This window comes from Macadamia integrifolia, chromosome 3, assembly GCF_013358625.1.
Source record: "Macadamia integrifolia cultivar HAES 741 chromosome 3, SCU_Mint_v3, whole genome shotgun sequence".
Taxonomy (NCBI): Eukaryota; Viridiplantae; Streptophyta; class Magnoliopsida; order Proteales; family Proteaceae; genus Macadamia; species Macadamia integrifolia.
Genome location: NC_056559.1, coordinates 15,108,917 through 15,181,005, shown reverse-complemented (window position 1 = coordinate 15,181,005; position 72,089 = coordinate 15,108,917). Strand labels below are relative to the sequence as shown.

The following is a 72,089-nucleotide window of genomic DNA, read 5'->3' as shown; positions in this document are numbered from 1 at the left end:
AGGTCAAAATCAATACTAGTTCAACCATCTACAAAGCCAAGTGACCAAGCTGGACTGCATGAAATGAAACTCATAAGAACAGTTGTTGTCAACAAAGGTTGTATCCAAATAAGTTTCAGGTAGGAACAATTTCCTAGACTCTACCTATAATCTGACCACAAAATGGATCCACATAGTTCACTTTTATCCATTATGTGGTCCAATTGAGAATGTTGGAAAATAAAAGAAAGTTATAATAAAAACAAAATGGAAACTTTACATTAATAAAAAAACCTGTTTAACTGTGATAGATCTACCAAGGAGAGAGCTTTGAGTACTTTTGAATGCTGTAGAATGATATAGCTTCCATTCTATATCAGTAACCCCAAAAAGAAACCCCCTCCCCCAACTAACAGTAAAACTTATATTCTAGTGGATCAGACCCTACCCAGAGCATCCAGGTTTTTCAACTTTGCTGAATAATTTAATAAAGCATAGACCCAGAACTAGAAGGGAGAAGCAACATGCAACATGCAAAAGAAAGTCGCTCTTCCTCGCAGATCTAGCTCCCTGCTCCCTGCTCCCTGCAAATGCAAAGGTTGTGTACATACCCAATTGGAGAGTGATGTTCTATCCAAACAAACAAAGTTCAAAACAGAGAGGATAAGGAACAGTGCTTCTGCCATGAAAAAACCGAAAACTGTCCACTACTAGAGAGCTAGTATTGACAATACATGAGGAATGAAGAAAGAAATGCTTGTTAGACAATCAGTTCAAAAACCATTTCCAGAGAAAACAATAGCCCCATTGATCCACTCTGTGAAATAAAGGGAAGATGAGGAAAATTGTAGGAATCACTAAAATTAATGTACTACTGTATTCCCCTTCCCAACTAACCATAAAAACCCATTTGCAGAAAACAGAAGCCCCATTGATCAAATAATACAAAACCATGCACCAGGGGTGCGTAGGGATTCTACCACTATAACAAGAGCCTGCTTATACTTATGCACTATAGTTGAATGCTTTCTACTAAAACATTTTGTACAACTCTCCATATTGATAATCGGGTTGATTCAGTTATACAGTAATTGACAAAACTTGGACTTTAAATTTCTGTAAACTGTCTATTTGAAAAGAAACCAAACCAGAAAAGTGCGGTAACAATACTGAAAAAAATCTGGAAACCCATCATCTAATGAATTGATAATCTGAAAAAATCTGGAAACTTCATTCCTTTTAGACTACCAAAAACTAGAAACACAAAAACAGAAAAAAGAACAGGGAATTGAAAAGATAGGGTACTAGGTAACAGTGCATTCCATCCACCGAAAAATACAATGACTTTTTATATTTGAAGAAAAGCCTTGGTGGATTCAAACACCATACCCTGGGTATTACCCAAGTGCTCTACCATTTTGAGCTAAAGACTCTTTACCTACAAAAAAGATCCTAAATCCTAGCATAGAGAATATAACAAGCAAACAAGATCCTACACATTCCATCCAATTCTGCCAGATTATATGAAAAGGAAACTTATTTCCAATCACAAACATGGCTATCCAATTCTTCAATTCTTTCTTTTTTCTTGGGCTTTAAACAGGTTTTATAATAAGAGAACTCCTTCCCCGAACTGTAAAATTTGTAATGAACCACTTTTGCAGGTTCCAAGATCAATGATTAAAAGAAAAAAAAAGAAAAAAAAAAAAAGAACATCTCATTATCATCAAAATTAGGTAGCTCTGAGAGAGAGAGAGAATGAACATCAAAATTATCATCAAAATTAGGAACCTAGGACATTGGGTATGTACTATCCATGTCCATGGTAGGACAGAGACAGCAAGCAAAAAATACACAGTAGAGAGAGAGTGAAATTTATTGAAAACAAATTCAAATAAGCCAAGGAAAGCAACCCTAAAATCGTATTCTACACTTCACACAATCAAATCACAGATGTAGCTGAGTGATTTCGATGCCTTTTCAGAGACAGATAGAGAGAGACAAAGACGAGTTTTACCTTCGTGCACAGAGACTAAAAAAAAGTCGAGTTTTACCTTCCCTGGTAAAATTGAACTTCGACCTGGCTAGATCAACACGGTAAGCTGCCCAAGAAAAAAAAAAAAGGTTAAGAGAGGGAGAGGGAGAGGGAGTGACAGAGGGACAGGGAAAGAGATCGACCCACCTCTCCGGTGGCAGATCTGCTTTGTCTTCGTAGACAGTGAAGAGCGGTGGCTGGAAACGAAGATTTCAATGTACCTTTGTATTTGTAGGGAGCAGGGAGCAGGGATTTTCGTGAGTAGGGATTGAGGTGAGCACAGTCGTTGGTGGAGCAGCTCGCAGGGAGCTTTGTGCGAGTTAGGGCAGAGAGGGAGAGAGAGAGACAGAGGAGAGAGAGAGAGATTTGATTCAATATAATTCAAAACTTGGTACTGTTCAGTTTGGACCATTGGTACGATTCAGTTTAAACTGGAGAACCATTGGTTTGGAGTTGGATCAATGTAGGATTAATTTGAGTCGTTCAAACTACTTTATCTACGTGTTACTATTTGAAAGGGGTATTACACGGTATTGCACGGATAAGATATTGCAAAGGATTTTTATCCGAAATTCTAAGGTTCTGCACTAACAGAGGAGCAGAGCTAGGGCTTCAACAGAAACTCAAAAGTGAAGTAGAAGACAGAGCAACCAAAGCTTCGTGATCTCTGGCTTCAGCTGTACAAGGTCTCCCATTAATTAACACGCGCGCACACACACACACACACACATTAGCCCTAAACCTGCAACTCAATGTTGATCCATTCAATTTGGGGTTTTTTATATGGAAGGGTAAAATAGTAAATTTACCCTTCCTACCATTTAGAAAAGGGAAATCAAATTATCTAGTACCACCCCAAATTTGAAAATAACTTGGAGTAACACTTAAAAATGAAAATAATGTCTATTGCACCCCTTATTTGTAACACCGTTAACTGAAAGTAAGAAATGTCCCTTTTATCCTTATACTTAAACTCTAAAAAGAACCTATTTTCTTCCAAACCATTACATGTTGTCTCTCACAGGTACTCAGCCATGACCTTAGCTGGGAGAGTATACTGTTAGCAGTAGAATGCCGCAGCTCATTTGAGTAGATTTGGCGACTCCGGTGAGGTGACTCCGGCGAGGTGACTCCGGAATAGCAGTAACTAGATTCGAAGGCTTGAACCCCTAACAGCAAATCTTCCAATAGCTTGTAGCTTGAACTCCGAAGTGATTTTATCTCTCTCAGAATTGTAATCTGCAAACCTGCAACTATTGAAACCCAATCTCACCTAAAGCCAAGAGCTGGTGTAAAGTATGGTTGCTTGATGATACCATCTCCTACCTCTCTTTCTCTCTGTATGTCTCTTTTAATATATCTGGATTGCCCTTTTGAGATACTAGTGATTTCTGTTGAATCTTGTTTCATTTGTTTGGTTTATGAACAACAACAAAGATGGGTTTTCTATTTTATGGATTCATGAGAGAAATACTTCTTTCATCTAGGAATTTTTTAAGAGTGCAGAAGAGATTAGAGAAAGCTACTGAGATGGGGAACGGTAAGCATAGGTGGAAGACCATCTTGTATTGGGCTTCGTCAGTTGCGTTAAAATCAGAATGGAAGGAGACCCTCAAGGAATTCGTTTGTCTGATTTCTAGGTCTTTAATGGCGGATCCTATTATTGTTGCGTCTGGTCATACTCTCGAGTGAATCTGTGTTCAGGTTTCTAAAGACTTGGGGTTTACTCCAGTACTTCTCGATGGCTCAAAATCTGATTTCTTTATTGTAATCCCTAATATTGCCATTAGATCGACTATTCTCAACTGGTGCCGTGCTAATGGCGTTAAGCGGCCAACTCCCCCAGAGCTCAGCTCCACGGAGAAGCTCGCCCGTGCCCTCTTGTTATTCATATTCTTTGTCATTCGGCAAAGTTACAGAAGAGAGCCTAAACCCAATGTCTCTGGAAGAGGAAGGGATTGTTGTCAAGCTCAAGAGCTTACAAGTGTTTGAGCAAGAGGAATCAATGATCTCACTGAGAAAGATCACCAGAACGAACGTAGATATGAGGGTTCGATACTCCATGATTGCTTTCAATGCTAAAATCACTCCGGAGCTCCCCCTTGATTTTGTAAAATCGATAGCAGTGGGAAAGTATTTCAAGTCTCTCTGCTTTACTAATTGGGGGTGAAGGTCAATTTCGTAACTTAACATACCCATAAGGGTAGATTGGCCATTTAGAGAAAAAATGCCTGATGACATCATCACTTAACACCTTAAACCTAACATAATGGATTTTTTAGATATAATTTTGAAAAAGTTAGGGGTCTACTAGACACTATTTTCATTTTTATGTGTTACTCCAAATTATTTTCAAATTTACGGGTGGTACTAAATAATTTCCCTTTAGAAAATACCAACCACAGCACATCATCAATTAACTGAATGGATTTAAGTGTAATTTTCTTTACAAAAGAGGAGACGTCTTAGATATTATTAGAAAACTAGGATGGTATAAGATATAAAGTTTCAAATTAGGGTCCTATTCATTATGCTATGGGGTTAATACGTCGATCATTTTATACACTGATTCCAAGCTGTTCAAATGCAGTAGTAGTAGGTAATAGAAAAAAAAAATTGAAATTAATTAAGTAGTTCAAATCATATTTGGTTAGATCAGGTCGAGAGAGAAGGTTCTCCAGCATTAGATTTACGAATATTCTGGCAAGACATCCGGTCTTAGGTCTACGAGGCCTGCTGCCCAAATTCTTTTTGGGATTTCGCATTAAAAAAATTAGGTGCCAGTCATATTCCTCCTCTCTATATGTATTGACAAAGAGGAGAAGAGCTAAGTTTGCTCCTGTAAGGGTACCTCTGTTCAAAAGTTTCCATGTGAAAACTTTGAACTTTAGATGGAAAGCTTATCTCGAAAGGATGGGACTATGCTTGCGAGGAATATAACACTAGTATATGATCATCCAAGCTTGTACCATCTTTTGGGATTTCACACTAAATCATATTTTTTCGAGTGGGGGAGGCCGCATGGTCCTATGTTTGCAAGGAAATTTGCAACAACCTTGGTTGTTAAGAGTTCCTTTTGTTGAAGCATGACAAATTTAGAAGTCCTATTGTGGGGATAATGCCAATGGAATCAAAAGAACTTTAGAGACAATAGGCAACGGCAAAATGGAACATTCCATTGCTTATCGATGATCAAGTCAGATACAATAGCTAGAGATGGGAGAGAATAAGAGTGTTAAACGGTTTCATTTCGGTGTATATGGTATGGTTCGGTTCACATTTATTTGGCTGAAACCAAAACCGAACCATTTACTAAATGGTTGCACTTTTTGAAACTAGAACCGTTTAGTAAATGGTTTTTATTTTCCAGTTTTTAAATGGTGTTGGTTTCATGGTTTTAAATGTTTTTCATCGTGGTTTATTTCATATGGTTTCTAAACGGTTAGCACTCGGTTTGTTAGTTAATTCGCATGCTTATTGAAATTTTCTTTTGTTGATAAACACTTCAATCTTGTACCAAATTCAATGAGGCATTGAACAAGCAAGGATTTAACTACATAACTACATAATGGGAGTAAATTATTGAATAGCCTATTAGACAGCTTCTATGGTCTTTAATTCTTCCCTAAATTAATTCCATCATGTTTTGTTAAATGGGTCGATTTTGACGGTCTAAATGGTTTGGTTTTCACTGTAACAATTCGGTTTGAAACCAATAGGCTAAATGGTTAAAATCGAACTGACCTATTTAGCTGATCGGTCTTAAAGTTGAAACCATAATTGAACCATTTACTAAACGATTTTGTGGTTTCGATGTAAACGGCCCAATTTTGTTTCAATAAACGATTTTGGTTTCAAATTCACATTCTTAGGTGAGAATGGGGAGCCAAGACATAAGAACAAAAGTTATTGGGGATCCAAGGTTGTTTCAAGATGTTAACGCTAACCCTTGTGCCTACTTTCCAGTAGACTAGATTTTTAAGTGTTGTAGGATATGGCTAATGATGTTCCATGTCTATGAGCCTTGTTTGGGTTTGAAATGTCCATTAAGAGAGTTGACATTAGGAAAGTAGCTCGATTTCAGAATCCAGCCAGAGAAGAGGAATTTGAAACTATTCTCCACCCTAAATGGAGGACTAAGTTGTGGTCATAAGATTGCAGAAGTCCTAGACCCTATAGTTCTTTGGTTTGCAACTATCCTCACATGCAATTAATGATATTTATTCTTCCCTCTCCTGAATTTAGTTTAGCGTTGGTATTATATAATTAATATACTGCCACCCCCCTCTAATCAACGCCCTCCCCTGGACTTTGTAATTTTTAAAATCTACAGAAGATGGCTGAGTCATTTTAAAAATGTCCATGGAGGGCGTTGATTAGAGGGCAGAGTTCAAGGGGTGGCGATGTAATTTTCTTTATAATTTATTACAAATGGGTTCAGAGAATAGAAAACAAGAATAAGATAAGTAGGATAGAACTTAACACCGATTTTACGAGGATCGAACCCCCCCCCCCCCCCCGCCGCAGGGAGAGCAAAGGGGCTTTCCATAAATCCAGTTTGCTTTGAACCCTATCCAAGATCCTAAAGAGACAACTCCTGCTAGCAAATGGCAGATTTAGAACCAGGGGAAGTATTTTTGCTTAAAAATAGATTTTAACTTTTATCAAAATTCACTTTTGCCTAGCAAAACTTTGGAAAGATTAAGGATGCATGGCTTGAATGGTTTGGTCATCAGTGAGGGAAGCCCTACATTTGTATTAGAAAATAGTCGGGACTTCATCATGCCCTGGGGACTTAAAAGCTCCAATGCTAAAAATTGAATCATAAATCTCATTTTCCAAATTAAGAGATGGCACATAAGCAACAATTAACTTCAGTTATCAAATTTTCAAGAAAAAGAGATTCCAAAATTGAAGGGTCCTAGGGTTAATTAGAGGTCGTAAAAATGGAGCTGAAATGGTTAATAAAAATATTTGCCATCTCTCTTCGATCATATACTACAGACCAATTCTCAAATTAGAAAATTGAGTGTTGGATATTTTGACATTTTGATGTATTTACATCAAATCCAATTTATTTGATTAAATTAAATTTATTACATTTACATTATATGCTTGTTATAATTGTTATATTAATTTTAAAAATGCCCTTTTTATACTGTTACTTGTTCTAAATTATAGACCGACATTGCTTAAAAAAATTTATAGACAGACTTGGACACTTTGTTCTAGGGTTACCGTATTATATATTCGTTCAATATAGATTGGATCAAAGTATAAATACAGACACTTATTGTGTTGAACATTGATCCACTAAAGTTTTTGGATAATTCAGTACCGAGTTATTTTTCGAAAGGACTGACTATATATCAGCTGCTCGGTGTACATGATATAAATGGTGACGGGTGACACATAACAGGGTTTTACACTGCCTATTTAGAGAGAACATCCAAGACAGTGGTGTCAGACTTTAATTGGACAGAATCCAAGGCCCTGTAAATGTTTTGTAAAGAGTTTGCAAAATGTAATTTATTTTTCTTATTAAATAAATTACGTTAGAAAATTGTTTCAAATAATTTTTTCCCATTTTATGGTTTTAACACTCTCGTAGTTAATTGCACTTAGACTCACGTCATGGTAGTGATTTATATTCCATGGTTGCAAGGTTTATTATAGATTTTGGTAGTGTAGGGAGAAAGTGTAATAAAAATATCTAGAAATGGGAGTTTTCAGGTTACACCTCGTAGTGTCATCCCATTTGAATTGTTTTTCATTCTAATTGATATAACAATGCAAACTCAGGTGAGGCTTCATCTTGAAATCAAGCTACCCTTGTGGAACTTTATATCAGACAACACTCTTAAGATGGAAATCTGCTTGTCCAGTATTGTATTATTTCTTATACACAAAATTGATAGCCATCAAAACAAAACATACAATTTTTGCACAAAGGCACTCACAGCAAGAATTGATGTCTACCGCAGAAACTCTGGTTCTCCATTCCACTCTATCCAAAGCATTGTCATCTGTAAGTTTATAAGCGAAATGTGATCTCAGTCAGAGTGGAATAGGGATAGACAACATAATATGTAATCCTTGTGCTACCACCAGTATGGCTAACTGTTGGGATCCATATTTATGCATCCCTAGTTGTATAGTGGTAAATTGGATTGGTACTAAGGATCACCTTTGAATGTCTTCCTTTCTTGTATAAAATGTTAAATATTGTTCATTAGTGTGGCAATGGGGTGGAGGCTGAGTCAGTGATATAGAGAAGATTTTTGAAGAATTCCTGGATCCATTTGAACCAGAAGAGTCCACCCAATCAGGACAAAAGTACTAATTTGTCAACTTAACTTCCGAGGGCTATAACTTTTGACTTGGGTAGAATTATGGGAGACATAGATCCTGTCAAATTCTCACGTTTAAGGGTGCGCCTGACCCCTGGAGTTTTGAGAGCAATTTAAGAATAATCTTATTCTGTTTCCTGCTTTATTTCGCTTTACTTTCTTTTGTAACACCAAAAATGATTAATAAGGATAAAAGAGGAAAGACTCTATTAAGCTTTGGAGAGCTCTACTCAAAAAAATAAAAAATAAAAATTCCTACAAGGAAACCAACTTCAAGACAAAAATCCTTATGCATTGAGCCTTCTCTTTTGAAAATATGAAGACAATCCAACCCCACCTCTCTCCTTTCTTGTATTCTATAACGAAACACTGATGTGCCTATTAAAATGATAAAAACCAGGATACAGGCAAAAACTAAGTAAAGAGGAAGAACGGTTAGGCTCCAAACATTGGAGGTGTAATCAACTTTTAATTCATCAAAATCAACTCTCTTGTTCTTGTACAAGCCAATCTCAACCTCTACAGATCCTATGGACATATCAAATAAGGCATTTAGTAGATATATTGAAGAGAGATTTTTCTAATCAAGAAGATAAATTCATCCTAATCAATGTAATTATGTCACTCATCAATTAATGAAATTGCATCTAATATTTACAAAGAGTAAAAGAAGGCAAACTCATAAAAGTTCCATATTATTTGTATATCAAAAGAAACATATTATGACCACTAGCTTCAAAATATTTAAAGACATGAAAGTTCCAATGATAAACAATGATGGTTCATTCTAATATTATCACTATCTATATAATCCACCTACAAATATTTATGTAAAAAAAAAAAAAAGGCATAGTTGAATTTAATCAAGTTGTATATCAAAAAAACAATATGACCACTAAAAAAATAGTATGCTACAGTGGCCAACATCAAAAGAAACATCCTTAACTGTTTGAGTCAGTCAACTGTTTGTATAGATTAACATATGTGAGATAAAGAACTCTATCCTTGGCACCTGTACGATGATTCCTTGTGTGCTTGCAAAAGTATTTCAATTGCTCAAGTGTGCAACATCCAAGCAATTGCCCAAGGAATAAGAAAAGCCAATTGATATCCTTCTTCTTCCTTGCAATAATGGGCCTTAGACTATTTTCTTGTTCACAATTGTTGCACTTGGGAAGTGGAGGATTCAACCAATCTTTTGGAGCTCTATCATGCATCTTGCTCTTATTTGCTGCAATGTAACTTGAAACTTCAAAGAACTTAGTAGGCAAATCAAATATCATATCAACTGTTTTCTCACACCTCTTGCATTGAACTTTACCAGAAATTGTATGTATCCAGTTTGTAAAAGATGTTTAAGGCTATATACAGTAGCACGACGGTCGGTGGCCCATGGAAATGGAGGAGTGATTATTTCACTTCTCCCCCCTAGAGAAGCTTGTGTCAGATTCCGGCGGCGGCGTGAACCAGGTACTAAGGTTGCTGATGTTGATGATGTAGTTGATGTTGAAGGATCAGGTAATAAAGTTGTTGATGTTGATGAGCTAGTAACTATGGCTGTTACTGAAGGATTGGTGACTAAATTTGATGTTGAAGGACTAGTGACTAGAGTTGATGAAGGGTCTAAAACTGAGGAAGAGAAATAATCTTGAAAGGGGGATAGGGTTGGTGGTGGTGGTTGGTAGAGTGGATTTTGTAATGGTTTTGGCAGTGATTCTAGTGGCAGCTGTGGCTGTGGTGGTGGGGGCTGAGTAAGCTGTGTTGCTGATGAAGGAGAAAGGGGTGTTGCTGATGAAGGAGAAAGGGGTGTTGCTGATGGAGGAGAAAGGGAAAGGGAAAGGGAGAGTGAGTCTTTCATTTGTGAGAGTAATCTCTTTCTTTTTCTTCCTATCTCTTCCCTCTCATCCATTTTTCTTTTTCTACCCATCTCTTCTTCCTCATCCATTTTTCTTTTTCTGCCCATCTCTTCTTCCTCATCCATTTTTCTTTTTCTGCTCATCTCTTCTTTATCCTTTATAGTGAGAGTGAGTGAGTCATGTAGTCCCCATTTTTCTTTTTCTACCCATCTCTTCTTCCTCATCCATTTTTCTTTTTCTGCTCATCTCTTCTTTATCCTTTATATTCCCTCTTCTTTATCCATTTTTCTTTTTCTGCTTCTCTCTTCTTTATCATCCAAAGTGTGAGTGAGTGAGTCAAGTAGACTCTTTTTCTTTCTACCCATCTCTTCTTCGTTATCCATTTTTCTTTTTCTGCTTCTCTCTTCTTTATCATCCAAAGTGTGAGTGAGTGAGTCAAGTAGACTCTTTTTCTTTCCTTTTTCAAACCACTAGAAAAGAAAACAGCCAATGATGTAATTCAAAATTAGTACAATAAATCAATAATTGGAAAAACGACTCTATTCAATACACATGTATGAGTAAAAATAAACTTGATTCAATAATAAATCAATAATTGGAAAAAGACTCTATCATATGTGTACAATAAAGGAAGAGGGTTTTATGAGCAAGCATAGTACTTTACACCCTCTCACATCAATTTTTTTTTATTCGATATTTCATATTCTTAAAAATATGATATAATAATCCCAGGTGACAAGGCACAGTGTGTGTTAGGCTCAGAGAGCATTTTCGCATAAAGTAAACTATAAATAGTGCAAATTTTATTTGGTCAGATCAACTAAATAAACTTATCTGGTTGGCCAAATATCAGCAACCAAGAAATGTGGATGGGCACGGATTTTTTAGAGAAGTAGACTCCAAGGTCTGTCAATCCAAATGTTAGTTTCAGCCCAATTGAAGTTGTCCATTTGGCAAATAAAAATAGAAATTTGAATATAAAGGTCCATGCATGGGAGTAATATGGGAAGGTGAATGTGAATGCAAGCATGATTGATTTTGAATATGGAATCCAACACATACTAAAAAAAATACCATGTCATAATTACATGGGCCAACGAAATAAGCTGTAAGTGTCTACCTTTTTTTCTTCTAAAATATCATACAAAACATATTGAAAATGAGAATGAGAGAGAGAAAGAGAGAATACAAGGCTAATGTCCAGGCATACCCAATACAAAGAAATATCGAGCCTGTTTACAGCATAATGTAAATTTTAGGGAAAGGGACAGGCAACACTGCCCACATCCTGGGTAAGATAGTGGGGAGGGCATCATTTCAAAAGGGAAAGAGAGATTGACACAGGGTCACTAGCTTGCAGCATCCAGGTGGTGTACCCATCTTTTTCCTTAAATTTGAAACTCGATAAATTATCTACTCTAGAAGTAATCAATTTGTTCAAAATCATCAAAGGCAAGAATTCAGCTAAAAAATGTTCTTGTGTTGGGGTCTTCATATTCAATGGACCCAGAAACCTAAATCCTCGTCTGTGATTCTTTTCTTGTCTCTTGATTGTCTCTTTGTTAGTCTTTCCACTAAAAAGGACGGGACAGGGTATGGCACACTGTTAATTTTCCTGGAAGTAATGGCTCAACCAATGAACCAATAGGGGGCTGGGATCAGAGGGGCATTGGGTCATTCCCAAAGGGGGGGGGAGAGAGAGAGAGAGAGAGAGAGAGAGACTAAACCCAATAAGCATCACAGTTTTTTTTTTGGGTGGGGTTAAAATACAACCTATTTAAGCTATAGATATGGAGCTCTGGATGTTGCAAGAAAATGGATTCAAGTACATCCTAAAATGCTTCCATTTTATAGCCTATGGAGTAAGAAGAATAAAAATGAAAATAATACTTACCCTTAATCTTCAGAGGTGGTAGCGCATTGAATGTTGATTGAAAGAACTTGTGCAAGTAATTAGGTTGCATAAACACTTTCACCTGAGAAAATATATCTCCATGTCACTGTAGAATTCTTAATGCTAAAAAATAAATCAAAACACTTGAAACAAAATTGAAGGCATAAAAGGCAAAGGGAAAAAAAGGGGGAAATATTTCGATTATTATCTTCAATTTGAAATTTCTGCTACTTTACTGAGAACAAGCAAGCATAGAACGCAAAATGCCCATGGAAAACAGGATGAGTTTTTTGCATCACTCGATCGCTTGTCTATGAATTAATGTCTATGATACAAAGCCTTATTCATTACGTAGGAGAATGGGTTTGAGGACCCCAGCTGCGTGCCAAGCGTTTTCCCAAAGAAGATAATGGAAAAGTCAGTCCCAAAATATATATAATTTGAAAAATTTTAAGTTCAAATTTGCATGATAGTAAATATTGTTCAGGTGAATAGAAACCTTTATTAAAAGAAGTAAAAAATAGATACAACAGCCCAAAGGGGATCAAGGGGGAAAAGCCCACAGCAAATACAACAAAGCAACAGCACAGGATAACAAAGCCTAATCTGGAAATCCCAAGAAGAAACAATATACTGCTTTTGGGGGGAGATAGACAGAGGTGTGAAGGTGGTTATCCTTAGATCTGAGATCAAATTCAATCGCATTCTAAATGAGATTATGAGATCGGGAACATGAGGTATGCACCATTTTAATTACAACATGAATGCTTCCATTGTCAAGGATATGATTTATTAACAGTATAAAAGTCAAAAGACTACATAAAGAAAGTAAATTATATCAGTAGTCTCAGAAATATCTTGTTATATGTGTTGTGCCCAACACTGTTTGTGTACATGTTACTTGAGACAAAACTCAAAATTGATGCCATTTAGGGCATCCCTTCGCCAATTAAACCAGGCTAGATGATGGCCCATAATGGAGAGGTGAATTCTACTGCTAGCATCTTGGTTGGATTGGATAATCATTCTCTCAAGGTTGATATAATTCTTAAAACCAGCCAACTCCTTCATATGGTGGTTTCAATTGTAGGGAGTAACATTAGCTTTAAATGCACTTCAGTTTATGTGAGTAACTCTATGGAGCATAGAAGGAATTCGTGGAATGATTTGGTGCAAATAGCTAATCATATGCCTCCTTTGGAAAGAATAAAAGTTTTTCTCAATAAATCTATGAGCTGCTGACATAACGTTAAATCATATTCTTCAATCAAACGACAAAGGTAAGTGTTTCTAAGGATCCGAAAATTATTAAAGAGGAAGCTGTTAATTATTTTCAGGGGCTTTCAGTCATGGTCATCAAGAAGAGGGTGATAATTTCTGTTCAAGTTGTATATTTTCATGGGAAATTTACAGCACCACCCCCTAGAGAATGCCACTATTATAAGAACACCCCCTCTGTTTCACCAAATTAGACTCAAACCCCCTATTGTCAGCCACTGTTAAGGAATATACCTTATATGCAGATGTCAGGTAGTATATATTTTTTAAAATACCAAAATACCGTTGCAAAGGGGAACTACCTAATATATCCTCTAACAACTTCCCAAATCCTTCACGATTTTAGAGCATCGGCAATCTACCTCCGTGAAGAGCAGCGGCGGCAGCAGCGACAAGCGGTGAACTCCGATGTGCATTATAGGAGTGCAACACTTGGGGGTGATTTCAAATGGATTACCAGAGATTTTGTATCGTATATAGCGGCCTCTGTGTATGGGAATGTCCGGAAATTCTGTTACCTGACTGCTGTTTTGTAGGAAGGCATCACCAGAAATGGCGGCCAGCTTTACGGAGCATATCAGAGGTCAAAACTTAGAACAGTTCGCAGCATTCACAACCTCTCTCCTACAAATATGAGACGACTTTTTTTGGTTATTCAGATCTCTATTTGGGGTTTTTTTCCGAAGTTCCTGCGTTGGTACTTTGTATCTTCCCCAAACCTTCTGTCAAGAAGAAAGACTCTGTAGAACGAGTTTGCTTGCAAGAAATTGGAACTACTGACAACAAATAAATCAATTTAAGAAAGGTAAAAATTCAATACAAGAACCACAATATTTGCTACACAATCAAGCCCCAGGAAGGAATTGATATTAATCTTGATCTTAATTTCTCAACATGAAGAGGCAGAGCCTCCAGGAAGAAGATTACTATAAGCAGTAGAAGAAAAGAAACCAATGCGGAAACTTGATTCTTGAGATTTGAGGCTTAACATTGGTGCTTTGTATCTTCCCCAAATCTTCTGTCAAGAACAAAGACTCTGTAGAACGAGTTTGCTTGCAAGAAATTAGAACTACTGACAACAAATAAATCAATTTAAGAAAGGTAAAAATTCAATACAAGAACAACAATATTTGCCACACAATCAAGCCCCAGGAAGAAATTGATATTAATCTTGATCTTAATTTCTCAACATGAAGAGGCAGAGCCTCCGGGAAGAAGATTACTATAAGCAGTAGAAGAAAAGAAACTGATGCGGAAACTTGATTCTTGAGATTTGAGGCTTAACAGTGGGTTTAATTAGTCCCGAGACCTCTGCTGTCATCAAAATTCTGAGCGTAATTGTAGGGGTCGTACCTGAAGGTCTGTGGTTTCCTCCTTGTTCATCTCCAAATCTTTGGCGAATGCTGGCTTTCTGGACAGAATCCAACTCCATCCCCAATCCCACCATTTCTTTATGGAACCTCCAGCCGATTCTCCGATCGCCGACATGGACTTGGATCTGGGAATAAAGTTGAAGGACGCAACTGAAGGAGATGGAATGGGGTTGATTCTCATTGATATGGAAGAGAGCCTTCGACGGAATACTTGGTCATTTGGGTTCTTCTGAGATACCAGAAGGTCTTCATTGACGGGTCTGGAGAGGATGAAGCTTCGCTTCTGAAAGCTCTCAAGAATGGTGCTCACGGTGTCTTCCAAGAAGAAGAAGAAGAGGGGTTGGTGTTGTTGCACACTATCAAAGTGTAGGTGTGAGAGGAAGAAAGGGCGACGGTGAGGGAAAGGTGAGATATAGTAGCGGTCACAGCATTTTATTCGTTGATGGATTGATGGCGGGGACTAGCGGATTATAGGGGGAGGGGTCCAATGGCCATTGTCCAGAGATGTTTTAGTTAAAAGGGTACAACAGTCATTTCAATTTTTCACTTAACAATAACTCATGATAAGAGATTTGAGTCTAATTTTATAAAATAAAAGGGGTGTTCTTATAATAATGGCATTCTCTAGGGGATGACAATGTAAATTTTTCTATATACAAGTAGCATAACCCTAGTCGATTATGCTTTACAAGGAGAGTTGGACTACAATGAGACTCTTCCAAAGATAGATAGAACTCTAAACAAGGAATCAATAGGATTCCTCCTAAGATGAATGATATCGCATAGAATTCAATCTCCAAAGATATTGATAATAGAGATGGAAACTACGTGGGATTCATGCATACATTTATTACACCCCCTAAGTTGGAAAGAGGCATGTGATTGAATCTTCAACTTGTCACTCAAGAACGAGAATCGACCGGTAGAGAGCGGCTTGTCAAAATATCAATGAATTGATCTTGTGTAGAGGTAAACTGAACAGTTAGTTGCTGATTTGAAATGTGCTCACGAATAAAATGGAAATCAATTTCCATGTGTTTGGTACATACATGAAAGATATGATTGGCAAAAAAGCATGCCGCACCAACATTGACACACCAGAGAATCAATGGACTAGAGAGTGGCATACCCAACTCATGAAATAGAGATTCTAGCCAAAGCAACTCTACGACTACATCAATGAGGGCTTTATACTTAGATTCTGTTGAAGAGTGCGTGAATATCTTTTGTTTACAGGCGGTCCAAGAGATCAAATTAGAACCTAGAAATATAGCAAACCCACTAGTAGATTGTCAAACCCACTACTAGGAGGAGACGATGACGAGGGAGAGAGTGTATAGACCCCATTACTCAGATTAGAAAGAGTAACTAACTTGGTCACCTGATCCTTTACATATAATTAAAAAAGAATAAAAAAAAAAAAAAAAAAGGGACAGCGTAAAATTCAAAAAATACATTGTTATTGTTGGAAAAATTTTCAACCGACAACAAAGGCTTTGAAATTAGGGATGAGAAGAGTGGAGGGTGCTAGGGTGAGGAGTGGTGGGTTGCCATGAGGATAGGAGGTGGTATAATTGGTGGAGGGGTTATAGGTAGAGTAAGCCATGATGCCAAGCATCAAGAGAAGTACAAACAGCTATACTGGTACTAGGAGGCTACGATGACGAGGTAGAGAGTGTATAGATTCCTATTACTTGCACCAGAAAAAAGAATTGATTTGATCAACTGATCATTAACGAAAAATGAAAAAAAATGGAAAGCGTAAAATCAAAAAAATAAATAAATAAATATATTTTTAAGAACATTATCAAACGGTGTCTTAATTGTCTATTAAGAATTATTACATTATCAATGATTAATTTAGTATTGCCCCCAGTTCTCACAGTAATGCTACGTTATCAATTTATTGCAAAAGAGAGGAAAAATATACAAAATATGGACAACCATCCAATAAACACAGGTAAATACTGTAGTCAAACTCCCCATATTTGGCTTCTAAGTTTCTTTGGCTGCAGCAGCAAAACTATTCACTTGTCTCTCAAATCAATAAACTGCGGCTTGATTGATGGTAGCCCTTATCTCCCAACAACCATGGCACACTTGATCCAGAATCCTTGAACCCTTGAGAAGAGGGACCCAACTGTGCAGTCTTTGTCTATGGCTGTTTATTGAGAGGACAAACCGCTTAAAAAACTGTATTTTTGTTCTTTTTCTTTTTGTGGCACAGTAAATGTTTGTGTATGAGGGAGAGTACATCTGCATTAGATTCAGGATTTACCACACAGTTGATGTTGGATATCTTGTTGATGGGGAGAAGTGTGCTGATGAGAGAGAGAGAGAATGGAAGGGTTGAGGGAGAGTAAGTGAAAGAGACGGGGATGGGTGTGGTATATGAGTAGGAGAGAGGGAAAAGAGCCGTCGTTTCCCATAACTGTTGAGGGTAGGGGGAATTGGTGAGATACATGAGTAGGAGATAAGGAAGAAAAGGTGTAGTTGTGCAGTAGAACTGGAAGACCGTTTAGGTGTTGGATGCACGCCTAACTGTCGGTTGGTACAGGTCTTAAATTGTGATGGGCTGAGTAGAATCTAGCTACGATTAAAATTTTCGTTTTAAAAATAATGTAGAAAAGAGAGAAAGAACACGAATCCTAAACGAACCCTGTGCTGGGCATAAAGGGCGCCAAATGAGAATCAGGGTCGCCTACACAATGTAGGGTACATCTAAAGATTGGGAGACCTCAGACATGGGCTGCTACACAGTGTAGGGTATATCCAAGGCTTGAGAGTCCTCAAACATGCATCCAGACTGCGCCCTGGGACACGCAATCCAAGATCTGGATGCGCCCCAAGATGCTCCCGGTCCTTGGATCTGGCTATAAAGATTGACACAGGCAAAATGACTGCCGCTGTTGATGCTTCCACTTGGCAACTAATTATACAATCCTTTTCATAATAATAATAATAAACTAAATATTTTATTAAGAAGATGAGGAGAAAGGCTGTTGTATCACTGTTCTATAATCACTGTTACTATCTATTTTCTCCCTTCCCTCTCTCTCTCTCTCTCAGGTTAAGCTTGAGAACTTGTATTGCAACTGATTTCATAAAAAAACACTGAGAGACTTAACGAGAGAGAGAGAGAGAGAGATGGAAAACAGAAACTGTGAAAAAGAAATAACAAAATACAAGAGAAGTTCAAACTTATAGGAGAGAGAGAGAGAGAGAAGACACCTTTTTCCTTCTTATATTTGAATTTTCTGCCGTTTCGTCTCTTCCTTGTTCTTCTTCTCCTCCTTCCAGTACTCAGTTTCTTCAGAGAGTTGCAGATATGTGATTACCAAAAGCTATCTTTACTAGAAGCGTATTTGAGGAAGAAACGGGGTCCGAGATAAAGGAATGAGAGAGGGAGAAACTCTCCAACTTCCAAGTACATTGTATACCGTCCACGTGTGCTTTCTCTTCGTGGACGACTTCTTCCACAATTTTTTTTTTCTCTTTCTTTTCCTCTCGGGTGCTTTTCCTTCGCAGACGACTTCTTCGGTTCTTAACCCCTATGTTATCGAAACCCTCCAAGAGTCCAAGCCTCCAAGGTGAGACTGTTAGAGAGAGACTCTAACAAAAAAGACTGTTAGAGAGAGAAATGAGGGGGAGAGAGAGAGTCGTGTAATTAATTAATTATTTTGGAGATACGTGCACAGTATCGGATCGGATATCGGTTGTAGAAATCAATATAATACATGATCCTTCAAGTATCACGGACTAATGATACTGACATGGGTATCCAATACCGATACCGATACCGATGCTTCAAAAAGTTCAGTTTTTACAAGCCTCAATACATGAGTCCGATATGAATGAATTTGGACATATCGTTTGAAAATGTGACCCCTCGAATGAGGATCCTTTGATTGAATCTATGAGTCACATTTGTGGATTAAAGTTTTTTTGGTTGGGATGTAAGTAGTTAGTACTGTGCTGCATGCCTTGACCAATGAGAATATGTAAAGAGGCATCTTTCAATGGGCATAATTAAGGGTGTCAATTGGTTCTGGTTCGGTTTTGGTTATTTGGTTTGGTTCCAGTCAGTTCCAAATGACGATATGGTGGACCATAACCGAATCACGAACCAACTTGGTTCCGTATTTAGATATTCAAACCGATTCAATTCGGTTCAGTTCGATTTCGGTTCTAATTCGGTTTTGATATTTGGTTTTAATTTGATTTTGTACCTCGGTTGTAATTCGGTTATGAAAAATGGTTCCACTTTTGAACCATGACTGTGATGGACTAAAGGCCATAATAGGCTCAAGTTACCCACTCGGGTCTCTAATTTTTGTCCTACACATTCCATAGATCATAAAGTCTCTTCAGATAATCAGAAGTTTTCAGTAGAGGACCACGGACCACAGATCACACTTTATTTTTCAATAACTAAAAAGGGAAGATCAATTACCTTGGGGCTTGTGTGGGTGTTGGCCGCAAGAGGTAAAGCCAAGAACTGCCTAACATTAAGAACATTAGAAAAAAATCAGTAAGAGGTTTTCATAAGGGAACAACAGAATGACAGAACACACATTTTTTTTAATAAAAATTAAAAAGAAGAAGAAGAATTACCTTGGATGGATCATGGATGCAGGCCGCAAGCTATTCTCTAACAAACTTAATGCCTAGAAAAGAAAGAAGAAGATGGGAGGGAAGAAGGTGGACTGATGAAGAAGTGATGGGTCGCTTAAAGTCACGGCCAACCTCCTCTAAGAGTCAAAAACTCAAAAGGGAATATGGAAAATCCCTCCTAAATCTTAGCGAAAGTAGGGTTTTTGTTTTTTTTTTTTTTTTTGCTTTAAACTTTTAATAGTAATTCGGCTCGGTTTCTCTTCCGAACCAACGGTTTTAACATCCTAAATCGAAATCGAACCGAACCGAATAGCAACACTCACATACCCAGATTGAATGTGAATCGAATTTATTCGATTTGGTTCGATCAGGTTAATTGGGCTCGGTTTCGATTTCGGTTTGAAATTGACACCCTTAGTTATAATGGTCATTTTGCACTCTTTTATGTCTAGCACAAAAAATTAGAAAGAAAAAAAAAATATATCCACTTGTCTACCGCTTGACAATTAGAGATGATAGGGATAAGGTTTTTCATATGCGAACCCCTATGTCACAAACATATGGGTAATGTTCAATGACCACCGTTGCCCCTTTTGGGACTTATGCCCTGTTTAGGTGTAAGGGTCACTCGTAGACAAAAAACACTCGAGCTTTGAGAGATAGAACCATTAGTGAGTTGAAGTGTTGTCCCCCTCTTCCCTCTTGTAGTGAGTATAAGCTAGTAGAAACCATAGAACAGTTTTGATACGGAAACTTTGGAGTGCAAGAGAGAGAGAGAGGGAGACACAGACGGGGGAGTGAGAACGTGAGATTAGGGAGTGTACAGAGAGAGAGAGGATGGGATTAGATGGGTGGACAAAAAAGGACAGACTTAAGTATGGAGAGGGCAACCGATGTGACGGTTGGAAGAGGATGGGTATGAAAGGGAGGAGAGCGGATTAGGTTCACGTACGAGAATGTTCTAGAATGGTCTGGTCCGTGGATATATAATCAATTTTCTCTCTCTTCATTTAATAGATTCTATATCCACGAATCAGGGATGTACGAGAACATTCTTGTACTAACTTCTAAATATGTATCGGGTTTATTAGAATGTACTATAGACCGATATGATTTCAATTCCCGAGATTCAAAACCCTGGTCCGGATCCACATAGTAACCTGAAAACTAGTTACTGTTTTGTTAGGTTTCTCATGAGGTGACTCGTACCTTTTTTCTCGTGAAAATGTACGATTGAGATGAGATTTTGTAACAAGTAAATCGTTACATTCTGTTATGAGTTTCAAATTGTACAAATACACTATTCAACAAGTCAACTTTTGAATTGTTTCAAATTTTCGAAGAAAATACTAAGGTCTTTCAGATTTTTTGGTCAAAGAAACCGAAAAACTCTCTATTCTCGATTCATTTCACCCATAATCGAGTATGAGCAAATTGGAATCCAATGAAACCCTAGAAATGCATTCGATAAGAAGAATCAAAAGCCTTTTATAAATATATATATATATATATATATCATGAAGAATTTTCCCTGATTCGATTGGAATTAGCACAACCCGGGATCACATTCTGTAATTTTTTATGATCCGATTTATTTTGTGATTATGTCGGACATTTGTACTTTCTACACATTAAGGAATACTTAGGCAGCATTTGGTAATCATTCGAAAAAACATTTCTATCGTTTTTTCATTTTTCGGGAATAAGAAAACAGAATTTTTCATTTAGTGTCCATGGTTCGTTTTTCCTTTTTTTTTTTTTTTTTTTTTTTTTTAGCTAAAAAAACATCAGAAACGAGAAATGTTGGAACAGGCCACAAGGTAACAATGTTCCAACATTTGAGTTGTGTTTGAAAATAGAATTTTAACAAAAACGAAAAATTCTGGTTTTCATACGAAACATCATTTTTAAAACAAAATGACTACCAAACGGAGCCTTAGACTTAGTGAGTGATCCCCTTTCTTGCTCTCGACATGGCATTTCCAAGATCAAATAATATTTCATTCTATTTATTGACATCATGTCTTTTGCTCCTCTTAAGCCCAGCCCTTACTCTTGTGGTACGGTAGAAATGTTTGTGAAACCAGTCACAAATCACAATATATATACTAACCCAAGAGACAATGCCAGCGCAGTTGTTCAATACCACTATATATGCAATGTTTTCTATCCACATTTTCTCGCAGTTGAGATATTGTTGAAGATTCAAACTTTAAAAATATATCCCAAACAAATAAATAGGGTTCTTTCTATATCATACAAAGGCATGTCTAGTGATTGCGCAGACTGTTAAAGACACAATGTTTCATTTTTAGAGGTCTCTTTGCAACAAGAAAAATTGTGCCAGTTATGATACAATGTTGGGCTCTAGGTCGCCCAAAACAGCAAACATATAGAATTAGGGTTTTGTTAAGACCAATCAAAAATGGTACACTATCAATCCAAGCTACATAGAGTTAACGGTGCCAATATGATACACTATCAATCCAGGTCAGATAGAGTTTACGATACCAATCATGTACGAGAATATACTAGAACAGTCTTGGTCCGTGGATATAGAATCAATTTTCTCTCTCTTCATTTAATAGAATCTATATCCACGGATCAGGAATGTATGAGAACATTCTCGTACTAACTTTTAAGTATATATCAGGTTGATTAGAATGTACCATAGACCGATATGATTTCAATTCCCGAGATTTAAAATCCTGAGCCTGATCCATATAGTAACCTAAAAACTGGTTACGTTTTGTTAGGTTTCTAAGCGGGTGACTCTCGCCTTTTTTCTCATGAAAATGTACGATTGAGATAATATTTTGTAACAATTAAATCGTTACATTCTGTTCTGAATTTCAAATTGTACAAACACGCTATTCGACAAGTCAACCTTTGAATTGTTTCAAATTTTCAAAGAAAATGCTAAGGTCTTCCCGATTTTTTGGTCAAAGAAATTGAAAAACTCTCTATTCTCGATTCATTTCACCCATAATCGAAACATGAGCAAATTGGAATCCAATGAAACCCTAGAAATGCAATCAATAAGAAGAATCAAGAGCCTTTTACAAATATATATATATATATATATTTATGAAGATTTTTCCCTGATTCGTTTGGAATTAGCACAACCTAGGATCACATTTTGTAATTTTTTATGCTCCGATCTATTTTGTGGTTATGTCGGACTTTGTACTTCCTAAATAGGGTTCTTTTCATTTTTATTTGACCGTCCTTGTATGTTATCCGTTATTAAGGAATACTTAGGCAGCATTTGGTAATCATAAGAAAAAACATTTCTAGCGTTTTTTAGTTTTTCGGGAATAAGAAAACAGAATTTTCCATTTTGTGTCCATGGTTCATTTTTTCATTATTTTTTTAAACGAACCAGGTAAAAAAGAGTCAGAAGCGAGAAATGTTGGAACTTGCCACAGGGTAACAATGTTCCAACATTTGAGTTTCGTTTGAAAACAGAATTTTAACACATAAACGAAAAATTCTGGTTTTGATACGAAACGTCATTTTTTAAACAAAATGACTACCAAACGGAGCCTTAGACTTAGAGAGTGATCCCCTTTCTCGCTCCCGATATGGCATTTCCAAGATCAAATAATATTTCATTCTTTTTGTTGACATCATGTCTTTTGCTCCTCTTAAGCCCAGCCCCTACTCTTGTGGTACTGTATAAATGTTTGTGAAACCAGTCACAAATCACAATATATACTAACCCAAGAGACAAACAATGCCAGCGCAGTTGTTCAATACCACTATATATGCAATGTTTTCTATCCATATTTTCTCCCAATTGAGATATTGTTGAAGATTCAAACTTTAAAAATATATACCAAAGAAATAAATAGGGTTCTTTCTATAACATACAAAGGCATGTCTAGTGATTGCACGGATTGTTAAAGACACAATGTTTCATTTTTAGAGGTCTCTTTACAACAAGGAAAATTGTGCTAGGTATGAACAATGTTGGGCTCTAGGTCGCCCAAAACGTTAAACATATAGAAATAGGGTTTTGTTAAGACCAATCAAAAATGGTACACTGTCAATTCAAGCTAGATAGAGTTAACGGTGCCAATATGATATACTATCAATCCAAGCCATATAGAGTTTACGATACCAATCACGTACGAGAATGTACTAGAATGGTCATGGTCCATGGATATGGAATCAATTTTTTCTCTCTTCATTTAATAGAATCTATATCCACGGATCAGGAATGTATGAGAACATTCTCGTACTAACTTCTAAGTATGTATCGGGTTGATTAGAATGTACCATAGACCGATATGATTTCAATTCTTGAGATTTAAAACCCTGGTCTGGATCCACATAGTAACCTGAAAATTGGTTATGTTTTGTTAGGTTTCTAAGCGGGTGACTTTTGCCTTTTTTCTTGTGAAAATTTTTTTTACATTCTATTATGAATTTCAAATTGTACAAATATGCTATTCGACAAGTCAACCTTTGAATTGTTTCAAATTTTCGAAGAAAATGCTAAGGTCTTCCAAATTTTTTGGTCAAAGAAACTGAAAAACTCTATATTCTCAATTCATTTTACCCATAATTGACCATGAGCAAATTGGAATCCGATGAAACCCTAGAAATGCAATTGATAAGAAGAATCAAAAGGTCTTCCAATTTTTTTTTTTTTTCTTGATTCTTTTTTCTTTTCGTCTTTTTTTTTTTTTTTTCTTGGTTATCTAACATTGCCTTAGTCTTTAGACAGCCCAAGCCCATCCCTTGGAAAGAAAAAGATATAAAAAAAGAAAGGAAAGAGCAAGATGGTTGTGTTTGTTGTTCCCGTGAAAAGTGAAGATCATTCGCTTGGTGAATGAAGTGGGTCAACCTCCTTTTGACTTCAGCAAAGTATGTTTCTCATTGAATCATGCACTAATAGATCGATTATGCAACGCGTTTTCTCACCCATGACCATAGCCAAAGCCCCGTCAACAAAGGAAGATCTTAGGTTCTAAATGAAAAAAAAAAAAAAAAGGACAAAAAATACAAATATAAATGAATCCATGATTGACTCTTTCAAATTGTCCATGCAAGCGGTGAGGTGCAGTAAGTATCCAACGTTTCAAAGGGTCCTAACCATGTGCCTCAGTCATTGAATGCTCACTACTTCTCATCCTCTCACCAAAGACGATTTTGACATGATTTAAAGTAAGAGAGTCTACACTTTAAATGGCACTCTCACAACAAATAAAATTTACTATTTATTGAATGATGCAATTCTTTCCTTTTATCATCTATTTGGTTGGTCAAACATAATAGTTCTCCTTGCGCATCATGGCTTTTGGAAGCCCTAATAGAACTTGTCTGGCCTCTTGGATAATTTATCCTCTAAGAGGAATGTCCACGTACTTCAACATTTGTTGCAACACCACATGTACTCCACCAGACTTAGGACTTTGCCGATGGGCCAATTTTAGGAACCTTTGGTTATATTATTTACAAAATTAAGGTCCCATTTGCCTACAAATTACAAATGGAAAATATTTTTCAACTTTCTAAGAAGACCTTTCTTGGTAATAAGCTTCTTTTCATGTCCCTTCGGTAGTTCAATTTTTTTTTTCCTTTGCCACTTGGCTGGCTTTGTTTGGAATACAGAGTAAAAGAGAACAAGAAATAGGCTAGCTATCCATTGGAGAAACTTTTCTAGCACCCATAGTGTAAGGTTCAGTCAATTTTTCGGTGTCCTAAAACATTCTCTATTAGGTGAAGTCAATAATATTCTTTATGTGTTGCACAATACCTTTTACGATGCATTGAAAACCTACAATAAAGGAAGAGTTTTTAGTATGGCTCTAAGGAAATCTTGGTCCTTGTTCATTTGGGGATTTGTCTATAGTTCTAATGTGATTTGTAGCTAAGGTTGCCAATTTCAAGCCGAATCCAAAATCAGGCCGAATTAATCGGATCAAACTAAATCGAATTAATTCAGTTCAAATTTAGTTTGAGTATGTGAGTATAGATCTCGGTTGGGTTCGGTTTTGATTTAGAGTGTAAAACTCTTGGTTCAAACTGAAATTGAACCGAATTGTTCTTAAAACCAAAAAAATGAAAAAACTCTAGTATTGTTAAGAGAGATTGTTTAGGTGGTAAGTTTTTTTGTAATTTATCATCACATATTTACATGCTAAGACAATTTTGGACTTAACGATGACCATAAGGCCTATAACTTGAGTCCATTATCGCCTTTGGTCCATCACAGTCATGGCCCAAATGTGGAACCATTTTCATATCCGAATTAAAACTGTATATCATAATCAAATTTGAACTGAAATCGAACCGAGCCAAATTGAATCGGCTTGAATATCTAAATATGAAATCGAGTCAGTTCTCAATTCGATTCTGATCCAACTTATCATCATTCAGAATCGAACCAAAACTTAATCGAATAACCAAAATCGAAACGATTGACACCCTTAGTAAAGGGTGTAAAGACATCATTTCACAAGACCTTGTGAGAGAGCATTGAAGAACACCGCCAGGTTACATTCTTTCTTCCCATATCCAGCTTTTTGTCCTCTTAAAGAACAACTATTTTCTAATCGATTCATCACCAATTATGTTGGGCAAAGAGATTCTCCAATATATCAGCGCATCCAACATGCATTTGATGGTTGGGAAGCTCAAGAATACATGATCAAAAGCTGCTAACCATCCTATGCACACTAGATATCAAAGATCCCGGTCTGATCTATATATAATGCCGGTGTATAATGATATTTACACGCTGAGCTCATAGCTATACCCAAAAAAATGGCGATACGGACTTCGTATGTGAGGAGATATCTCGACCTGCCACGTGCTAAACAATGCCAAATGGCAAATGTGCTTTGAAGTTAGGGTTAAATGGTGATGAATAGTTAAGTGTCCTTTAAGTGCCGTGTCACAAGAGGACAAGAGGACAAGAGGAAAGTGGGGGAGGGGGGGAGAGAGAGAGAATGAGAGAGAGAGAGAGGAGACGTCGGGACGATGACGGACAAGAACCAGAGACGGCACAAATAACAGAACCGGTGCTGTCAGGCTGTCCCGTCTTCGGATCCCGGGTTTCGAGCCGGACATATTCGTACCCGGTGACGGCATCTCCCAGTCCTGTCGACGTGGCAAATCATTTCCATATATGCGATAAAACCCACCCTGATCTTCCCCTCACAATATCCCGTCATTTCAAGTAAACCATTTCTCTCATTGGCCCAATTTTCCATCCACCAACGAGGATACAGATACGTGCCCCACCTCTCTCTCGTCTCTTCCGGGCGAAATTTCCCGTTTTGTACAGTCCGACACAACATCCCCTTCTGTCCATAAATGGGCAAGTGTTTCCACCTCTTGTCCTTTCCATATCACATCCCTTTTCCTTCCCACCTTACTTTATCCATTATTTACACTTCTATCACACAACATCTACACCGTCCAATACTTTCCGCTAAATACCTATCCAATGAGAAATGCTCTTCCAACGACTTTATACACAGAAAGGACCTTTTTGTCATTTCAACCATCAACCAATCATCTTCAACTCCAAAACCCCTTATAAGCCCTCAGTTCGACTGGGCAGAAGCAGAAGCAGAACCAGAACCCCCTTGTCTTCTCTCTCTCTAAGTTCCTCTTTCTTCTTTTTTGCTGCTCTGCAATGGCGGATTCCGGAGCTTATTACAACTTCCTGAAACCACTTTCGGAAACTGGTAACGGAAAACCACCAATGGTTTCGCGGATGTTTGCTTGTCACTACTGTTCGCGAATGTTCCACACTTCACAAGCCCTCGGTGGTCACCAGAACGCCCACAAGCGTGAAAGAGCTGCAGCTCGCCGGAGCTACGTTACAGAGCGGTTAGGTTCTCTTCGAACTGATCCGTCTTCAAACCCTCCGGCTCAATATCTCGACCAGTACTGGCTTGACCCACGTGAGCTCCACTTTGGTTCGGCTTCTTCTCCCTCGTTTCCACTCCAGGGCCAGGCGAGCTCCACCGTCCAGCAACTCTTCCCGGCCGGAGTGAATGAAGACGACCTCGACCTCACACTCCGTTTATAGTTTCTGGGTTTTTTTTCTAACTCTTATATAATAGATTCAAGAGGAATATTTAGAGTTTAATTTCTTCTCAAAAGTGTTTATAGAGTAGACCTTTCTGATCTTCAATATGTGTTTAATGTTTATGGGATGTTTGAGTTTCCTATATATATAGATTTTCAATACCCACTGAGATAGATTATCTATTATTGTTTTGAACATGACTCTCTCTCTCTCTCTCTCTCTCTCTCTCTCTCTCTCTCTCTCTCTCTCTCTCTCTTGTGTGTGAAGATTTACCAATAATTTATAGTTGCAGAAGAGCTGTGGAAGCAGCAATGTATGGGTTTTTGCTGATTTCAGTGTATATTGATTTAAGATGTCTGCAAAGAAATCAGAGACGATGATGAATGTTCCCATCAGGGTTTCAAAGTTGAAACACATTCTGAAGAACATCAATGGATACTGGAATCTGGATAGGGTCGTTAGGTCATTATGAATATTTTTTTAATGGAGATTCTAATGAGGCTTTTAGTCTGTTTGTCGTGCACAGTAAAACCAGGCCAGATATGAACCGTATGGGCCAGAACTGGAACCTTGGCCTGTTAGAAGGCAACAGTGTTTCAGAACTGGTCCCGTTCTAAGGACATAGTTTGAAATTTTTTTTTTTCTAACACTTTCAATGGATAGTCTCCATAATTTTAATCACTTTCACAGTTACATCACTTCAGTTTTAATAACCAAATGAAGTAGATTTTGATCATTATCCATAAACTACTTAGCCTTCTTACCAGATGTACTTTCTATTTTACTTTTCAAATATAAGGAAGTTAAAAGCAAAGTTTATGAATTTTTATAAGCTAAATATGGAATGATTTGGATTTAATCATATAATCATATCGGGTAACTTTCACCTCGGTTTCTTTTAATTTTCCTGAACTCCAAAAGTAGTTGAAATGAATGAAAGTGAAATTTTCAATGTAATAGCGAAGCTTTTGTAATCATTATCTCACATGGCTATAATCAGTAATTCCAAATCATTCCATATTTGGTTACTATTCCAAAATCCCTTTTTGGTTGTTCTCCCTTCAAATGGGGTTCCCACTCCTTTAGATTGCAATAATGGCATGAGGGTTTCTTTTTCCCCTTTGTTTTATTATATTTTCCATTTAACAACAAAAAATAAATCACTTTACTTATCTAGATCCCTTAAACTTGGGGGAAGCTCATCAACAAGCTGTTAGAGGTTTGAGGCTCTAGTGTAAGTCCAGGAGTGGTCAATGGTTCAACCCTCCTAACTAAGGGTATCAATTGGTCAAGATAGAGTGGTTTCGATTAGGCTTAATCGAGCTTCCCCACTTTAGGGCCTTATACCAAGATTGGTCCCTTTTAAGTAATTGGTCCTCAAATGCTAGGCATGGTCTCATTTATAAAAGGTCGGTTGGGTATGGTCTTTAATCAGGCTACGAATAATTGGCCTAAATAGGCCTTAGACAAGCTTTAAATGGACTAATTATACATTATCTCTCAACAGGCTATTAATCGGCCGGTCTTGGTCAGTTGCTCGCTGAGTAGCACCCTTACACTGGTAATGATGGATTATAATAGGGCTGGGCTATAGCCCAACAAGTCTATTAATCAAGCCGAGCTAGAGGCTGACACATTGGATTGACATTCCTACTCCTAACCCACACTCTCTTGAAAGGGGTGTCAAAAGACTCAAAACCTATCGATCTTATTGAATCATGTTTTGGACTGGAATTTTGTGAGATTGAAATCAAATTGGAATGCATCAAAGGCGATAAGACCAACCTAAAATTCATTAAAGAGACTATTTAAGGAGGCTGGAACTCAAGACGTCTTAGTGAGGATGGATATTTTGTGCACCATAACTCATCAACTATGCTTAGAAGTTGAGACATTCCAGTAGCATGGGCTTTTTGCACACCATAACTCACCAACTGTGCTAAGCAGTTGTTATTTAAAACTAAAGGTCCCTTATTGGATCATGTTTTGATTTCACTTATTTTCTCATCAAAATCGATTAATTGACACCCCTAGCTACAACTAAGGTTTCCATTTAATGAGTCCCACCAAATCGGTGGGATTTCGAATCGGCGTATGGTGGAGAAGACAAGGGAGTGTCAAGAAACCCTAACCGCCTGAACTCTGAACTTCTAAGCAATTTTCCACCTTCTGTGTGTCCAAAGACTTCAAACGCTCTCAAATTACTTTCCCACCAAAAACCGCCACACAAACGGGCCCTAGAATAACCGTCAGATTCTTAAATAAAGCTATTAAGGCTTTGTTTTCAGCGTCAGGGTCATTTCCGTCTTTTCATCGATTACGGCAAATAGGGTTACTTTCGTCCTAACGTCCAAGAAAATCCTAACAAACTCCAACCGATCACTCAGACTCATAGTTGTCTGCTTATATAAACCCACCAGATTCCAGTCTTTCTTACTTCACTCTCATTTCTTCTCCTTCTCTCTCTATCACTCGAGCAGTCGAGCTTCTTCTGATATTTTCTCTGCAAGAAACTCTAATTCTTGAAGATCTCATCTATGGCGACTAGTCTGCAACTCATGGTTTTTACTATCTCTATTTTCGTCTCGTTCTACCTCTCGTCGACGAGCGCGGCTGTAATGAACGAAGGTTCTGCTTCGTCATTTTTCACTCCTGTTGGATCACCACTGCCGTCCCAAGAAGTTCAAGAATCGACCTCTTCAACTGCTCTGTTTCAGACGATCTTGACGAATCTCGGCTACTATCAGCTCGCATCGGCGATTCCGTCCCTTTCAGACTCCGCATTAACAATCTGGAATGGTCCTTCAACGCTCTTTGCACCGACAGATGCTTCCATCCAAAGCTGCGGTTCATGTTCCGTAGCACAGCTTCTCCGAGAACACATGGTTCCAGGGGTATTCTCTTTCGATTACCTCGGCAAGCTAGCCTTCGGGACGAAACTCGAGACCATGAGCCCTGGGCGTTGCATTACAGTCACGTCGGCGGACAACGGCACAAAGATCTACATCGGTGGTGTTGAGATCACACATCCAGATCTCTACAACAATGGAGTGATCCTAGTTCACGGTCTACAAGGCTTCGTCGGTCCTCTTCCAGCGTCCTCTTGCAAAGTCGAGAGGATAACCTCGATCCCCTTTTCCACGACTCAGCCGCCCGTCGCTGATCAATGGCAGTCCCTGTGGCGGAATACTCTGATGCAATTGATGTTAAGGGACGCCATGCTTCGACTCCGCAACAATGGTTTCAACTTTCTCTCTCTTGCTCTGTGGATCAAGCATGCAGAGCTACTCAGCCTCAGGAATATGACAATTTTCGCTCTCGAAGACGAATCGATCTTTGCCGGAGGACACTCCTTCATTAGCAGCGTAAGGTTCCATATCGTGCCGAACCGGATGTTGATGGTAACCGATCTAGCGAATCTCCAGGAGGGGACAGTTCTGCCGTCGTTGGAAAGTGGACAGACGCTGGTGGTGACGACCGCAGGTACGGGAGAAGCATCGTCAGTGAGGATCAACTACGTTCGTGTGAGGAATCCTGATGTGATGCACAATCTCAGGATTGTAGTCCATAGCGTAGTCTGGCCGTTCCCTCACATTCACCAAGCAGCTTTCGCTGGAATTGTTGGAGGCTCGGACTTGGACATGAGCGTCGATGGAGCCTTGCAGAAGGGCGATGGCGGCGATGTTGGTGGGGGAACTTGTACAGCTACAGAGGGAGGAGGTTGTGCATCGAGTCCCGCGTCGGTGGTCCAAGCGACGTCTATTACTGAAGATAACGATGGCCTGTGAAATTCAAGTTTGATCTTCGTTCTTGATTCCTGAAATTTCCACGTTGAAAGAGGTGTTTCTGATCACATTCTCTTCGTTCTTTTTCCATTGGTTTTATCCTTCGTTTGTTACGCACCTACGGGTTGCCTGGCTCTTTATGCTTTGAGCCATTGATGTACGGAAAAAGCAGAAGTACTGCTAGTGCTACTCTACAGTCTACACTGTATAGGCTAATACTGTATGCCTGCGTGATTGAATACTACTACTACCCTACTCCAAGCTGTACGATGATACATCTCTCGCTCTCTCTCTCTCTCTCTCTCTCTCTCTCTCATTTTCTCAACCACAGACCATTGATTCGGAATCCTCTGGATCCCTTTCTGTGTTCAAGTCCTTTCTGTATCCTATATCGCCACACCACCTGGGCGATTAACCCTATCATGAAAAAAAATTCAATGAAGGAAAAGATAATAAAGTGTGTTTCAGTAATTACATGTAATCATCACATGCATTTACGTAAGATACCACAGATCCTTTTCCGGCCAACTGATTAATTGGGTGAGCTAGTTACGAGGTAGCTCATTAACTAGCTAAGAGCTGATGTTATCACCGTCTAAGGTTAAGAGCTTTCTTTGTTGGTAAAAGACTTAAAGAGCTTACCTGCCACGTGGCTACCCGTCAATAGATTTTTTTTCTCTTGTTAATGTGTAAAAACTAGTGTGTGAATACCTAAATCGAACCGGTGAACCGGGAAAATCGCTTTGAACCGAGTTAATTAAATCTGGACCTAATTAAATCAAAGGCTTATTTGGTCAGTTTCGATTTGGCATAGTGTAACCCTAATAAACCAAACCGCACCAGAAGCTGATTGGACCCGAAATCAAATCAGAACTTACTCAAAAACTAGACCAAAACTCAAATCAAGCCGATAAGAAACAGAAAACAGGCCAATTTCATTAAAAAGCAAAAAGAAAATCAAATTTTGCATAGTTTGTCTTGTTTAGAAAATTAAACCCAAGAAGGGATAAAAAATCGACACCAACCCAATTACAAATCGATGCAAGAAATCGAAATCAAACTGAAATCAAACTACACCGAAACTAAAATTTCTTATTGGTTTGATTTCGATTTCACCATTCCCACACTAAAACCGATTCAACCTATATCAAAATCAGTCTGAACCAAACCATTGACACACCTAGTAAATACCACCCTTTCTGTGTTCGTCTTTTCTCCTCCCTCTCTAATTTTCTCAACAACGGACCATTGGATTTGGAATCCTCATTGGATCCCTTTCGGTGTTCAAGTCTTTTTTTTTTTTTTTTTTGTAAAAGTCTTTTCTGCCTCTCAAAACTCATAAGGTGCGTTAAGGCGGGAAATGGAGTCCTATCCTATATCCCGTACCCCCTGGGCGATTAACCTTATCAATTCCAAGGACAAGGAAAAGTTTCAACCCCCAAAAATATATATATATATATATATATATATTTATATATATAATCAAGGAAAAGATAATAAAGGGTGTCTCAGTAATTAAATTAGGTAAGATACCATAGATCCTTTTCCGGCCAACTGATGAGCTAGTTAGCTCATTATCTAGCTAAGAGCTAATGCAATCACCGTATAAAGTTAAGAGCTTTCGTTTTTTGGGTAAAGGACTTACGTGCTGACATGCCACGTGGCCACTCAGCAATAGATTTATTTTCTTGTTATGGTTAAAAACCACCGTTATATATATATATATATATATACACATATATGGAGAGGTATAGGAAAGCTAGCGAGATACAATGGTATCAAGAATGCTAGCTTATATTAGTCGTAGGATTTGATCAACTTGAATTAAACCGTTGGATGGAGAGATGATATACAAACTTTCAATCCACTATTGCTACAATTTTCCTCTCCCTCTTTCTCTCTCTTCTCTCTATCTGAGTCGAAAAAGCCTTCCTTCTACCTGATCTAGTCGAAGAAAGTGAACTCCAGTGGGATCTCCATTATTTGGGACACGTGGATGGGCTGGTGTTAGATCTTCACCAGGCATTTTGGATATGTTTGTCCATCAAACCCGATCTATTAATAAGATTGTTTAATTTCATTTATGTATGTCATTTATTTATTGGGCTTGTAAGTTGTTTCATGCGTTTTCACCCAAAATTGTTCTCAGCTAGGGATAGGATCGGACATTATGTTCATATGGTCATTATATTGTATGTCACCAGGGGATGTGATTCTGATACATAAATGTAAGTACACATACTGTGTGTGTATAAAAAAGATTCTGGTAAGAATCTCGTATGTATTACTGTCAGTTGTGTGAGGACGAGATTCATATCCGTCACTTGACCTTTGACCTGAGAGATCCTATTTGTTGCAGTGTCGTATCACGTGTTTTGGTAAACCAATGGTTGACGTCCAAAGGACTATATATCAATATGCTTGACACGTGGTCTCACATTGTTAATGTAAGAGATTGTCAACATGGGATCCACTACCCTTAGTTGAGGAATATCAAGGAGAGAGAATGTTTGTACTTGATCGGACAGAAATCTGGTACTGGTGTCGTTTTTATAAATTATTTACAAAATTATTTTTAATATAAACAAATAATATTTTATTTATTAAATTTTATTTAAATTATTTTTTCGGCGTCCGATCATACTCACAGAATCTCTGAAACAGACATGTACAATGAGTTGGAGTTAGGCAGTATTAAATTACATGCCCTATAGCTTATTATGGGATATTGAAAAAGTTAAAGGTCTTATGTGCAAATTAAAGAGTTAATATTGCATGACAAGATTTGGGAATATTAAATGGTTAATTATCTTTTTATTTATGGTAGTGGATAAAATATAATTTGAATATATTTGTCACCCATAATAAGAAAAATAGCAATCCCTTTTAGATTCTACTTCTTCTCACTTTAGAAGCAAAGTAGCTATTCAATTTGGAAACTGTTCTCTACCACTAAGTTTTGGCTTTCTTTGTTTAGGAAACAAAGATTTGACCAAAAGAGAAAACCCTAAAACAAGTTTTGTTATATAAGGGACAAGGGAGAAAGAGATTTAATTTTTTTTTAGAACTCTGTCTTTTCTCTCCCATATTTTTCTCTCTCCCTTCATTCTCTCCTTTGTGAGTGAGTGTGTGTGAAGGAGAACTTTAATGGTGGATTGTTCTTCCCCAATTGAACATGGATTATAGTTTCAAAGTATTGAAATCGATCCCCATGGTTGCTCAAGTGTGGAAGAACTATTATCTGGAGGAGGAACTTTAATTGTGATTCTAAAGTAAACCATTTCATTCCCATGTAATTAATTTTTTGTACAGTGATTTTGAATGCAAGAGATCTCGATCCAATCCCTTCCGCTATGTGATTGGGTTTCTGCCAACAAGGTCGTTTAATTCCGTCAGCTTTATGAACGACGGGGATGACGATGAATCCGTCATCGATTCCTCTTGTTTGAGCTGAGGAATCCTTCTCCGACAATGAATCCTTCTCTCCCTTAATTCTATCTCATGCCAAAATTCTGCCATGCCGGCACGTCGGCGTTCATAGGGTTTCAAACACCTATCCCTCTCCCTAGTAATAACTTTAGAGGATTGAAATCTAATTTGTGCAGAGAAGGCAAAGGTGGGAAAGAAGGAATAGCACTTCTTATGCCAGAAAGATAAAAAAATACCTATGGGAGTGAGAACGAACAGGGCAACAGAAGCATGATATTGGAAAGATGTTAATTTACAGTATTCCTTCATTCTATTCTTCCGTTCACATCTGCAATGATTCTTCCACATCCCACGAATGATTTACCATTTGGGATCTCGTCATAGAAGTTAATGGGGGTCTGGTGGAGTGAACACTGGAGCGCAAGATCCTACTGGGACGAAGTTTAGTCGGTAATTTAGCGAGCGGAGGCTTGTGATCTGAAGGCGATCTCATTTTCGACATTGATTACAGGAAATCACAGAACCTTTCATGTTGATCTGTCGCTTCTCTCTGTGAACTGTAAGGTTCGCTTTTCTTGCTTAAATCCTTCCCCAGTATTCCTTCATTCATTCGTTTAATTAATTGCTTAAATCTCTATCTTTTCTTTCAGCTGATAAAAAAAAAAAATTTGCTTAATTAATTTTCTCCTTTTTCATCAATATTTTCTTCAACCCTTTTAATCAACTCTCTCTCTCTCTCTCTCTTTTTGGATTAAGAAGTAAACTTTATTAAATAATTGAACTAAAAAACAATCCATTCCATATGTGTACGGTTTTGTAGGATGAATGGGTCGTTTGTAGGGTTTTTCACAAGAACACGCCGCAGGGGCGGCCAAGAAAAAGTTAGGTATGCTGCCGGTTTTTCTGAAGTTAGCGACTCAACGAATTAAAGGGTTGGAATTAGAGGGGCATAAGGGACTTTTTAAAGGGGAGGAGAAGAAAAATAAACACATATCTACATATACCGCCGGCATACCCAACCTTTTTTGCTTAAGTTATGGGGATCTTTATTTGTAGGAAGTTTTCCCCTACTATGAAAGAAGAAAAAACTACATGGACCAAGGAGGATATCCATTAATACCCATGACGAAGGAATATCACCTAGGCTATAGTTGGAGGAAAACTGCTATGATCTTTATTTATAACCAATTAAATCCTAAAGTAGAGCAGGATGTAGATTGGCAAGTGATTTACCCAAAAAAAAAAATAGGGAGGTGGATCCAATGACCTATTAAAAGTTAAAACTAAAGGAAATTACCAAGACCTACAAAATATGGAAATTAATTACAAGATAAATAGATTTAAAATTTATGTTAAATGAATTAATTCTTATTTTGAAAAGAATTATTTCATCTCTAATTTTTTTTTTTCCCTCAAAATGAACGACAACAATAACTATAACCTTATCCCAACTATATAGGGTCGGCTATATGGGTCCTTTAGAAGTAAACATAATAAGAGAAGAAAAGACAAGAAGAAAGTAAAAGAAATAGATATAGGTAAAATACAAAAGTTACAACAGCATCTCGAGAACATCTCCTAAAAGGGTTGGCTACACGGGTTTTTGTTCTCCAAACAACTCTATTCGCTGCCATACTTGGATGAACCCTAGCCGTTGCACATCATTTCTTATCATTTCTCCTATAGTCATTTTAGGTATATATACCCTTTCCTCTTTTAGCTTCTTCTATTTGAATCTGACCACTCTTCTTTACTGGTGCATCAATTAAGGGTGTTAATCGGTTCAATTTCGATGTATACAATGCGGTTCGATTCGGTTCACATTTATTTGGCTAAAACCAAAATCGCATCATTTGCTAAACGGTTGTATTTTCTAGAACCGCAACCATTTAGTAAATGGTTCCGGTTCCACGATTTTTAAACAGTGTCGATTTCATGATTTTAAATGGTTTTGATCGCAGTTTATTCCATACGGTTTTTAAACAGTTAACAATCAATTTTTTTTAGTTTATTCGCAAGCTTACTAAAATTTGTTTTTGTTGACAAATGCTTCATCTTGTATCAATTTAAATGAGGCATTGAAAAGTAATGATTTATTTACAGTACTACATAATAGGAGTAAACTATTGAATAGACTGTTGGACAACCTCTATGGTCCTTAATTCTTCCCTAAATTAAACCATTATGTTTTGTTAAAACAATCGAATATTTAATCATTATATGGATTAATCGGATTGGTTATTGGTTTAAGTAGTTCGATTTTCACAATGTCAATTCGATTTGAAACCAACGGGTTAAATGGTTAAAACCGACCCGACCCATTTAACTAATCGGCCTTAAACTTGAAACTAGAATTGAACCCTTACTAAATGATTTTGCGATTTCGGTGTAAGCGGCTCGATTCGACTTTAGTTTCAAATTTACATTCTCACCATCAATAATCTCCGTTGGATATATGACCATACTACCTCAAATAGTTCTCGCGAAGCTTGTCTTGGATTGGTGCTACCTTAGATTTTTTTTTTTCTTTTAGATGAATCCCCCAAAATTAGTTATCACTCATGCAAAATTGAAATTCCTATAAACTACCCTATATGTTAATTTCTTCTCTCCCTCACTCGGTATAATTAAAATTGTTTGTCAAAAAAAATATATAATTTAAGTTTATGTTTATTTGGCACATAAATATAAATGGAGACACTTTGACATGATTTGTGACCCTTATTTCTCATTAATATAAATTAATTTACTAATAAATTCGGTGAGAAGGTGTTTATGATTAATAGGCATAAACTGTTTACAATTGTTTTCATGCATGCCAAACCTATTTTTCATTATATAATGAAAATCTAGGTTTCGTATGTCCAATATAGTAACCAAACTATTGTAGTATTAATTCATCCTTTGTGGCATAATACATTTTCCAATCCCCTTCCCCAAGAAACCATCTTTTTTTTTTCCATAATTGCCCATAGAACAAGATCAATTTTACAATATAAAAATACTACGTCCCACGGGACTCATGAAGGGCATCCGATGTCAAATGTCATAAAACAAACGTCTTCAGCTTTTGCGAGTGTATTTTTAAGGTAGAACTTACTGCGGGTGTTGAAGCTTCTGTACTCTGAAATCGAAGTAGAGAAATGGAGGGTTCGAAGACTATCTCTCACGAAATCGGAGGAATCGGAAAGGATGCTTTGCGTTTCGGATTACATGGAGTTAAGAGTGAAATTGTTGGTGATCATCCCCTCCAATCAGCCATGAAATCGGTACAAATTTCTCAGGAAAAGCCTTTCTTCTCCCCTCCCCCAAACCCTTCTTTAGGGGTTTTAGGAAGTGAGATTTGGAGTTTCTTTAATGGTGGATTACCATGTTTCTCTCTAATTGTGCATATTGTGTTTGAAAATATTGATCAGACGGGGATAACAGAGAAGCAAATGAAAAGAAAGATCCTTGCTAGCACTTACGGGTCAGCTTTTCCATTGAAGATGGATCTCGACAGGCAAATTCTCTCCAGGTATCAAATACTGCAAACAGTGAGCGAATTTTCTTCTTGTGTGTTGTTAGAATGGAACCTTAAACCCTAAAACTCAAACCCAACAAGAGCTGTGTACAACCTATCAATCTAATAGTTTCTCAAGTTCTTCTTAGCGTTTCTAATTAGATCCGGAACTCTTGAATCGTCTATTCCCCCCCCCCCCCCTCTCATTTTGTTATGGCTAAAATTTCTATATGCAGAGTCTTGGTCATGTGTAATGGTTAAATGGAAGCATGAGAAAGTATCAAAATGTCAATGATATTCTGAAGCTAACAAAATATTGTTTTGAAAGTTCTTGGAAAAAGGTTTTCGCCACACCTAGCAAGGAAAAAATGGCTATGGTATGAACATCTTCAATATGTTCTTTCCTGAACTCCCTATAGGCTGGGGGGATCATAACCTCTAACATCTGACTTGGGGAGGGGAACTTCATGACACTAGTGGCTGATATAGGTGAAAATTATATCATGGAAAATGGACATCATGATAGAGCAGTATATCTTAATGTTGTTCTGCATTTGAGATCCCGTGTTTTAAGGAGGTAGTTGGTCCAGACTTAGGCGAGATGAGTATCTGACTTATATAGTCACATGATCTAGGCAAGATGGTGTTGGAAAGGGATTTACTAAATAGTGGAGGAAGGAATGTAACAAGGGGAAACTAAAAATCAGAAAAATTTCAATGAGTAAAATAACTCTAACTGAAGCAGTTTTGAATGTAAGTCCATATGTACAATAAATCCCTTCCCACTTTTAATCTGTCACGCTCATCTTTGTAAGAATTGGCCGACCGCGGCCCAGTGAAACTAGATTTTATTAAATGCAGCTTGGAAGAGATCTTCGCAAAAAGGATCTTTATATCCCCATGATCACGTCTAGCTCCCTAATTCCCAGACGAGTTGTATTCTCTATTATTTTGGAGTTGCCACCAACTTGCATGAGCCCAAGTATATTTGTATCATCTCTTTGAAGCCTACTTTCATTATGCTGTAAACTTTTCTTGTTTGGTAACTTTCCATGTTTGTCAAGGTGTCAGTTAAGTGTCACCGGGCCCAAGAAAATACAGTACTTGCCTTAGTTCCATGACAAGCATGGTATTTTCTGTATTGATTGATCTAGTTTCTAGCAATAGGTTGTGTGGAGAAAGGATGTTTCTTATTTTTAGAAGTGCTTTGAAAGACATGGTGATTCAGTTAAATCATTTAAAAAGGCTTATTTCTAAGGTTGGGTTATATATGTGTTGGGCTTTTAGTCCAATGGATTTTCTTTGTAATGAGCCACTTTAATGGGCCTATAATATGGGTAGAGGCTACACATGTGGGATTCGTTAGATAAGTGTCATTTTTTTATTTTAATTGTTATAAGTGTTTTTTTTTTTGGATAAATAAATAATTCATTACCAAGAGGAAGAATATACAAGGGAAAGCAGGGGGGGACAGAAGAAAACAAAACCCTAAGGCCCAAGAGAGAGGGACGAAAGGGTTATTAAGTGTTTTAGTTGGGCTGGATTAGGATTTTATGAATCCAGTCCTGTTTTGAGTCAGTTTCCTTTATTATTCTAGTATCCTTGTCAGTTTATTTTACCTAATTAGTTAAGGATTGGGTTTGACCTTAAGTTGTAAGTCCAGCATTGTAAATGGTTTTTGATTAATGAAAAGCTTTGTCTTTGCTGCTCTCCTCCTTATGTGAAGAATCCCTTGTGTTTGATCAAGGCAGGTTGGTGTTTAATCCATCCAAACCACCTTGCGGCGAGAAACCTGGGTGTTCTTTCTTATTTTATTCTTCTTCTTACTCCATTTCCATTAACCAAGTAACTGTTCTTCTGATTTTCTGCAATTTTGATTCTGAACTGGGATTTCATATGCAAGTCTTTTTTTACTTGAAATTCTGTTGACGGAATCTGGCCATCTGATCATCTTTAATTTTTTGAGGAGTTGGTCTTCATCCTCAAGGAGGCTTTTGACCATAAATTCTCACTGATAAGACCTGCAGCTCTGGATATATTTTGGACTTCCAATTCTTCCCCTGTTTGCAAGTTTAATACTATCTATCTGATTTCTGAATCAATTTACTGTTTCTTAATGATTTGGTATTGATGATATTTATATTTTACGACCAGAATCGAGTGGACATCGTATTTCTGTTTTCTGAGTTTTAATCTGAGTTGGGAATTTACTGTATACCTCTCTCCTAGCACCACTAGGATAGCTTCATTACTCCAGATCCATTCCTTTGGTCGAATGATATTATCAGCAAGTGTTTTATACCATTAGACCAAACTCGATTGGAGTTCTGGTTCAATCTGACCGCCTGATTCTGACTTAACGTTGTTTTTCCATAATCTTGATTTTTGTTCTCTGAGAAAAGTTCTGTTTTGATCATAGTTGTCACACCTTGGCGTTCAAGCAGTTTGCCTGGGCCCTAGGCGACAGTTGCATTATTGCACTGCATATCGCCTTGTGTTTTGGCACTTATTTATGCCAAATACCATTTAAGTAAATATTATTTATTTCATTTACTTAAGATATTATTCATAAATAAGCAAATACCCCTTATTTAAATCCGATAAAAATAGTTTAAAAATCAAATTCCAAATGGTTAAAAGTCAACCCCCAAGTCCAAGAACAAAAACTAGATTTTGGTTGTAGAGACGATTTTCTACTTTTAAATGCTGCGGTTTTTTTCAATTATGAAAATTTTATAAATCTTATCATGTTAAAATATTGCTAAAAACCAAAAATGCGGTAAAATAATCTTTTATTTTGATATCCATAAAATTATTTTCATTCAAGAGATTCTAACAACATTCATGTACTTTAAATAAATTTGACACTTTGACTGGAACATAACTTTGTCATTACAACTCAGATTTAAGTAATCTTAGATTTGTTGGAAAGTTGGTTTTATGTTATACCTAATACAAAAAGTCTCATGTAAAAAATAAAATCATTTGGCCAGTCAAACTTATTATTACACAACAATATTAATCTAATTGTTGATTTTTTATGACTTAAATGTGACTTGATGTTTATTTTTTATGATTTTATTTGGCTTAATATTGATTTTTAATGGCTTGATGTGGCTTAATGTTGATTTTTTATGATACAAAATATGTAGCTTACTAAATAATGTGAGAAAAGAGGGAAAGTAAAAAGTAACACTTGTTCGCCTTAAGGCGGGCGCCTTCTTGCGCGCTTAGACAGCCCTCTAACGCCTTGGTTCGCCTCAATGCCGTGACAACTATGGTTTTGATGTTGTTGAGTCTTCAATTACAATATTGCATTATTACGTGGGCATAGTTAGGTGCTAATTTATATGGTCAAATGACCCAGTGTGAAAATGGGGACTCTAGAATTTGTTGACGATGTAAATGCAATGAAGCACAGACATCGGTCAATGTTCAAACCCCTTTTCTCTTCTCTCGTAGCACTTGCTTTTACCAATTTATTTTAATTTCACACCAGTTGATGAAAATGCCAACCACTATATTGATCAGAAGGAAGCGGTGAATACTTCATTTATTTCCTTTTTTCTTTTATTTGAGACAGGTTTCTTACCTCCTTTTGATTGCTTTCTTCTATTTGTGGGTCTTGAATTACGTAGTCTGCAGGAGATAGTAGAACCAAATGCTGGCATTTTCTAATAAGCTACAGGTTAAGAGAGTTTGATCTGCTCATTTGTGAAAAATGAGTTGGGATTTGTTGCTTTCCTGGTTGTTTTGGCTTGTTTCTTTTATATTTGTTTGTGAATGATCATTTCCATTGTATATAACACATTACTTCTTCCTGTTGCTGATGGAAAAGAAAAATATTCTGACATGCATACTTAATGCACTATTCCTTCATTCAGAGAGGTTGGCAGTTATTGCAAAGTTTTTTCTTGCATTGAGAATGCCACCCACAAAAAATTGAAGAAATTTGAAGACTGAAAGGCATCATAATTACTTGTTTATAGAAAGTGGATTTTCTTTTATAAAATTTAAAGAAAAACATCCCAAGGAATGGCGTTTATAATTTGATAGTCGTACAAAGCCTCTCCAAGGAACCATAACTGTTTATATCACAGTGATTAGCCAAGGGGGAAAAAAAAGGCTTCTGTGAAACAGGTCATGGTGAATAGGACTGATTTCTTGTTCAGTTTTATACTGAGCTTCCTGGTATTTGTTTATTTTATCCGTTCATAATTTTAAGCGGTTTTTGGCTCTTGTAGATTCCAGAGGCCTCCAGGAGCATTGTCGTCTTCTATGCTTGGTTTGGAGGCTCTTACCGGAAGCTTAGACGAGTTTGGCTTTGAAGATTATCACCCTGGTAACACTTCGACCTTTAATCTTTCCTCCACACGAATGCAAATCCTAAATATATTAAAATTTGGGAGTGAGCAGCTACCCCTGTGCCCTAGTACGGGTGGGTGGAAGCTTTGAGCAATGAAACTCTAACCTAATCATACAGATGTTCAATTTGAATTAGCATCATGAGTGTTGCGACCTTCTTGATAACATATCGCCTATGGGTTCACAATAATATAGTTGAGATTTGTGAGCAGTTGGATTCTGAATTTTGCTAATTTATTCCTGTTAAATTTTAATGGTAAAAAGACAATGTGAAAGATGCTTTCTGTGGAATTTACTAGCCCTGTCGAAGATTTTCTACCTTCAGTTTGAGTTCCTGATGATTCCAATTTCAGTTTTCCATTTACATAGCTAATTTCATGAAGTTTCTTATGCCTCCCTTTGCTGTTTCTTGCAGATCCACGTGAATCGGAAACATTCCTGCCAGTAGACATGCATCATGGAATGGAAGTTCGTCTTGGCCTCTCTAAGGGACCGGCCTGCCCTGGTTTCATCTGATCTGCTCCGTTTATGCATTGTTTGTGGGGGTTGTGATGTTTCCTTCTGTTTCATTCTATTGTTGCTAAATATAACTGGAATCTGATTATTAATGCTGGTTTAATTTGTGCAATTGAATATCTGGAAACACACACCTGAAGTTCATGATCTTTGTTATTGTGATGTACGGTTTTAAATCTGGGACTGAGTTTTCCTTCATCCGCAGTGGATCTCTTCACTCATGGGTTCCGGCCTTTGGATGAGAGTCCTAGGGTAGTAGTCAGGGTATTTCGCACCTTTGTCAATAGGAGGGGGAGTAATGATGGGATCACAAATGTGTTTGAAGAAATTCTTTGGGTGAAGGAAAACTTTCATCTTAATCTGAGGGAAAAAAAAAGTCGGTGTTAGTTAGTGCCATTGGGTGGTGAGAAGTGAGGACTATATGCAAGGTTTTGAAAACCTGGAACTGGGCATGGGATAAACCTCCACCGTTTTGGCCTGGATTGGATTGGAATAGTCTAGGAATTGATTGGAATCTGTGGGAACCGGATCAACCTAAAATCATTTTTTAGGTTCAATTATGAAATAACCATGTAAATAGAAATTTTTAAGGTTATATAATCTTTACGAAGATTCCACTTGTTTCTTTTCAGAGAAGAGAATTCTGCCTGACTGCATTCCCCACGCAAAGATACATGGAGAAGTGGGGGTGGGCTGTGAAAAGATGTCCGTCCCTGGCTCTATTTTTTTTTTTTTTTCGTGTGTCTGGCATAGGAAACGCGGATGGGCTGAGTTCTCTCTCTTCTTTTTGTATGGGTTTTACTTGTAGACAACAGATGCCTAAGGACTAAGGACTAAGGACTAAGGAGCGGTGACGCTACTGATATGGGTTAGAATTTCATGAACAGTTTGATGATTCACTTAATTTTCTAAAAGTGCAAATAAGCATAGCTACTGCTGCTCTTTCTCATAAACATACAACACCAAGTGATATTATGTTATGAATCTTACCCCAAGAAAAGAAAAAGATGCCTGCACATGGAGAAGGCATGCCAAGACAGATGCGGCAAGTGACCAAGAAGAGTTAAAAGCATTTATATCTCCACTGTTTCATATAGTAGATCCATGGTATCAACACGTTTCAAAAATTTTTAATTCTTTAATACTTGCTATAAAAAGGGCCTATTCAATGCACAAGGCTCTTGCCACTATGGAGTCTGGGGAAGTTCATAACATCTGCAGCCTTGTCTCCATTTAATGGAGAGATTATTTTTAGATTCGAACAAGTGACAATTAGGTCGCAATGAAGCAACCTTACTATTGCTTCAAGGTCCACCTCTCCCCAATCCTGCCTAATTCTCTGGAATTTGATGCATTGAGAAAATTATCATGGCATTAGGTGGAACAAGTAACTAGGCAAAGAAAGGAATAAAACAAAAATCATTTTTTAACTAATGATTCTCCTATGCACATGTTTCTATTCCAAAAGTCTAGACTAGTAGAGGAGATAGGCGGATAGTGATGCCTTTTTCTGTATACTTTTTCTTTCTTTCTTAATACAATTCACTTGCTTATCAAAAAAGAGAGGGGGGGGGGGGGGGGGTGAGTGAAAGAAGATCATAACGCATAATGGATATAAGGGATTTTATTCTCTATCAAGTATTCATTATCTTTCTAGGGTCCTTATATGTACAAGTATTGGTAATGCTCCAACATTCGATATCCATGGTGACTTGCGAGATTAGAGATCATAGTTTGAAGGACTAAGTTTCCATTCACCTTTCTTCACCATGGGCTCCTGTACCGTTGATCATCTCCCATCACGTGGTTACATCATCAAGGATGAGGGGGTTCTTCCTCCCCTTGTGAAATAAAACTTTCACCTAGTTTGATACTTCGGTTCCAGTGACAGAGGACCCTGCATCTCTTTTATGGCTCAACTTTTTAGCCAAAAACAAGTAGGTAAATGCTTTAAAATTGTGTTCAAACTTCAATGTGATAAAGCTTACAGAAATACTATGTCATTGTTCAAGCTTCAATGTGACAAAGCTTACAGAAATACTATGTCATTCCATTACAGTGAAATAGTATTTTTGTAACTTATAATCTCATTGTTCAATTAGTTTCCACATTTTTTTGAATCTAAAATTAACCTTAGTGTTGGGTCCTCAATGAAACCCAAGCACACACCCATATATGGCAAAGACAGGGCCCATATAATAACCTTATTTTATTCCTTTTCTCTCAATATATATATATATATATATATATTTTTTTTTTTTTTGTGGGGCGGGGGGATGTTGGGTGTTGGGTTTTAAACCATCATTATCCATTAAATCAATAGTTGACCCATTTATTGAATACATTAGTTACAAAGGTAATAATGGATCTTGCCCAAAAAAGAAAAAGGCAAAAAAAAAAAAAAAAATCTAAATCATATATCTATCATGCATGTTAGATGATTAGATCAACAATGATTTAAATAACTTGAGAATTTCACAATTTCAATTAATGCAAAATAGGCCTGATATCATGTGGGTGGTTTAGGTCATGCGAAGCACATGTGATACAGAAATATGGAAGCAAATCACCTGTGACTAAACTGATCTGACTACTATATAGAGTATAAATATATGAATGGCTATGTATGTGCTACAGTTTGTTGAGCAAATTTTTTTAGATGGTATAAAAGCTGTAGGAACTCAACAAAAAACATTTATCACAAGCTACAAGGATTTATACTTTTTAGAGCAATTAACCTGTGGATGCCTTCTTAATAAGGAGAATTTTTTTTTTTTTTGAGAAGGAACCCAGATAGTAGATTGTGAGTCCTCATGTACTTCATTGTTTTTTTGTAGAATTCCCCCTATACTTTCAAAATTTTAAGCACTTGTATACTTACAAAATGAGATATTGGAGTAAATTAATATTTAGAGGTAGTAAATTTTCAATATCCTTGGCAGATTGGAGCCAAGGAGAGCTGCGCGCCAAGAAGCTCTGTGATGGAGCCAGGAAGCTCTTCGATAGAGCCAGAAAAATCTCTGTTGCTGCCAATAATCGCTCCAATAGAGCCAAGAAAACCATTCCTCTACCCAAATTAGTTTATCTCGAGGTTTATAATTATCTTGAATAGGATTCGACGTCATCTTCCAAAAAGAACTGTCATGGGGTGGATAAGGGTGGAGTTTTTTATAGTCAGTAGAAAGTGTGTAACATATCAGAGTTGGGATCCGCAAGTAGTGAAGGAATCAGAGTGACAGGAAGAATCAGAGGAATCAAATGATTGAGGGGAGAAGAGTTCATGTATGTTGAAACTTACTACATCAACTGAGATTTCATGCAATGGTGGAGGCGAACAACGGTGATCGAAATGCCTTGGGCTGCACTTAATGCGTTGGCCTGTGTGTTTGAGCATTCCTGGTCGTTGAATCCGGTTTGTAGAGGCCATTCTGCTGGAGTTGAGATAAATGTACAATTTATGGCTTGGCTGAGTCTTAGAGTTGAACAATGCAGTTCAGTCTCTCCCTAAATGCTCTGTTTTACAAGGCTTGGCTAAAACAAACTGATATATATTTTGTTAAGAGGTCAACATATTGAATTTAAGGTAACTTAAAGGGAAAAGAAATGAACTTTTCAAATTTCAATGAAACAATCTTTATTCATAAAAGAACCAAAAAAAAAAAAAAAAAATTTATATCCATTACCCTGACTATATCACTAATTCAAAACCATTGTTATTAAATTTCATTTTACTTTGCAACCAATTCTCTTCTTGTGTAAGCTAGGGAAGGTTGTTGACTTGATGCTCCTTCTCCTTCTTAAAATATAGTTGTTACTAATGTTAGTGGTTCTAAATCCTAGAATCATTAGAATGACCTACAGTGTATAGAATACAAGAATGAATCGATCACATACCCGTTGAGCGTGAATGAAGTCTCTAAATCAAGGTTGACGCTTGCAATACGAACTGTGATGAAGAGCCACGCAATATGGGTCATTCTACTGAGGTCTTCTACAGCCTCTTGCTCTGGGATCTTCTTTCTGTCTCTGCACTAGCTCTTGTAATAAAGCAGTGCTCCCAAAATATTATTATGCGAGTAACGTGTCACACCCCGTTCACACCGAATCAAGCCAGTGACTGGGTTAACACCGGTTAACGCAAATCTGTCAGGATCATCTGATACTGTATTCCACCACAACATATACACAACTAATAAAAGCTCATCAGATCAGCGGAAGACTTGGTTTACCTGTGAATATTCCCCTAATACTTGATACCCGAATTGTGATACAATAGTTATATACATGTGGGCCTGAAGGCATGAAAATTACACAATAAAAGTACAATTCACATATCAAGTACAAAAAGGAAACCATACAAAATCAGAGTATACAGCTCGGCTCGGTATCAAGCCTAGAGCCCAGCTCGGTATCAAAGGTTGAGCCCAGCTCGGCATCACATGGTAGAGCTCAGCTCGGCCTCAAAAGTGGAGCTCAGCTTGGCATCAGAACTGCGGTCCCGCAGCACAACTCTCGCACGAGCAATCAGTGTCGTGCTCTAACTCTTCAGGGGCCCACCAGTCCTCTTCAAGGAACTCAATCGTGGGACCCGACCTGTGCTCTTCAGATGGATGACCTGCAAAATCATCTAAAAAGAGGTGCACACGTGGAATGAGCTCACTAGCTCAGTAAGTGGAAAGATGGACCACACAACAGTCCACACAACAATCACAACCATATGCACTATATGTTATGCATTACATTTTAAATCACATCCACTTAAGCAACATTACTAAGTCTTTAGTTTAGTGCTACTACAACCACAGTGCGCGTATACTCCGGGTACGAGCCGCGAACTCCATCCCGCGATACGCCCATAGGGCTGTCGGAGAAGGCCCACCGTGAGTACTCGGAAAAGTAAAAACATGCCGACCATCGGCTCTCAACAGAAAAGTAAATGACTGAAATTAAAGGTGCTGACTCCATTAATTTAAAATCAGTACGATTGGCCCTCTTGAATATACCACCGGGGTTGCCGACTGTCCTAATGACCCGCCGGGAGTTATGTCTAACCGCCACAGTGACCCGACAATTGCGACCACTGCTTCCCCCCAAATGGTAACCCAACACCTTAACCCCTGTTGGGAAGGGTCGTAGCACGAGAAGGTGAAAATCCTAAACCGCATGCTCCTATATGACAATAGTATGATTGCATAGTGCCATCGCGTCCCATACCACGGGCCACCAATGCACTTGTTTCCAAGCCGACTATGGCGTCTAGTCTATTTATGCATCATGCACAATGATGTCCACATTCATCACAGAAGCATATTATCACTTGGCAATTTAGAAAATAAACACAACACTCATGTATAACAATGTGAGGATGACTAATCTACATAGCATTTTCATGATGACATGACTAGACTAGATACAATTGAATGAATGCCAAACAATGCCTTGAAACAAGGCCAAACGTCATCTCCCCACTTACCTGTAGTGTACAAGGATTCCCGTTCGGTACGGGTGAGATCCGATGCGAGAAGCGTAGGATTTGGTGAACCTAACATGAGTGAGCGGGGTTAGTATTTCACCATCTTAGGATCAAAATTAACAAGATCCGATGACAAAATCATGTTTAGAATGTTAAAAGAAGGTCGCACGTCCGATTTGGGTCCAATCGGACGTAAGAATCACATTTGGAGCCTCTCAGGTGGGTCGGACAGCCCACCTATCTGACCCACCAGTCAGACCCACCGGTCTGGACCGGTGGGTAGGTCAGCCCGTCGGTCTGGCCCACCGATTGGGCCAGGGGGTCTGCTAAGACTGGCGAGCAGGGTGGCCCACCGGTTTGGCCCACCGATCTTGGTGGGAAACCTGCTGTTTCTTCCCAACTTCCCCCAATCTTTGGGGATTCAAATGGGGCTTTTTCAAACCCATTCTTCACACATTCAAGGTCTTATAGGATGGTTCTAACCTAGATCTAGGTTAGATTTAAGGAATGGGAAGCCATCTTACCTTCTTTGCTCAAGAACACCTTAAAACCCCAAAAATCACTTCAAATCTACAATGCTTCTCCAACCTTGTAAATACTCCTTCAAATCCTTCAAGATCAACACATAAATCATCTATTAAACCTTAGATTCATCATTTCAAGGGGGATTTACAAGATCTCAAGAAACCCTACCCAAATCAAGAGTTTTACTCGGGTATGGCGAAGGTTTAAGGAACCCAAACCTTGCTTACCTCTAAATGTAGATCTAGTGTTGAAGATCACTCTTCCGGCGCCGGAATGGAGAGATCAAGCCTCGGCGTCGCTGAAATCCATCTCTTCTTCCTCTTCCTTCTCTTCTCTTCTTCTTCCCTTTCTTTTCTCTCTCCTCTTTACTCTTCTCACCAACGTACGAGTGTCATAAATGAGAAAAGAAAAGAAAAGTATAAATGCTATATTTACTTCTTTAAAATACTAAGTAATTCACATGGGTGAGTCACTCAGGTGGGTGGATGCGCCCACCTGTCTGCCCATCTGAGGGCCAAAACTTGGGATTTTGACAGAGTTTGGGCCTCGGCGCGAATCTCACTCTTGGCATACGACGTCATATACGTATGCACCTCAATATACAGTTACATACCTGCTTTATCCGTACATGGCCTTATGATAGGTGCATGTACACGACTTGGGTATTCCCGTCTCTTCTGGCACTGGTTCAGACTTGTCGGGCCATCCGGTGTTTAAGGTCACCCTTGCCATCATAGTCCATAAGGAACCCGCTCTAACTCTCTCCGGTTCGGGTCCTGCATAGTTAAACCGGGTTAACCGTGTAATCAGACCAGGTTTAAGAAGTAGGGTATTACATAACGACTGCAGGGACTGTCAGTATTCTATATATAATAGAATCCCTAAACCCTATTCCACTCCCACAGTAGAATATGGTTAGAAGTTTCCTAATTAGAGTGGTCCTTATTCTCTTGGGCCCAATAGGTCAATCAATGTCAGTTAAGCCCACATAAGAGTCCTAACAATCTCCCACTTGGGCTATACTGATACTGATGTCTTCCCATTGACATCTGGCCAAATAATCCCATGACTGAATACCCCTCAAAACAAACTTTGATCCAATCAATAATCTTTATTGTTGAACAATAGTAGAAAATACACCTCAATATACGGCATATAACTATCTAATGTTACAAACAATAGAAAATTATCAATTCAAATCGCCTGGAAACATATATATATATATATATATATATATCATAACTGTGATCACATAAGAGCTATCCTTCCTTATAGGTCATTTCCTGATCTAAAGATCAGCCTACCTTGAGAACCTCACAGATAGAGAACTTTGAGATTGATCAATACTTAGGCAAATCACATTTTTCTTGTATTAATATCTCACTTTGGCATACTGCCTATGGTTAACAACCATCTCCATAGATTTAGGCTAAATACCGTCATAAATCACGAAACTTGGCTAAACACCGCTATTAACTGTGATATATCAAAGTAAATCACAATAATCATACAATAATATGATGAGAGAGAATATAAATGAACACTATACTGGAAAGCAAACATCCTCAATATAAATTGTGCTTATAATGTATGATTTAACAAAATAATGCTTATTACAATACCACTAAGGATAAATAAACCCCCACTAAACAAGCAAATTAAAAGATTCCATCACACCCATATTAGAAACATGAGCCTTAAAAACTCCCACTGGAAGAGCTTTAGTTAGAGGATTAACAACCATCTCTTCAGTAACAATATGCTCAACAACGATCTCCCCAGTGTTAATCTTCTCACTAACCAGAAGATATTTAATCTCAATGTGTTTGGAGCTGCTTGATCTCTTATTGTTCTTTGCAAAGAAAACAACAGAAATAGTGTCCCACCACAAATGCAAAGGCTTAGAGATGGAGTCTACAATCTTCAGTTTAAATATGAAATTTCTCAGCCACACTGTCTGCTTGGTAGCCTCATAAAGTGCCACAAACTCAGCTTGCATAGTGGATGAAGCTAAAATAGTTTGTTTGGCACTCTTCCAAGAAATAGCTCTTTCTTCCAGTACAAAAATGTATCTAGAGGTAGACTATCATCAGTACACCCATTGAAGTCCGAGTCAGAATACCCCACAACTTCAAATTTCTCAGATTTATTGAACATTACCTTGAAGTCCTTTGTCCGCTGTAGATAACACAAGACCTTCTTAGCTGTAGTCCAATGAGCTAGACCATCATCAGATTGAAACCTGTCAAGTTACACTGATTGCAAAGGTAATGTCAGGGCGAGTACAAACTTGTGCATACATCAAACTTCTAATGGCAGAGGCATAAGGCTTGTCATTCATTGAGCTCCTCTCAATTCATTCTTTGAATATTGTTGCTTATTCAACTTGTCTCCTTTACTGATGGGTGCTTCACCACCAGAATATTTAGACATGTTGAACTTCTTTAAAACTCTATTAAGTTATGCCCATTGTGATAGCCCAAGTAGCCCCCACAGCCTATCATGACTAATATCGATTCCAAGTACATAACTAGCTTCACCTATGTCCTTCATTTCAAAGTTTTCTGATAGAAAACCCTTGGTCTCCATCAATAAGGTCTTGTTGCTGCTAGCCAACAGAATGTCATCCACATAGAGCACAAGAAAGATGAAACTACTCCCACTGAGCTTTAGATATATGCACTGATCGATTGGATTCTCTACAAAACCAAAAGAAGTCACAACTCGATCAAATTTTAAGTACCATTGTCGAAATGCTTGCTTTAACCCATAAAGAGATTTTTTTAACATCAAAACAAAGTCCTCTTTATCATTTTCCTCAAAACTTTCTAGTTGTCTCATGTACACCTGCTATGATAGCTCTTCATTCAGAAATACTGTTTTCACATCCATCTGATGTAACTCTAGGTCAAAATGGGCAACAATGACCATGATAATTCTGAATGAATCCTTTGATGAGACAGGTGAGAAGGTTTTCTTGTAATCTATCCCCTCTCGCTGAGTAAAACCCTTTGCCACAAGTCTAGCTTTGTAGTGTTCTACTCTACTTTGAGAATCAGTCTTGATTTTAAAAACTACTTGGATGCAATAGCCTTGCAATCCCTTGGAATTTGTACTAATTCTTATACTCTATTGTTGCTAATGGATGACCGCTCTTTCTTCATTGCTTCTACTCATTTGTCTGAATGCTTATGATTAACTGCTTGAAGAAAAGTAACAGGGTCTTCCTCTTGTCCTATGTCAAACTCATGCTCATTCAATTAAGAAGCATAATCAATAGTATCAGGAGGTGACGGTGCACTCTAGTAGACCTCCTTACAGATTCAGGTGGAAGACTGCAATATCAATAGTATCAGGAGGTGACGGTGGGTTTGCAATAGCAATATCTGTCCCAATTTGCAAGTCATATTTAGTTGGAGTTTGAGTGACTATATCATCAGACAGTATGGGATTAAGATTAAGAAGTGAATTTCTCAACTCAACAGGTGATATCTCAAAGGTGTCATACTCCCCCTCTTCAAAAGAGAAATCACGAGGTGTTCTAGATTCTTCATTGCATTCAACAAATCTAGCATGAATGGTCATTTCAATTTTATGTCCTGGGCCAGGACAATAGAATCTATACCCTTTAGACCTCTCTGGGTATCCCACAAAATAGCAACTTGTAGTCTTTGAGTCAAAAATTTTTTCTTGAGGCTTAAAGACTTTGGCTTCTGCCTGACATCCCCACACTCGCAAGTGTCTAAGGCTAGGCATTTTGCCATTCCAGAGTTCGTAGATAGTCTTATTCACAGACTTGCTTGGCACTCTATTGAGAAGATAAACAGAAGTTTTAAGTGCCTCTCCCCATAAGGATTCTGGTAAGGTGGTATTGCACACCACAGAATGGACCATGTCTTTCGAAGTACGATTTTTTCTTTCCACTACTCTATTCTGTTGAGGTGTTTCAAGCATGGAATATTGAGGAGATATCTCATGTTCTTGCAAGAATTTTATAAAAGGACCAAGCAACTACTTAAAAGCACCACTTCTCCCATAATATTCTCCACCCCTATCGGATCTGACCACTTTGATCTTCTTAGAGTGAAAAAGTTCAACTTCAGCTTTAAAAAACTTGAAAACATCTAGAGCACTAGATTTCTCACTGATAAGGAAGATATACCCATATCTTGACCAATTATCAATAAAAGTTATGAAATAACGGTGCTCAGTGAGTGTAGGGATAGGAAAAGGCCCACAGATGTCAGTGTGAATGAGGTCTAATACTTCAATACTGTGAGTAGCATCATTTTTCCTGAAAATTGTCATTTTTCCCTTAATGCAATCTATACATGTTCCCATGTCCTAAAAATCAATATTTTCTAATATCCCTTCCTTTATCAATCTTTTCATCCTCTTTATTGAAATATGGGCCAACCCTCTATGTCATAACATAGAGGATTTCTCATCAATCAGAGAGCATTTCACTCCCACAATCAGAACTCATGAAGAATTATAATCCAATCTATAAATCCCATCAACAAGAATACCATTACCAATAGAGATTGAATCATGTAATAAGAAAAAACCAACTTGATTAAAATTAACAGAACAATCGTCTGAACAAAATCAAGAAAATGAAATCAAATTCCTCCTTATAGAGGGAATATAAACAACGTCCTTCAAATCAACGAATAAGTATGAATGAAAAAATAATCTAATAGTTCTTATGGCTTTCACTTCAACTCTAGCTCCATTACCCACGAACACCATCACTTCATCCTTTTTTGGCACCCTCCTGCTTAGGAACCCCTATAAGGAATGAGTGATGTGAATAAGTGATGCATAATCTAACCATCATGAATCAATTGATACATTAAACAAGCAAGATTCAAAACATACTAAAGATAGATTCATACCATCATTCTTCAATGCATTATAAGTAGTCTTAAGAGTCTTGTAGCTCTCAGGTAGAGAGTTCAAAGCAATGATGACCATGAAGTCATCATCAAAATTAATACCTATACCTCTAATCTTGTTTCCTAGGGAAACCAGTTCCAGTATATGCTCTCGAGCACTTCTTACTTTATAAAATCTAGCCCCAGTCAATTGGCTCATAAAATCGTGAGCCTGTGATTTCTTAGAGCTATCAAACTTAGCTTTTATTGCAGTCAAATACTCAGAAGTAGTGTCTTTTTTAGCAACACTATTATTGATAGACTCAGGCAAAACACTTTTAATAACAGCCAAAGACTTTCTGTTTGCAGTGACCCACTTGTCATAATCCCCTTTCTTAGTTTGGGTACTGGCTGCAGTAGGTTCAGCTGGTTTGGTGGTTCTAGTACACAGGTCTAAGTCCTTGAGAATCATGTAGACCTCTAAGTCTTCCATCCATTTGTTAAAATTATCCCAGTAAGCTTAGGAATATCAAGTACACCAAAACTAAAAAAATATCTTATTAAATATTTCAATAAAGAATATTCTATTCAATATACAGACATATATATAAAAGAATAAGCATATAACTATTTGCAAAATTAAACATTACAATGCTCAATTATCAATTACTTCAAGAATGTCAACCGGAACTACATTCCTGACCTTTGGGTCTGAAACATACTGGTCCACTCAAGTTTCCACTATTACTGCGAGACTTCTTCTAATTTTCATACAAATACCACCATCTTTGGATGGACAGCATCTTCTAGGTTGAGAAATCCCTAATTTATTTTTCACTACTTACTTTAACTTTAATTTCTCTTTGATAATGTCACCTTTGGGTGAATATTAACAACCTTGCTATCAACCATTATTCTCTGTCTTTTCAAACAAAGAAGAACTTTGATTTGTATTTTATTACAATAAAGTTGAATTTTACCACTTTGGTGGATTCCATCCAATCTTACTACAATAATCTATAAATTCATTCTGACAACTAAAAGTGGGATTGCTTAAGCATGAATAAAAAAATATTCATAAACAAAACATGAACTATCATTACCAATAAACAAGTTCATATTCTGATATGTAAGTAATGTATGAGCTGATTTTCTTTTATTTCTTCCAATTAATAGGAAAATTATGAAAAATCATAAAACACTCATATTTGTAACTTATACAAAATAGATCATAAAATTTTACCAAAACTAAGCTCATAATATATCAAAACGAAGAGCATAAAAGATTGGACTCAACGCAAAAAATCAAGGTAAAAAATTCTTCACCATTTGCCTGTATGAGCCATTTGAAGTTGCAGAAAAAATGGATCAAAATCAATCTGGTTCGCCCAAACCAACGGTTCGGCCAAATGGTCTAATTCGGTTTGGATATGTTAGTTCTAGGTTAAAATTGGGATCTTCGAGTCAGGAATTCGGGTCAAAACCTAGGTCGTTGGGTCAGTTATTTGGGTTAGAACTCGAGTCTTCGGGTCGAGTGGTCAACAACCCGATCAACCTTTGACCGAGTCAAATAGGGTTGGTAATGGGTTAACCCACTACACCTCCGGGTTAACTCGGAAACCCTACCGAGTTAACCCAGTTATGACTTGCCATTGCAATTTTTTTTTTTTTAAGAAAAAAAAATATATTTTTTCTTTCTCCTACAATAGTAGGTTTTCATTGGCGTGTGCTAGCTAGTTCGATGGTTTTTGGTGACATGCGACATACTGCCGTGATCGTCTTCTCGTGCTCTATAACTTTCATGTATAAAGTATTCTCATACGAGACATTTAAGCCGAGTAAGACAATGATTTTCATAAGTTGGAACCCAAACCTTATAATTTTTTTTAAAATAATTTTTTGATTCTAGCACCATAGGGTAGGCTCTGATACTAATTGTTAGTGATTCTAAATCCTAGAATCATTAGAATGTCTGACAGTGTATAAAATATAAGAATGAATAATAGAAAGGAATCGATCACATACCCATTGACCGTGAATGAAGTCCCTAAATCAAGGTTGATGATTGCACCATAAACTGTGATGAAGAACCACGCAATATGGGTCCTTCTACTGAGATCTTCTGCAGCCTCTTACTTTGGGATCTTCTCTCTGTCTCAGTACTAGCTCTTGTGAGAAAGCAGTGCTCTCAAAATATTATTATGTGAGTAACGGATGCAGGGACTGTCAATATTCTATATATAATAGAATCCCTAAACTTTATTCCACTCGCACAGTAGAATAGGGTTAGAAGTTTCCTAATTAGAGTGGTCCTTATTCTCTTGGGCCCAATAGGTCAATCAGTGTCAGTTAAGCCCACATAAAAGTCCTAACAATTAAATATCATTTTACTTTGCAACCAATTCTCTTCTTGCGTAAGTTTAGGGAAGATGCCTCGATGCTCCTCCCCCTTCTTAAAATATAGTTGTTATTGAATTTCATTTTACTTTGCAACCAATTCTCTTCTTTCGTACATTCAGGGAAGGTCGTTGACTCGACGCTCCTACCCCTTCTTAAAATATAGTATTAATAGGTTAATGGTTAGTAATAGATGTGGCCAAATGGCCCCTTTGCTGGCCCCCTTTCTAGCTTGAATGTGGTTTTGCATCAAAAGAAAAACCATTTCCTTTGAAAGTAAAATAAAAATTATATGAAAAACGTAACATTACTATATTCAGTAGGAAATTTAAGTAGTTTATTCAATCACATGGGATACAAAATAAATTTTGAGTAAATGGATTCTATGGAGAGTGTGGCCTTTATGTCCAGACATATGGGGCCGAAATAACTTGTCAATCTCAATGAAAAAAAAATGACGCCTCTATTGATGCTTCTTTGCGGGCTCCCATTAGCCCAGTGCATATGCAGTGACCACACTTCCCTATAAATTTAAATGCGAAGGAACCCTGTTGGTTTGGTATAGGAAATGCCAGATACATGGACCATAAGGCACAAGAGGAAACATCTTCAACGCACACAAGGGTGGGAAAACACGGTCTTTTCGAGCTTGTTGTGTCTGAATATTCCCTTTACCACACTATAAAGATTCTTTCTTCCAAAATTTAATTAATTTATATAATTAAATAAATATTGATTAGAAAGATTTTTATTTTAGGTTTGAAAAATTCCCTTTCTTTTAACTGCCCTTGCAACCAGAACAGTAGACAGAGAATCGTCCACTTTTTAATCCTCCAAATGAAAGAGGTGACTTATGCCAGTGAGACTAAAAGGGCAAAAATAAAAAATGAGTTATGCCAATGGAGGTACCCACGTGGGGAGATGATCCCGACTTATAGACAGTGATTTAGTAATTGGTATCGAATGACGTCGTATCGGTCTCGGCCATCGATATCTGTTACTTGGAAAAACCACTAGCATAGTGATACATGGATGTTGATTTTAAAGGATTCAAATCCTATGTAGCGAGTGTGAATGATAGTGAGATCGGACGGTTGAGAAAGCTCGACATGCATTTCAGTGTTGAATCTTCATTGTCACTAACAACAACAACTTAGCGTAGTTGGTGAGTTGTGGTGTGCAAAAAACCCATCCTCACCTGGAGGTCACAAGTTTGAGCTAGAATAGACCTTCTCACTGTATCTTCAAGGTTGATCAGTCTGTAATGCTTTAAATGGTTTTTTTCACAATGTTTTAGTTCTTTGAATCTGAATCTGAATCTGATTGCTCCTTTTACTGGGGTGTCCAACATTTGGTTACTAGAAAACAATAATAACAATCTTTTTTCCTTTTTTGTTTTTTTGGTAAAAGAACAATTATAACAATTAAGTGACTGGAAAACAATGGGTTCAAGTTGGAAATGATCCCTGCAGAAACACATGGATGGCATTAAACAAGGAGTTGGAAACCCTCTCACATTATGATATTGAGGTCCCAAATATTCATAGCCAACTTAATCCCTGTGGTGCCCAAAAAACCTATGCTTTCCTAGAGGTTTTGAGTTTGAGTCACTTGGCTGTTATCTTCTTCACTTAACTAAGGATCTATAAAAAAATAAAAATAAACTAGCCAGATTCACCAAATTAATCCCTTATTTCAATTCAAATAGAATAATGGAATCACAACAAAGTAAAACAGTCTAAATCACATATCTATCGTGCATGTTGGATGATTAGATCAACAATGATTTAAATGACTTGAGAATTTTACAATTTCAATCAATGTGAAAATAGCCCGATATTATGTGAGTGGTTTAGGTCATGCGAAGCACATGTGATATGGAAGCATTTCACTTGTGACCAAACTGATCTGACTTCCAAATAAAGTATAAATATATGAATGGCTATGTATGTGATAGAGTTTGTTGAGCCAAATTTTTTAGATTGTATTAAGCTGTAGGAACTTAACAGAAAAAACTTATCCCAAGCTACAAGGATCTACTTTTTATCAATTAACCAGTGGATCAATGCCTTCTTAATAAGAAAGAGAATTCTCTCTTTTTTTTCCTTGGCAACTTTGAGATATTTTCTTGAGAAGGTATCCAGATAGTAGATTATGAGTCTTCATATACTTTTTTTTTAAGAAGTCCTTGTATACTTTCAAAATCAGAAGTATATGTATACTTACTAAATGAGATATTGGAGTAAACTAATATTTAGAGGTAATAAATTTTGAACTTGTAAGCCCCATACAAGGGGACTTGTAAGCCCCATACAAGGGGACCAAACTGTGGTGTTTTCAGTTTGTACTAGACCTGGCGTTGTTGGTCTAGATAAGAAAAACGCGGTTGTAGTTTAGTGTGTAAGCTAATTGGAGTTGGGATCCCAAGTAGTGGAGAAATATGTAGAGTGATTGACGGGAGAAGAGCTCATGTATGCTAAAAGTTATCAAAGGAGATAGAATGCTAGATTATAGTGAGAATGTGATTGAGACCCCTCCAAATTCTATGTCGACTGAGATTGCATCTAAATGGTGGAGTGCGAGCCACAGTAATTGAACTACATGAGAGAGTTTCACGATGAGTAGGGTAACCAAGTTTCACGATGAGCAGGATACCCATTAATCTACAGTGCACGATAGGAATACCACAAGACTGAAAGAATAAAATCATCACCCCACACTGAGTATAAGATGGGTCTACATGATAGGCTGATTTAATTGTAGAAAGACTATTAGAATAGTCCCCAATTTTTCGAAATGTCAAATTCCATCCAAAAAAATCTCTTTTTAACTAAATGATTCTCTTAGATTCCGTCCCAAAACTCTAGACTAGAAGAAGAAGAGAGCGGCAAAGTCCCACTCCATAATCGACGTGGGTCATCAACAATCATATTGAAACTCACCTAAACTGAATTAGAATCCAACACCTGAGAAAAACCTAGTCATAGAACCGAATTAATGTAGAAACTTCACTGCAAAACCCTAACGATTGCTCTAAGTTAAAAAACAGCCTCTCCATGAAACAGGGTCACTGTTGCATGTGAAATTCTATTCCTTGATAACCTCATCACCCAAAGGCTTCAAAGTTTTAATTGCCAAAGGAGGAGAATCATGTAGATGCAAAACAGAAAATGGTGACAAGATGTAGAAAATAATGGCGGACTTTAAATTTTTTAATGGGCAAAGGACAAGAATCATGTAGCTGTAAAACATAAAATGGTGAGAAGATGTAGAAAATAATAGACTTCAGTTTTTTAATGGACAAAGGACAAGAACCATGTAGCTGCAAAACATAAAAAGGTGAGAAGAAGTAGAAAATACTGACCGTGACAAAGACTATGAATTAGAAGCAAACCAGACAAGCGAAGAGCATGCTTTGCTTGAGATTTATATAGAAATTAGGACAACAAGGCAACAGATTTGGTCTCTCAGGGCTCTAGAAGCCAATTTCCTACGTCAATATAACAATAACAACAACAACAAAGTCTTGTCCCAACGTAATTAAAGGAAAAAAAAGGATGCTACAATAGAAATCAAATTTAAAGAAACAACATATTGAGGTAATTCCACATCGGCTATGGGTGACTCAACTATAATTATAAGTCACAAGAGGCCACCCCACAGTCGTGGATGCAGAATGTAGGCCAAGATTTCATTTCTTTTAATTCTGTTTTTGTGGATTTGGGGTTCTCTTTCTTGCTTATGGTCATGTCGAAGGTGAAGAAGTGATCCCACAGTTCTTTTTCCCCTCATTTCTTTTTATTTGTATCTAGTGTCTTTATAGTCCCAGTCTATACTATATATATTCATTATTTTTAACACACATGATTTCTTAGCCAAAAAAAGAAGAGGCCGCCCCACATTGAACCAGTTAGTTTTAAGATGGAAGCTTTAACATGATATCGGAGTCCGTATGTTGGGGCCTCATTTGATTATGAGCCCTACTCCACTCACGAAGATAGAGCAATTCCCCAAAGGGGAAATCAATTGTGGGTGACTCAACTATCAAATATAAGAGCCATAAGATGCCACCGCACTTTAAACCAATTGAATTTAGGATGAAAACATTAACATAGAGCGATCATTATTAGAAACTAGATTTACAGAATGTACAAACAACTCTATGAATAAAGAAGGGGTAGAAAGGATCTACTACCATTATTTTATCAAATATTTAAGATGATGATCAAGTGGGGTCAAGTTTTTATCTCAAGCAGCCCAAATCTACCCAACTCAATGTCAAGTCTAAATGGAGATCTAGGTTGAAAATTTTGTCAAAAAAAATATCAAGTTTATATTTTGGGTGGTTTACATCAACCTCCCCTGGCGTTTGCATATATTACTTCTTCCCCCTAAAAAAATGTTTATTACATTTAAACTCAAAAATCTAACACCGTAAGAGAGGTATTAGTTTTAGAATACAAAAAGACATAATTACCCTTCTTCTTCTTCTTTCGAGGGTCCTTATATGTGAAAAATACACAGAAAAAAATGCGAGAGAGGGTGCCAGTTTATAATTAGAGACCTAAAATTTAAGTGTGATCAATCCAGAAATCCCTTTCTATATCCAATGGTTGAGATTGACCAGATCATCGACTGTCCATATGGCCAAAATGAAAGCTTGATACAAGGTGACAAAGGCGTGAGGGACAGAGAAGATCTTAACGCATATGGATAATAGTTATCACTGTGAACATATTATATATAATTAGGGCGAGGGTTTGGCATGCTAGCGGGTTACCCATGAATTAGGTATGCTAACATTTGTTTGACCATTGGATTTTGTTAGTTTTATTTAAATCATTTGTTGTTCTTTATCTTTCAAGGGTCCTTACATGTACAAGTATTGGTGATGTTTTTACATTCCCTATATGTGGTGACTTGCTAGATTAGTGATCCTAGTTTTATGAACTGAGCTTCCATTCACCTTCCTTCACCATGGGCATATGTACCATTGCATGTTCAAGAGGGGGGGGGGTTCAAATCCTCTACGATGAGCAATGAATGACAATGAGGATCAAATGATTGAAAGGACCCCAAGGGGTGTGATCGAGTTTATGATAGGACATGGTCACATCATCAGTGGTGAGGGGATTCTTCCTATCCCACTTGTGAAAGAACACTTTCGCTTGGTGTTGGTTCATGTGATAAAGGATCTTGCACCTCCCTTGTGGGTCTAGTTTCAGTGAGGTACATATAGGTAGGGAGTAAATGGATGGCCGAAAATTCATATTTGATTCGTGTTTGTATTCGTTTAGAATAATTCGTATTCGAAAAATCACTATCCAAAAACTATCTGAATCCGTCCAATAACTTTTTTTTTTTTTTTTTGGATGAATATCCATCCAATAACTAATCAGATACAAATATGATAATCTCAGTTCTGACTAATTATTATTCAATTCATTTAACTATTTGATGATAATAAAATATCTTGGATTTTGATGTAAGTGTGGAATGATTTAAGCATTTAACCATTAAGATATATATATATATATATATAATCGGATTATCCGATTAGTGATTGGATTCATAATTGAAATTGTTTTCATAATCAAATGGATAAACGGTCTGAAATCATATATTAAAGTTGTAAATAGATTTAAAAACAAAATTGTCATTCAAGCAGAATTCGAACCATTTACATCTCTATCATATAGGGAATGCCTTAAAATTGTATTTAAGCTTCAACATGACAAAGCTTACGGAAATACTATTTCATCCATGAAGGTAAAATGATGTTTTGTAACTCTTTTTTTTTTTTTTTGGGGGGGGGGGATGTAAACCATCGTCCATTACATCAATTGGAGGGGGTGTTGGGTTGGGTGGTGCGTGTGTATGTGCATGTGCATCCTCTGCACATTCACCCTACAAGTTGTTACAAAGGTCACGTACCAGTGCAGTTAAGTTTTTGTGGGGTCGCACATGCTATGTATCACTGTATGTTACATTGGGGAGGGAGACGAGGCCAACTATGGCGAAGGTTTGGGGACCGCCATGGTAAGGACCCAATTGGACGAAGAGAGAGGCAGCGTCGTCAACTTTAGGTCGTTTTCAACCGATGTCTACCTGACGCGCAATTGACCGTTGAGACTGAGACATTGGAGAACATTAAAGACGCACGAAGCCATGATAACACTCATGAAATCTTTGAGAAAGAAGTGAAAATTCTGGAAACCATGCAAAATCAGGATCGTTGAGAAGAAACCTAGCACAAACCTTAGCCGAGAAGAAAGGAAACCCTAATCTCAGATCTTTGGGACTCAGTTTATGCTTGGGTTTTCTATTTACGGACTAAGCAACGGGTCTCCTCTTCCAATTCAAGGTTGTTGAATTTTTTGTGTTCGATAAATTTCTTGTGTGTTAGATTTTGGTTGTTTTGTGTTCTTTTTTTTTGCTCCCAACTATGTCCGACCCTCCCATCTCTTGGGAGGTTGGGCCCCCAGATCCTTCATCATCTACTGTTGGCAATAGGGCTGCTTCATTTGCCTCGATTATTACTAATGCTCTATCTGTTCGTCCTATGATGGTATCTATTAAGAACACATCCTCCCATCTTGGATCATCGGCAATTTTTTTTCTCTAATGAGGAAGTGGAATGATCCGAATTTCCATTCCAATATTCGTTGTGATTGCTAAGTGTTCTTATGGAAGACCATCAATATTCAATGTTAAAAGCTTCTTGCAATGGAATTTCCACTGAACGCTGATCTGGGTGTGACTAGTCTGGATCAACGACACCTTTTGCTTAGATTCTTGGATTGCATGCATTTTGTTAAGGTTTGATTGAAAGAACATATTTCCATCAAGGGGTTTTCGTTTAGGTTATTCAAGTCATCCAGAAACTTCAACGCAGGATTTGAATCTCTGACAGTGCCGGTTTGGGTTTCTTTCCCTAACCTCCTAGTGAATTTTTACCAAGGAAATTATTTCTTATCAGTCGCAGGAGCAATTGGAAAATTTTTGAAGGTTGGGGGTGCACATGAACAGTTGCCAGCAGGGCCTGTGTTGAGATTGATCTCTGGGAGAACCATCCTGGTCGTATCTGGATTGGTTGTGGTTCAATTGGTTTCTTCCAGGAGGTGGTTTATGAAAGAAAACCCTTATTTTTTCAGGGTTGCCCGAAGTTAGGACATGTGATTGACAACTGTCGCAAAAAGACTCAGGAATTGAGTCACCAAGGTAAAGAGGCTATTGGTCCCGCAATTCAAAATCAAGTGGCGACAAAGGGTAAAGAATCTATGAATGCAACTTCTAATAGTATGGCTCCGACGTTGTATACTTCTATGGCTGGGAACGATAAGGCGGTAGGAACTATTACTACTATGGGTGAATGTGATAATGTTATGGTTGGCATTACCAGAATTGAAAGTGGGGAAGGGATCTATCTCCCTTTATAACTAATCCTAATAATGGGATTGAAACTACTAGTATAGATCTGTATGGCCCTGTTCATGTTGATCAATGTATCACTTCTAGTGTCACCTCGAGTAGTCGTTGGAGGCCCATTGGTAGACGTTTTGAGGTTTCTATGGGAGATATTGTAGAGTAAAATAGTGAGGGCCTTGAGGAAGGCATAGATGTTCAACCAAACGAATTTGAAGATGGAGACAATGATTTACACATTTCTCCTGGTCCTACTCTTGTTCGTAGTGTTGATGACTTGAGGGTGGTTATGCTTTACTTAATTCCAATCAATGGAAAATTAATTTTATGGGAAGAACCAAGGATAATTTGCTTCTAGTTGGACGTAGTGAGCAAATCTTGGATCGGAAGACAATTATTAAGGATTTAAAAAACTTTAGTGCTACTCTCAATACTTGGTTAGAGGAAACTTTCTCCAAATTTAAGGACGACAATAGGGTTGAGATGGTTTATAGTGATATTTCTCTACCTCCTCTGGATACCCCAATTTGGAATGACAATCAAATTGTTGCTCCTAATAACCATATTCCATAGAATAAACTTCTATCAGATCGTCGGATTACTAGGTCTATTGGCCCAAATAGTGATAAAACCCCTAGCAATTAATGAATCTCTTTTTTTTTTTTTTTTTGAATATTAGAGAAATAAGAAATAAGTTGTCATGTAGGCATCTAAAATCTATTATTTTGTCTTCCAAAATTGATATGGTTGCTATTACTGAGCCTACAATTTCTTTTTTAAAAGCACAGTCTATCAAGAAGAAAGCATGATTGTACTTCTAATGGTGTGGAGAGACGAGATAGAATTTGGGTTTTTTGGAAAGATTATATCTAGATTCAGGTTATAGAGGAACATGCTCAATTTATTTCTCTCATTTGCATGGATACGACTACTAATTGTAATTTTGTGGCTACATTTGCTCATGCTTTGTGTTCTTTGGTTGAAAGAAGATCATTATGGGAAAAACTAATTGATTTCTCAAGTTCAGTTGCAATCCCATGGGCAGTTTACGGAGACTTTAATGCAATTTTATCTCCATCTGAAAAAGTAAGAGGAAGGCCACCTTGTTCTCAGTCGATGAAAGAGTTTGGAAAATTTGTGGATGATGCCGCTTTGATTGATGCAAGTTATAATGGTAATGCCTTTATTTGGATCAATAATCAAGGGGAAAATAGTCTTCTGATGGCTCGCTTGGATCGAATTTTTTATAATAATTTTTGGACAACCCAGTTTCAGCTTTCTCGAGTGCATCATCTCGATGAGTATTGGCATTCCATTGGCTTCCAAATGCTTTTGTTGCAAAATTCTTGGAGGGAAACAGCAAACCACACTTTATTGGTGGGTACAACTGTTTCTAAGGTTTGGGATTTCTTTATAAGAACAATGGGCATTGATATTATTCCAACTTAGGATCTTAGTACTAGAATTCTGTATTGGTTATCCCTTGCCAATGTCAAAGGTATTTGTGAATACATAACTAGACTATTATCATCATTTATTGTTTGGGAGTTATGGCAGGAAAGAAATAACAAAAGACATAGTGAAGGCTCTCATGCTGCAACTATGATAATTTAGAGAATCAAAGATTGGATTCATGAAATCATTCACCCAACTAATTTTTCTAGCTAAACCCTTTCTTTGAGAGATAATCTCATCTTGTAGATCTTTAAGTTAAACCCACCAATTAGTAGGGTTATAGCTCAAATTCCTATTTATTAGTGTCCTCCTTTTTATTCAGTTAAACTGAATGTGGATGGTGCAAGCAAGGGCAATCCGAGTATTAGTGATGGAGAAGGCATTATTAAAAACAATAACGGGAATGTTCTGACAACCTTTTCCAATTTTTATGGGGTGTGTACAAATTTGGTGGCCGAGATGAGAGCCCTTAAAGATGGCTTAGTATTGTGTAAGGATTTACCTCTCTAACTTTTATATTAATTCTAACTCCTCCCTGATTGTGAGACTTATCTTTTAAAGATCATGTACCTTGTGGAGTTGCTGGTATTGGTTTCAGGAAGTAATCAACCTCTTCAAGTCCCTAAGAGCTCATATCTCCTTTTCATTTCGGGAGAATAATCGCGAAACAGATTGGTTAGTGATGCAGATTAATTACCAAAATAGGCTTGTTTTATTAGGAATAAGCCTAGGGTTGGATTTCATATACGTTAGGCCTTTGATCCCATGTGTTTTGAGTGTAATAGACCACTTTTATGAGTCTAAAAGGGGGCTCTATGATTGAGTACGAGATTATTAGTTAGTTTCCATTTTCATTAGTTTCTTTCTTAGTTGGGCTTGATTTGAGTTATATTTGTTTCCTTAGGAGTCAAGTCATTAATTGAGTCAAGTCATTAGTAGTTAGCTTCCTTTTTCAACTAGTTTCTAATTTCAGTTAATTTCTAATTTCAGTTTTTAATAACTATTGTATTAGGAGAATATTTGGTTTCCTTTTTGAGGAACCTTCTATTTTGTAATTCCCTCCCCCATTAACATTATAAATAAAGAAGAGGAGGTTCCTAAAAGCCTAGAATGATTTTGATAAAAAAAAATAATGGCTATTGCTATTGTCTTCTTCATGAAGAGTTGTCTTGTGTTTGATCAAGGCTGAAGGAATTGGTGTTTGATCCAATTGATTCTTTGTGGCATGAAGTCCAAGAGGTCTCTTCAACTATTCTTTCTTTCTTTTCAAAGTTAATTGCAAGGTTCTTCAAACCAGGTAAGGGATCTGAACTGCTTTTGATTTCTGGTTCTAGAAATCTCCAGATTTCTTCCTACTGCCCCTACTCTGTTCTGAAAGATCCAACCAGCCGATGGCCCTCCCCTTTTGATCGATTTTTGCGTTTATTAAGAGGGAGGCTCGACCTTAATTTGGGATCAATCAGACCAGGGGATTTTGAGTTATGAAGTTTCTCTCAATTCTGGCCGAATGCTAAGTCTGTCCAGATCTGAATTTTGTTTCTGTTTTGCCTTGCTAAACTCTGTTGTCTATATAATATTCCAGTTCTACTACTATTTAGTCCTTCAACTGGTGATAACTGATTTCTGCAATTCTGAGTTCTGAGTTCATTGTGTTGCTATTTTGTGGAGTCAATTCTGGTTTTACCTAATCTGTGATGAAGTTAGTTGCTGCCCTTGTTCCTGAATGGACTGATTCACCTAATAGTAATTTGAAATTATCATATGTTGTTTAATATTTTACTGTTGAGGTTTTCTTGAAGCTATTGGGATCGACTGCAAGGTTTTAGAACCTACTGTCCAGATTTGTTAGTATACCGCTGTTGGTTTACTTGGTGGATTTTGGTTGTTCTTGGTTTAAAAGTTCCTATAGTATTTGTCTAGTTTGGTTTGTCAAATCTAGTTCTACATTAGTTAGCCAACTTTGCATGTAAATCTACTATAAATTTGGTTTTTAATGGTGATAATACTCTCTCATCTAATACTAGTTACATCATTTGGGAAGAGAAAGTGAGATTACTAATCTTTAGAATGTAGTCTCTCATCTTTTACAAGTTTTCCTTTTGGGTTTTGCGAGTGTCAATGATTTGTATCTCATGGGTTGGGATAAGGCGGGCCATGTTCCCCCATTTGTTTCTTCATTATTTTGTTTCTCTTATTTAATAAAATTTTTAGGGGTTCCCTGGGTCCCATATAATAACCAGGTAAAAAAAAAAAATTTGTACATATGTCATGCATGTCGGATGATTAGATCACTGGTTTAAATATCTTGAGGATTTCACAATTTTAAAAAATGCAAAAATAGGCCTAATATCATATAGGTGGTGTTGGGACATGAAATTTATAACACTTGTGATATGGAAGCATTGTACTTGTGACTAAAATAATCCAACTTCCAATTAAATAGAGTATAAATATATGAAAAGGGTAGAGATTGTTTAGCCAATTGTTCTTATTCCCTACAGGCCCAATAAAAAAATTATGGATCATGAATAACAAGGATTTACTTTTAAACCAATTATCAGCCGATGCCTTTCAAAGAGGAAAATAATTCTCTTTCTTTCAGTTTTTCCTTTGCAACTTTAAGATATTTTTTTGAGAATATTTCCAGAAAGTAGATTATGAGTCCTTAATACTTATAAGATGAGATATTGGAGTAAACTATAATTAAGTTTCTGTTTCTCAAGTTCATCAGATAAGGCAGAAAGCTAAGAATGGATTTTTAGGGTGGTAAGTGCCCTGCTTCTCTTTTTCCTTTTTTTGGCCCACAAAATAAGTCAAAAAAATCAGACAAAATGGTTCAAGTTTTTAGTCTGGTCCGGAAATTATGGGCATGAATGAGGTTAGATACATTTTTTAATTCATTAGTTACTAATAAACCCAGTGAAAAATAGCAGTTAATATTTTTGTCTGTAAATTTGGGTTTTGAAATTAGTGATTAGAAAAGAATATAACTAGGTTAAGAGTTCTGAAACCTCACGATAGAGAAATCAAGCAAAACCTCATCACAGAGAAATCAAGCAATTTCAATGATTATGAAATTTAGCTTGATGAAGAAAGGCTGTGAGTAGGAATTTCAGAATTATATTGCAACAAAGATGGAGAGTCAAGTACAGAAATTCACTGCTGCAATTTTGATATCTCACTTTTGATCACATTGCAAAAATCATATTCACATCTATTGTCGTATTTCGAGAACCATATATTTTCAAAGAGCTGTGTTTTTTCATCAGATTAACCAAAAAAAAAAAAAATGTTACATCGTTTGGGTTAGTGGTCTGAATAATCCCACCATAGTTGGATGACAAGTGATTGAATTCTTCTAGCAGAATAAAGCATTTGATGAAGCAGATACAACCTATAGAATAACTTTCCCACTATATTTGGATGACAAGTGATGAAATTCTTCTAGCAGAATAAAGCATTTGATGAATTAGATACAACCTGTAGAAGAACTATAAAAGAAGGATTCCAGGTTTATATGAGACAAGAGAATCTTGTTTATAAGGAGTTCCTTGTCTGTAGAAATTTTCAAGCTAAAACTATTGAAAGAAAATGAATGTGTTCTATCTTTAGTATTGGGATAAATACGGTATGGCTATGAAAAATTACATTGAAATTCATATTAACAACGCCAAAACTAGAAATGATCATAGTTTTTAAGGCGCTGGTAAGGCGACGCCTTAGTAACACCTTAGCACTGATGAGGTCTAGAGATGGTAAGGCAATGCTCCGCCTTATGTGAAGTGGCACCTTATGGGGTTTTTTTTTTTTTTTTTTTTTTTTAACATATTTTAAAATTACTTGATGAAGATTCCAAATATAGATGTTTTATTGGTAGGTGTATGGTTTTGTTAACACTTGAGATGTATGGATCAGCTTTACTCCACCAAAAATAACCAAAACAAACAAAACAAAAACACAATTCACAAACAGGGTTTGGATTTTGTTAAGGATTTTAAGAAAAGGCTTTGAGAAGGAATCAAGGAACAAGAAAGAACCACTAATCCATGCGACCATTTTGCTCCGGCAACGGTGAGCTTCATTCTTCTTTGACAGGAGTAGAAATATAGTGGATGACCTTAGGTCTTAGGCACTCATTTTGGCATCATAGAGGTAAGTATAATAAATACTTATATTTTTTATGTCTTCTTTTCTTTATATTTATAATTTTGTTTCATAATTATGTATTTATATTATATGTTAATATGATTGATGATTGATGATTGATGATTGATGAAGATGAACTTAGTTTATTCACTTTATTGATTTGTTTTCTTAATGAATATTTTACATTGGTATGAATATGAACCTTTAATATTTATTTAACATCTGAGTAATAGGATTCAACTAGGATTTGAGCCAAATAGATTGGTTTTATAAAAAAATTACACAGGAACGCTTTAGTCGATAAGGCGACGCTTTATGCCCGCCTTATCGCTAAGGCGCTCCGAAAGACCCTCAAACGCCTCCGTCGCCTTACCGCCTTAAAAACTATGGAAATGATATTAAAAAAATTTGTATAATAGAATTGTTAGGCCGGACTCAGCCCAAGCCCCCAGTATATAAACTAGACTGAGATCTAATTTCTCTTGCAACCAAAAGCAGTTGACGCCTTGATTTAGTAATTAGTAAGGTGAGTTGCTCAACAACTTGAAATACTAAGTAACTCTGAACATAGCGTTCAGTTAACTGAATTGCAAAGTCTCTCTCTCCCTCTCTCTCTCTCTCTCTCTCTCTCTCATGAATGATGAAGATGAAAACATTTTTATCTATTGAAAGTCACAGTTGAATGAAGATACTTGAAAATCAGAGGCTCAACATCATTCATAGCCATGACTAGTAGCTTTGAGGTAGGAATTTAGAGATTAGGAAAAAAAAGTTTGCATCTTCTCTCAAACTAGGAAATATCACATGACCAGTAGCTCTAAATAAAGTGTTGTCTGGAGAGATGGTTTTCACATTGTGTTTAGTATGGGAAAAGATGGAAAAATCATATAAAAATATGTCAAGACTCAATTGAGATGCACAGTTCCTAAAATATGCAGCAATCCATTACATTTCCAAAAGCATATCTTCTAAAAGCAACTAACATTACACTAAGGATATTACTCAAAAGAAATATATATGTAAACATTGAAACTATGGATCAAAATTGGTATGGGTGATCAGTTGGATCCTGTAGTCATATATTACAGAGAATTGAAGCACACAGGGTGGGAGAGGGAGAGAGAGAGAGAGAAGGGACTATTCACCATGAATATTGACAGGCCACAACTAGGATTGCATTATTCTAATTATTAGTCAAACTGAAAAACCCCTACCAAGGAGTCCAACTTGGTATTTGACAAACTAATAATAATAGAATCTCATTAAAAGCCAATTTGGGAAAGGGAAAAGTAGCTGACTTAATACTACTAGGACTCAAAAAATCTAACTCCTTAACTTAGGCACCCATTATGAATTAAAACAGAAATTTAGAGAAATAGCTAACAGATGTACATGCTATTAATAGTAGACCTAAACTAAGTTCATAATAACTAAATAAAAATGTACATGACATAGTAAATTAATAACACTACAATAAAGATTACAATAGAGTGCATTTACAAATAAATGCAATGCTGCGCTGATTCACCATTTCAATCCTCTAAATAATGCCTGATTTTGCTTTGTTTTTAAATTGCCTCTGACTAGGTGTGAGTTAGAGCCCTTCTCTAGTACATCCCTCAAAAGTTACTAGTATTTTCAATTTTACATTCTGTCTTAGAAATCAATATCACATAAACATATAGCATAGACCTAATTTACTTTTTGTTTTAAATTAAATAAATCTTTAAGTATACTTTATAGAATAACCATGTAGACAAGAACAAGGGAACCATATGCCTAAGTGAAATTGGCAGATAAAGATTGAAAAAAAATGGAGAGATCACTGATATGAGCTAGGTAAACTTAATTCACCTGCAGAATTGCTGGCCAACTCAATATCATTTATACAGAACAAAGACTTGTAGAAAGAAAACTGAAAAGCACCTACAAAGCCAAAGCTTCTGACTAGATTCCAACCTCTTCAGCACTTTGAATTAGGACAGTAATTCAATCTGATAGAAATAAATCACAATCTATGAGAAGGAACATCAAGATAGGATTTTGAAATCTGATAGAAATAAATAAAGTTCATAATTAAAAGACACATTTCAGAATTCAGAAACAAAAAACTATATGTATATATAGAAATCTCACAAAAACCTCTCGAGGTAAAAAGTTTACTAAAAAATATTACGAACAGACCCATTAGCATAAGACTATCAATCTCACTGGACATGTCAAACCAATATAGCAAATGCTTTGGAGTCTGGACAGAAAGCAGAACTGAAACAAGGATTTTGGTCATGGAAAAAGGACTATTCTTGGAAGTGTTTCATATTGTTGAATTGGGGAATTGAGCTTATGTCTCACAGAGACAGCCCTCTTTATTTATAATACAGAGAAAGGGATATGCTAGGGAATACAGGAATTTTCTAAAGAATATTACAAGACCATAGACCATAATCCTAATAGACTTGAGGACTTGTTTGGTAGAACACTAGAATACCCATAAACCCATTATTACAACACATATATAGCCAGGGATTGTACTAGATCGCCTCAACAAATATCAAGAGAAAAATGCCACTTACTTGAATATCCATGGTGGCGGAATGCACCATGCAAAGCAAAAACAGGTAGGTTCAGATTTCTCTTAGTCTACTTTGCATATCCATGCTAACCAGTTAATTTTATACATTTAAAAAATGTGCCAGACAGATTTAAGTGTTGAGCAATATTTTGTCATTAGTAGTATAAAAGAGTTATTCTTATTACTAATTACA

At 37.0% G+C, this 72,089-nt stretch overlaps 3 protein-coding genes and 1 pseudogene across 3 annotated transcripts; 3 read left to right on the top strand and 1 right to left on the bottom strand.

Moving 5' to 3' along the window:
- Positions 1–9,196: 9,196 nt before the first annotated feature.
- On the bottom strand, positions 9,197–10,453 carry LOC122072708 (annotated as a pseudogene).
- Positions 10,454–27,030: 16,577 nt separating this feature from the next.
- LOC122074182 (zinc finger protein KNUCKLES-like) lies at positions 27,031–27,429 on the top strand. Its single transcript, XM_042639040.1, has one exon. The coding sequence runs from the start codon at positions 27,031–27,033 to the stop codon at positions 27,427–27,429; it is 399 nt and encodes a 132-aa protein (XP_042494974.1).
- A 2,441-nt stretch (positions 27,430–29,870) lies between these two features.
- Positions 29,871–31,489, top strand: LOC122073544 (fasciclin-like arabinogalactan protein 21). Its single transcript, XM_042638134.1, has one exon. The coding sequence runs from the start codon at positions 29,967–29,969 to the stop codon at positions 31,215–31,217; it is 1,251 nt and encodes a 416-aa protein (XP_042494068.1). The 5' UTR covers positions 29,871–29,966; the 3' UTR covers positions 31,218–31,489.
- Positions 31,490–37,697: 6,208 nt separating this feature from the next.
- LOC122073085 (cyclin-B1-2-like) lies at positions 37,698–43,170 on the top strand. The gene is made up of 4 exons (XM_042637599.1): positions 37,698–37,912; positions 38,060–38,160; positions 42,390–42,487; positions 42,926–43,170. The coding sequence occupies exons 1-4, from the start codon at positions 37,787–37,789 to the stop codon at positions 43,024–43,026; spliced, it is 426 nt and encodes a 141-aa protein (XP_042493533.1). The 5' UTR covers positions 37,698–37,786; the 3' UTR covers positions 43,027–43,170.
- The last annotated feature ends 28,919 nt before the right edge of the window (positions 43,171–72,089 follow it).

Bases quoted from the DNA above. Each gene is read 5' to 3' on its own strand.
- LOC122074182 (XM_042639040.1), top strand. From the start codon at position 27,031: ATGGCGGATTCCGGAGCTTATTACAACTTCCTGAAACCACTTTCGGAA.
- LOC122073544 (XM_042638134.1), top strand. From the start codon at position 29,967: ATGGCGACTAGTCTGCAACTCATGGTTTTTACTATCTCTATTTTCGTC.
- LOC122073085 (XM_042637599.1), top strand. From the start codon at position 37,787: ATGGAGGGTTCGAAGACTATCTCTCACGAAATCGGAGGAATCGGAAAG. The intron at 37,913-38,059 runs GTACAAATTTCT...AATATTGATCAG, and splicing joins TCCAATCAGCCATGAAATCG to ACGGGGATAACAGAGAAGCA. The intron at 42,488-42,925 runs GTAACACTTCGA...TGTTTCTTGCAG, and splicing joins CTTTGAAGATTATCACCCTG to ATCCACGTGAATCGGAAACA.